Here is a 71,503-nt window from a genome sequence, read left to right on the forward strand (position 1 = left end):
CCGGAGTTGAAGATGGCCGTAGGGGAAGAAGAGGTCGTCGGGCTCGTCTCAGTGGCTTCCGGCTCCAATGGCTTGGATAGGATGACGCAGAGGACGACGGCGGAGCGCTACGTCATCGGGGCGAGGCGAGAGGTCGACAGGGAGCGTGGGATCGACGGCGCGCGGCAGCGGCTCCCTCGGTGAGGGAGGAGAAGGGGGAGGGGGAGCAAGGAGGAATCTGGTGGGGAGAGGGAGAGGCGGAGCGGGGCAAGTGGGGAGGTGAGTGGGAGAGGCACCCGAGGCGTCGGGGGCGTAGAGGCCTTATCCTTCCCCTCGTTGTCGACGGCGAGGCGGTCCGGGGCGACCGCGCCCCTGTAGCGACGGGGTCGGTCGAACAGGGAAGGCGACCCGGGGTAAGGTGGGCCGGCCAGTGTAATGGGCTAAAGCCCAGGGAGGCAGGGGGCTCTGGGCTGGCTCGGGTAGGTTAGGTGGGCCGGTCCAGGCGGGTTGGGTCCAGGGGGGTTGTTCTCTCTCTCTCTCTCTCTTTTCTTGGTTTTCCCTTTTTTTTAACTTCAGAAAGCAAAATAGTTTTATAAAAACCAATCTTGCACCTAAAATACCATTTTAACTTAGGCCATTGCTACAATTAACTTGGCACCAAAATAAAGTAGTATTTTATTTTTATAACTTAACAAGCATTTAATTTATTTGCTTTAGCTACTGTTTTAAAGTGGTTTAGGGCATTTGGACATTCTGGAAAAATGTTAGTTCACCTCCTATATTAACAAGTGATTATTGGACACAAGATGAACATTTTAGTTTTCATATTTGAGAAGTTTTGTATTTCGACATTAACTTGGATTTGAATTTGAATTGGTTTGAATGCAAATGAGGACTAGCAACAGTAAGAGTGATGACATGGCACCATCAGCAGGGGATTACTGTAGCATGATCCTCGGGGTGTTACAATTTATCATGAAATAAGGAAATAAATAATAACTTTATTATTGCCTCTAGGGCATATTTCCTTCAGAAGGCACCAACCCGAAGGTGGTAAACGGGCAAATAATCAAACATTATATCTCAAGTACTCCCATAAATGTTGAAACTAATATAATTAATACCATAGCACCGGAGGAGTACATAAGGGAGACCTACCGGAACGTTTCACACTCCAAAAAGGAATAGGTATGTGGTACGGTAAGTAAAGCGACTCCAAAACTTTTCCAATGGAATTTTTTCTCCGTTTTGCAATATTTAAAAAATTAGGAAAAATTAAAAGTGGTCCGAAAAGTGCACGAGGAGGTGACAAGCCTGGGGGCATGCCCTACCCCCCCCCCCCCGGGCGCGCCCCTGTGGCTTGTGGCCACCACGTGTGCCCTCCGGACTCCGTTTTCTTGTAGAATACTCCTTTTGGTTAGTAAAAATTCATTGTACAATCTCCCGAAGGTTTTGACCACCGTACCAAGACAAAATCCTTTGTTCTTGTGTTTAGCTAATTCTGCAGCAGATTCGAAGCAAGATGTCTTTGCAAGAGTTGGTCAGGGATAGTCATGTCTCTCACCCGGCACAAGAACCAAGGGCCTACAGCCAAGCTGAACCCTTTGGATGGTTAACGGACGAAGAGATGGAGGCCGGCCTTAAAAGAGTAGACGCCATGGAGGAGGTAAAGAAGCGACTTCCCGCCTTCAACCAAGAGTTCTGCTTGAGGAGCTTCAGAGCTCAGCAATGCCGGATTCGGTCATACCTCCTAATGCTCGATTTCTCTCTTATGATAACATGAAAAAGAGTGTTGCCTTTTTCCCCGCAGCCAGGCAGCATCCATGGGTGATCGGAGCTCTAGCCGTCACAGGAAAACTCCGTAAGGAAATAATGGATCTCAAACAGCAAGTCAATAAGCTCGAGGAAGAAAATCACATTCTGAAGGGTATTATTGCCAAGAATATTGCATCATCACCTCTAAAGAAAGAGATCTAAATACATGGGTATGGGTACTCCCCTTGGCTTGTGCCAAGCTTGGGGGGAGGTGTCCCTGTATCATATCACTGTCACACCTTTACCTTTATCATTTTGCTTAGTTCGATCCTTTTTGTTACATCTTTATCCAGTAGAATAAAAGTTTTTAGTATGATCTAGCTTTGAGTTTTACTTTATGTTCCCTCTATGTAATCGAGTCCGTGAGTTATATAACAAAGATTAGCTTTGAGTTGAGGGCTTTGTTTTCTTGCTATGATCATGAGAAAAATAAAAATAATAAATAAATAAAAAGATTATATAATGATCTTATGGGAAGTGACGACTTCACATATCAGGAGTATGCCACATGAAACTTGTTGTAAGTTGACAAACATAGTTTTGGTCATTGTTGCAATTAATAGGAAGTAATAAAGAAGGAGAGGTCTCACATATAAATACACTATCTTGGACATCTTTTGTGATTGTGAGCACTCATTAAAATATTACATGCTAAAAAGTTGAGTGTTGGACAAGGAAGACAACCTAATGGGTTCTGATCCATTATATCCGAATAGAAGTTATATTATTATGGATCCTCCAACATGTTGAGCTTGTTTTTCCCTCTTATGCTAGCCAAATCATTTGCACCAAGTAGAGATACTACTTGTGCATCCAAACATCCTTTAACCCAGTTTTGCCATGAGAGTCCACCATACCTACATATGGATTGAGTAAGATCCTTCAAGTAAGTTGTCATCGGTGCAAGCAATAAAAATTGCTCTCTAAATATGTATGATCTATTAGTGAGAAGAAAATAAGCTTTATACAAACTTGTGATATGGAAGAAATAAAAGCGACGGACTGCATAATAAAGTTCTTTATCACAAGAGGCAATATAAAGTGACATTCTTTTGCATTAAGATTTTGTGTATCCAACCATAAAAGCGCATGACAACCTCTGCTTCCCTCTGCGAAGGGTTGTCTTTTACTTTTACCTTCTACCTCTATATAAGAGTCATGGTGATCTTCACCTTCCTTTTTACACTTTTTCTTTTTGGCAAGCACTTTATGTTGGGGGGAGATCCAAGTATATATATCCACTTGGATGTAGATATTCATAAGCTATTATTGTTGACGTTACCCTTGAGGTAAAAGGTTTGAAGGTGAAATTATAAGCCCCTATCTTTCTCTATGCCCGATTGAAACTTTAATCTCATAAGTATCGCGTGAGTGTTAGCAATTGTAAAAGACTAAATGATAGTTGAGTATGTGAACTTGCTGAAAAGCTCTTATATTGAATCTTCCTTACGTTATGATAAATTGCAATTGCTTCGATGACTGAGATCATAGTTTGTTAGTTTCCAATAAAGTTCTTGTTTCATACTTTACCTTGTGAATGAATTGTTACTTTAGCATAAGAAGTTATATAACAATATGTTGTTGTTCTAAAGATGATCATGATGCCTTCATGTGCATATTTTATTTTATCGACATCTCTATCTCTAAACATGTGGACATGATTTTCCATTGCGGCTTTCGCTTGAGGACAAGCAAGGTCTAAGCTTGGGGGAGTTGATACGTCCATTTTGCATCATGATTTTATATTGATATTTATTGCATTATGAGTTGTTATTATCTATTTTGGTACAATACTTATGCATTTTCTCTCTTATTTTAGAAGGTTTACATGAAGAGGAAGAATGTCGGCAGCTGGAATTCTGGACTGGAAAAGGAGCAAATCTGAGAGACTTATTCTGCACAACTCCAAAAGTCCTAAAAATTTATAAAGAATTATTTTGGAATATATAAAAAATATAGGGCGAAGAAAATACTAGAGGGGACTCACCAGGAGGCCACAAGCGTGGGGAGCAAGCCCTACCCCCCCCTAGGCATGCCCCTGTGGCTTGTGGGCCACCGGGCAGGCCTCCGGTGCCCATCTTCTGCTATATTATGTGTTTTGACCTGAAAAAAATCATAAGGGAGCTTTGAGGATGAAGCGTCACTGTCTCAAGGCGGAACCTGAGCAGAAGCAATATAGGGCTCCGGTGGAGCTGTTCTGCCGGGGAAACTTCCCTCTCGGAGGGGGAAATTGAAGCCATCGTCATCACCAACGATCCTCTCTTCGAAAGGGGGTCAATCTCCATCAGCATCTTCACCATCTCCTCTCAAACCCTATTTCATCTCTTGTATCCGATCTTTGTCTCAAAACCTTAGATTGGTACCCGTGGGTTGCTAGTAGTGTTGATTACTCCTTGTAGTTGATGCTAATTGGTTTATTCGGTGGTAGATCATATGTTCAGATCATTGATCATAATTATTACTCCTCTGATTATGAACATGAATATGCTTTGTGAGTAGTTACATTTGTTCCTGAGGACATGGGAGAAGTCTTGTTATAAGTAATCATGTGAATTTTGTATTCGTTTGATATTTTGATGAGATGTATGTTGTCTTTCCTCTAGTTGTGTTATGTGAACGTCGACTACAAGACACTTCACCATTGTTTGGACCTAGGGGAAGGCATTGGGAAGTAATGAGTGGATGATGGGTTGCTAGAGTGACAGAAGCTTAAACCCTAGTTTATGCATTGCTTCGTAAGGGGCTGATTTGGATCCATATGTTTCATGTTATGGTTAGATTTATCTTAATTATTCTTTCGTAGTTGCGGACTTGCGAGAGGGGTCAATCATAAGTGGGAGGCTTGTCAAGTAAGGACATCACCCAAGCATCGGTCCACCCACATATCAAATTGTCAAAGTAACGAACACGAATCATATGAACATGATGAAAACTAGTTTGAGAGTACTTCCCATCTGTCCTCGGGAGCGCTTTGCTTTATATAAGAGTTCGTCCAGGATTGTCCTTTTCTACAAAATGGATTGGGCCACCTTGCTTCCCCTTTGTTACACCTGTTACTTGTTACCCGTTACGAATTATCTTATCACAAAACTATCTGTTATCGATAATTTCAGTGCTTGTAGAGAATACCTTGTTGAAAACCGCTTGTCATTTCCTTCTGCTCCTCGTTGGGTTTGACACTCTTAATTATCAAAAGGACTATGATAGATCCCCTATACTTGTGGGTCATCACTCGCGTGGCTCGGCGGAGAGGCAGAGGAGCTTGCGGTGGAGCTTGTGGATGCGTCGGAGGGGAACGAGGCGGCGGTCGCCGTGATGGTGGCAGACGGCGGCGTCGCGGGTGCTCGAGCGAGGCATATCTAGAGAGAGGAGAGGGGTGAGAGGGAGAGCGAGGGGGCGAGTGGGAGTGGGCAGTGGAGGATGGGAGCCCGAGGCGCCTGGGGCGTCCTTATCCCCTCCGGGGCGTCGCCGGCGAGGTGGTCCGGCAGGGTCATGTGCACACTCGCACTGTAGTGGTGCGGCTCGACAGGTGGAGGGGAGAAGGTAAGGTGGGCTGGGCCGGTGCACTATGCACTTACGCCCAGTGCCCAGGTTTTTTTTCCTTTTTCTTGTTATTTTTGTTTTTATTTTTATTTTTTTATTTTTAAAACAAAAGTACTTTAGTTTTGTAAAATATAAAACTTGCACCTTATTTAGCAAAATAAATTAGGCCACTGCCACAAAAAGTTTGGCACTTATTTAAATTAGTTTAGGATTTTTATAATTTAAAAAGCATATATGTTATTGTTTTGCCCTCTGTTTTAACTGTGTTAGGGCATTTAAACACTTTATAAAATGTTGGTTTCACCATGACAATTATTTAGGGATTATTTGCAATACTTTTAATATATTTTTTTTCATGTTTCTGAATTTTTTTTATTTCACTTATAATTTGAATTTGAATTCAAAATGGAATTTGAAATGAGATATGGAATCAAGGTGATCAAACACCGTTTAGCAAAATGATTTAGCTTAATCATGGAGGTTACTGCAGCTCAAAACATAGGGGCATTATAGCTGCGCATGCAGAGGGAGCGCGAGGAGGAGAAGGAGGAGGGCCGCCAGAAGGAGGAGGAGGAGCGTGCCAGCCTCGCCGCAGTACCACCGCAGCAGCGGACGCTGGAGGAGGTTGCCCTTGCGGCCTATCAAGCCGCATTCAGGTGGGCTAGGCTGCCTCCCGTCTTCATCGACCTCACCTGTGGCGACCACAACGGCAAGGGCAAGGCGGATGACTAGGACAGTGTGCGGACACTATTAGGGATTTTAATGTTTAAGTGGGTTTTGGCCAGCGGTTGACCGACCATTTATTATGTTTTATTAAGTTTATTTTAGCCACATGGGCAAAAGTGGGTATGCCTCTTGTTGGAAGCATCAGCCAACCAAAATCAAAAGGCAGACATGCACGTCCATCTGGTCGACCTAAACGGACAAAAAGCGGACAAAATACGAGTCGGCGCATTGGAGTTGCTTTTAAGTTAGTTAGAGCATCTCCAATAGATGATGTATATTTTGGTGCTCCAAACCGGTGATATAAAAATTTGGAGCACCAAAAAGTGCTTTTTACATCTCCGAAAAAGGCTCAACTCCAACAGATGGTCCAAAACTGAGATGAGCAACACCAACGGATGGTCCAAAACAAAGATGTAAAATTCTGAAAACGACCAACTAGTACTTCATCTCAACATAGTTCAAACATCAAATTCAACATAGTTCAAACATAGATGACATAAATTTAAACTAGCAGAACTACTCGTCATCCGAGAGCATCCAGTATGACTCTTCGGAGTCATCCAAGAGCCCCCAGAACTTCCCGTCCTCCTCCTCCGACGATGGCTCGATGGGGATCACCGTCGAGGGGTCGGCTTCGTCCTCCTTCTTCTCCTCCTCCTCAGCATCACACTTCCAGAAGAACTCCTGCTCGGCCTGGACGTACTCGGGATGCTCTCGCGCAAACCGGGCCATCACCGCCTCATCGCTCTCGCCGGGAGTGACGACAACTGCCAGTCGCTTCTTCTTCTTCGCCGTCATCTCCTCCATCTGGATGCACTGCGGCATGAGACACTCCGCCACTGCCCGGGACTCGATCTCCGAGAAGTTGAGGTCCGTCTTCGGCCGTCCGGCACGCCACACTGCCACGTCGTAGGCATGCGCGGCCTCATCGACAATGGGATACGTGCCGAGCCACCAACGCCGCCAGATGTCGGAGAACTCCACTCCGAAGTTCCCGGAGGACTTCGCCCGCACGCCGAAGAAACCCGACTTGCCCTTCGACGTCAACGGGGAGCGGACGGTGGACAAGCGGGGAGCGGCGCGGAGGCGTGCGGCGCGGAGCGGCGGTGTACAACGCGGGGCGGAGGCGAACAGAGCGGAATGGAGGAGGCGGACGGAGGCCCGAGCGGAGGCGGAGGTGGCCGGAGAGGAGGCGGACGGGGTCGGGGCATGGTGGAGGCGGACGCGATTGGCCGCGTGGTGGCAAGCGGCGGCCCAGACTAGGTGGAATCGGCGGCGGTGGGCTTGATCTACGGCGAGGCGGCGTCGGGGAGCTGCGGCGGGGCGGTGGGGCGGCGGGTGGAAGAAGGGGGGAAAGGAAATGAAGAGATGTTGGGCGTTGGGCGCAACTGCGATTTTTACATCTCCTATCTCTGGAGATGTAAATTTGCATCGCGAGGTGTTGAATTTTACATCTCCGGAAGGCAGAGATGTAATTTTTTTTTTACATATGGACCATCTGTTGGATAGCTGTTTTTTTACATATTGGATGTTTTAGTTCATCTTCATTAGTTCTCTGCGATGAAGAATTGCTTTTTGGGTGACTCGCTCCCACCGCGCCCTCTCACCGCGCCCCTCGCTCCCACGCCGGCGGCCACTCCGGCCTCGGTGTCGGCCACTCCGACCACGCCGCGCAGCTCGCCGTCATGGCTTCCTCCCCCTCCCCCTCCCCCTCCCCCCCCTCCCCCGTCAGGCGCTCTCGCAAGGATCGCTGGCTCGAGTCCAGCCCCTCCGCCGAGGGATCCCCCCTCTCCTACCGCCAGGCCCTGTGCCGATCTCCGGCTCCGGCGCCCCGCGGCTCGTCTCCCCCGTCGGCGACATGGCCCTCGTCCTCCCCGCTGGCTGCGCGCCCTTCGCCGCCCGCCACTCTCCCCCCCCCCCAGTCCGCTCCGAGATGTGCCGGATGCCTACGGGCTTGGCAGGCTCGCACGACGCATGGCAGGTTGCCAGGGGCCGCAAGCGCCCGCGCCCGCGTGATCCCCGCCGCCAGCGCCGGGGCGCCGAGGCCCGACCTCGCCCCCGCCCCTCCTGGCTGCGTGAGGGGGACTGCCCGCGCTGCCTCGACGCCCACCCGCGGTCGGAGTGCCGGAAGGATATCCGCTGCACAATGTGCCGTTTTTTCGGCCACATCGCTAGGCAGTGCCATCTCCCCCGGGCCGCCCCTCCCTCCGCCGACAGTCGCTCCCCCCCTCCCCTACGGCGTCGAGTCCCCTCCCCATCGACGGTCAGCGACCGCCCTGCGTCGGATGGCTCGGCAGCGTCCACCCGCTCTTCGTCCGGGCTGCTCACGCCCGCGTCCCCCGGGCACGCATGCGCCACCAGCCAGCGCCCCTCGTCGGCTTCCCCCGCGTCCTCCGGGTGGTCCGCGATGGGCCCGCTCGACGACCCCTCGCCGGCGACTACGGCGCCTATGACGTCCGCGCGCCCCTCCTCGCCGGCCTCGGTTGGTTCCTCCGTCGCCACCCCGCTCTCCGGCCACCCCGCTTCCCGCCCAGCCGCAGCTGTGTGCTACTTGCCCCGCTGACGTCGAGCGCGCTCTGGAGCGCGCGCTCCTCATCATCGTCGCGGGTCGGCGCACTGGTGTTTCCCGCGAAGAGATTGCTGAGGCCCTTCGCTCCCAGTGCGGCCTGGCCGACGGCGACTTCTCGGTCCACCGCCACGCCCTGGAGGACTTCCTTGTCCGCTTCACCGACCCCTCGCTCCGTGCCCGCATCGCCACCAGCCGGGTGTGCACGCCCCGCTTCCGCCTGATCTTCCACACCTGAGGCCGGACCGCAGGCTCGGAGCCGGTGAAGGCGCGGTTCCTCGTCTCTCTGGAGTTGTTCGGTGTCCCGGACCACGCCTGGCACCGCTCCGCCGCCGAGACCCTGCTCTCCCCGTTCTGCAAAATCGAGCACCTCGCGCCGGAGACACGGGACATGTCTGACATGTCCGTCTTCAAGCTCACAGCCTGGACCATCAACCCCGACGCGATCCCGTGCTCCTCCGAGCTGCTTGTGCAGGACGACGACGCGGTGGACCTCGACGCCGACCCGGATCGTGCGGAGCGCCTTGTGCTCGGGCTCGTGCGCTTCCCCGTACGCATTCATGTCGCCTCCTGCCTCGACTACCGCCGCCCATCTCCGCCCCCGCCCTCGCCGCCCTCCGCCGGTGATGCAGGCTCGGGCCCGAGCTCTCCCCCGCTCCCCCCACGTTGGCCGCGCCAACATGACTTCCCGCCCGTGCAGCCGGACAGTGAGCGCCCTCCTCCTCCTCGTCGGGACGGCCGCCGGCATGGTCGCCGCCGAACGCACGCGCCTCCACCGTGCCGTGTTTCGGACGGGATCCTGGGACCCCACCCCGGCAGCATCCCACCTTTTGACCGGGTCCCCGCACGTCAAAGGCTGGGCTCCTCCGTCGTCACCACTTTGTCCACGTTGTTGGCCCACCCCAACAACCCTCCGCCTGCTGCTGCGGCCCACCCATCCACTCCTGTGCTTTCCTGCGGGACCCAGGGGGATGGAGATGTGGGTGATTCAAACGAGCCAATCGCGGCTGAGCCTTCTCCACGAAGACTACTGGATCGCGTCGTTGTGTCCCCCCCCAACCGCGCCTGTCTCTAGCTGCCACCCCTCCCCGCCCTTGGATCCCGCGCCGATCCCGCCTGGCTCGGATTGGGTGGTCGGCTTGGCCTTGGATGCCACGACTGGCGAGGCCCCAGCCTTGGATACCGCTGCTATCACTGATCGGGCCCCTGGGGCCAACGTGCATGCCCCTGTCGCTTCCCCTGGGCCCGCGCCCGTCCCGTCGCTGCATGGCGAGCCCCCCTGCACGGCGATCACCCTCTCTCCTGCTGCCTCCAACCCTGGCACCAGGTCCACCCCGCCCGACGCTAGTTTTGAGGCTCGGCCAACCAACCAGGAGCCATCTACAGCTGGGAAGGATGACCTGGCCATGCAACCCATGCAGGCTGCCGTGAGCGACGCGCCCCTTACCGCCTTTGTTGATGCGATTTCCGTCAAGGCATCCTCCATTTTGCCTGCCCCCAAGCCATGGCGTAGGAAGAAAGAGCTGCCAGCTAACTTTACACCGAGGCGCAGTTTCCGGATCGCCCGCGCTAATCTTGGCCTCAGCTCCGAGATGAAGGCGAAACGGGTGCTTCTCCGGCGTCTTGGCCTCATTGCGAACGATGACGCTCCCATTCCCAACGACGTCCTCGACAAGTATGCCCTTCTCTTCGAGCAGCCCCTGGCCGTGGATGTCCTGCAGGACTTCGCGGACTTCTTTGGTTGGCAGCTTCCCTCTTCGCTGCCCGAGGCGACCCGTGCGGCAAACGCACTTCTCATCGAGGCTTAGCGCCCTTCACCTTGTATCTCGAACGCCTACATCCTCTTTCTATGGATTACAACCTTAAAGCAGTCTTTTGGAACGTTCGTGGCCTCAACTTCGGTGCCAAGCGAACGGCTGTTCGCAGTGTGATCACCGCTGCCGCCCCGTCCATTGTTTGTCTGCAAGAAACTAAGCTAGCGACCGTCACCGATTCCATTGTGCTTGACACGCTTGGCCCACTCTTTGAGGATTACTTCTTCCTCCCCGCCACCGGCACCCGTGGGGACATCTTGCTTGCCTGGCGACGATTGGACCTCTCCCTCTCGAACCCTCTCATTGGCACGCACCATGTCACGGCACTGGTCACTCCCCAGGCTAGCGATGGCCACTGGTGGATCACTGGGGTCTACGGACCACAGGACGACGGGGCCAAGCTCGAGTTCCTGGCCGAGCTGCACGACGTGCGCGAATCCCGCATAGGCCCGTGGCTCATTGGTGGGGACTTCAACATGATCCTCTCGGCGGCCGAGAAGAGCAATGATAATCTCAACCACCGCATCATGAGCAGGTTTCGACGATTTATTGCCGATGAGGAGCTTCGCGACTTATACATGCACGACCGCTGTTATACATGGTCTAATGAGCGCGACCACCCGACCCTGGTCCGCAACGACCGCATCCTATGCACCTCTGGATGGGAGTCTGCTTACCCACACTGCCTCCTGTAGTGCCTCTCCTCGGCAGCATCGGACCACTGCCCGCTCCTAGTCGACTGTGTGGCGCGGCCACCCGGAGCTAGACGCTTCCATTTTGAGAGATTCTGGCCAAAGCTTCAGGGCTTCCATGACGTGGTTTCTGAGGCGTGGACTTCCGTTGTGCCTGACGCCGATCCTTTCCGGAGGATCGTGACACGTCTCAAGGCTACGGCGAGACAACTGTAGCGCTGGAGTACGCGCACGATTGGTAACGTTTCCCTGCAGCTCAAGGTTGCGCGGGAGCTCATCGCGCGCCTAGACGCGGCGCAAGACTCCAGACCACTCTCCCATCTCGAGACCTGGCTACGACGGAGGCTCAAGGCTTCGTACCTGGGCCTCGCCTCCCTTGAGAGATCGATCGCGCGGCAGCGGGTGCGCCTTTCCTGGCTTCAGAGCGACGACGCTGTGCTATCCTTCTACAAAATCCATGCGGCCCACCGTAAGCAGGGCAACCTCATGACGAGCCTCCAAGTGAGCCCCAACACTATCACCAATCATGACGCCATGGTTGACGCCGCCTTCGACCACTTCTCTGAGGTGCTCGGTACCGCTTCCGAGCGAGATATCACGCTCGATTTCCATGCCCTTCAAGTCGCACAGTTCGACCTGCTTGTGCTTGACGAGCCCTTCACTCATGATGAGATTTGGGACGCCGTCAAAAGCCTGCCGGCCGGCAAGGCGCCCGGCCCAGATGGCTTCACTTCCGAGTTCTTGGTGGCTTGTTGGGACACGATCAAACATGACTTCCGCGAGGCTTTCGACAATCTATACTCCTTGAACGGCCGCAGCTTCGAAAAACTCAACGAGGCTTTGCTTACTTTTCTCCCGAAGCGTGCGGACGCGAGATCGCTTTATGACTACCGGCCGATTAGTCTCATCCACATTTTCGCCAAGCTTGTCGCGAAGCTGCTCTCCCTTCGGCTGGCACCCCACCTACGGTCCATGGTCTCTACAAACCAGAGTGCTTTCATCAGTGGACGGTGCATCCACGACAACTTCATGCTCGTGCAGCAAACGGCCCGTCTCCTACACAACCTCAAGGCGCCACGTATGCTCCTCAAGCTTGATATCACGCGGGCTTTCGACAGCGTGTCCTGGCCTTTTCTCCTCCAGGTCTTGACGCACCTTGGCTTTGGGCCACGCTGGCGCGAGTGGATTTCTATCCTTCTCTCCACGGCCTCGACGAGGGTGCTCATCAACGGTCACCCAGGCCCCCCGATTGATCATGCCCATGGCCTTAGACAGGGTGATCCGGTATCCCTCATGCTTTTCACGATCGTGATCGACGTCCTCAACACCATGCTGTTACGGGCTGTGGACACCGGCCTCCTGCACCGCCTCACCACCCGGCACGCGGCATCCAGCATATCTCTATACGCGGACGACATCATCGTTTTTTGTCATCCGGACAGCCATGACATCGCTGCCGTGCGCACCCTACTCCAAGTCTTTGGGAGGGCTTCTGGGCTGCACACAAACTTCAACAAATGCTCAGTAACCCCGATCCAGTGCACTGACCAGCACATCGCTACGATCACCTCCGAGATGCAGTGCCCTGTGGCCCACTTCCCCATCACCTACCTCGGGCTACCTCTCGCCGTCCGCAAGACCTGCTCGACGAGTCTGGAGCCAATCATCGACAAGCTCGGCCGCAAGCTCTCCACCTGGCGAGCCTCCATGCTTTCTCAAGGCGATCGCCTTGCCCTAGTGTGGCACGTCCTCTACGCCATCCCCACGCATTTCCTCACGGCCATCGCCTTCAACAAAACAGCTATCAAGAAGGTGAATCGGATCATCCGCGGATTCCTTTGGGCGGGCCACAAGGAGGCCAACGGAGGCCAATGCCGCGTCAACTGGCAGCGGGTGTCCCGCCCCATCTCCCTCGGAGGCCTTGGCATACGCGACAGCTATCGCACGGGCCTGTCCCTGCGCGTCCGCTGGCTGTGGCTCCAGCGCACAGACCCCTCACGACCTTGGAGCAACCTTCCTATCCCCCACGACGCCGACGCAAACGCCATCTTCCGCGCCTCCACAAGCTGGTAGCTTGGCTCAGGCGACACCTGTCGCTTTTGGACTGACCACTGGATCAACGGCAAGTCCGTGGCTGAGATCGCCCCTCTTGTCTACACCCTCGTCCGACGGCGCCTCCGCAAGGACCGCAGCGTGCGCGACGGTCTTCACCTGCGCTCTTGGGTCCAGGACATACGAGGCGCACTTGGCCCGGCGGCCATGGTGCAATACGTTGACCTGTGGCGCCTGGTGCGACACACACCGCTTTCCTCCACGCCGGACGTGCTCTCCTGGTGTTGGACTGCTTCCGCCTCTTACTCGGCGAGCTCCTGCTACAAGGCACTCTTCTTTGGTGCTTGCGAAGACCCCCACTGGCGACTCACCTGGCGTCCATGGGCGCCTCTCCGCGTCAGGTTCTTCCTTTGGCTTGCCATGCAAGACCGCTGCTGGACCGCGGAGCGACTTGCCCGCCACGGCTTGCCACACGAGGACACGTGCGCTCTTTGTGATCAGGAGCTCGAGTCCATGCACCACCTCCTCGCGGCCTGTCCGTTCTCGCGTCAGGTTTGGCACGAGGTTCTCGGCTGGGCTCGCATGGCCGTCGATCTTCCATCTGCGGACACACCTTTCCAAACTTGGTGGACTTCCTGCATCGACCGCTCGCCGGCCCCCGTGCGAAAGGGCCTCTCCTCCCTCATCATACTCACGGCATGGTGGCTCTGGAAACACCGCAACGCGTGCATCTTCGACCAAGCCAATCCCTCCATCACCCTCGTCTCCGGCACCATTAAGGATGAGGCGCGCCTATGGGCAAAGGCAGGCGCCAAAGGGCTGCATAACATCATCCCCGGCGAGTAGCTGCTAGGTTAGACTTTAGGGCTGAGTAGACCCTTGGTTCCACTCTGCTCCAACGCTCGTGCACCATGCCTTCGGCGTACATGGCCTTGTAAGCGTTGTAATCCCATGCTACATTCTCCTTCTATCAATACAAAGATTCGCAGCTTGCGTATTCGTGAAAAAAAATCCAAAAATTGATTGTTTTTACAAATGATCATCTATTGGAGATACTCTTGCTGCACCCACTGGGCATGTTGAAACTGGGGAGACAACGAAAGCTCTGTTATTCCATCCAGTGCATGATTCCTTGTCTCGCTACCGCTGCATGTGGCTTTACCCTGTATGTAAACTCACAACGGGTTTCCACAAAAGAGGTAGCACCATTACGATGAGCCGCGACCAGAGCTAAAAGCACAATCCGGCAAAAGTGTTGAGGTTGCATGAGTAGTACGAGCCTGAGACCCAAAAGCTCGCTCCGGCAGCGTCCAAACCTGGCTCCCCAGGCCAGCGCATAAAATTATTATTTTTTTCTAAAATTGGCAACATAAATAAACTGTTGAAACATGGCGTCACAAAAATGTAGGGGAAAACCCCAAGTTTCTCCGGCTGGACACGCGGTAACTTGTAAGGCAGGGATACGCGATCGCCGACCAACCGGGAACGTCGTCAGACCGCTCAAAAAAAAAAAAGGAAACATCGTCAGACTCTAGCATTTACAAAGGAAATATCGGCAGAATTGGTTTGACTCAACCTTGAAAGCATATCACTTGTGGGCCGAGAGAGTCCGCATGGACGTTTGGACACCTGTGCCCTGTGGAAGCATTCTTGGTCTTCTTTTACATCCTTTTCAGGTCAACAAAACACACACGATGGCATGGCGCCAAGGCTAGGCCGAGGATATGCATCGGAGTGAAGCAACCACACCGTACGTCCACGCGCACGATCAATTCACGCCGGCCGCGCCCGCGCCGCGTTTCGGATTATCTACAACTCCCATGTTTGACTGGTACGCGGCTACCGTAATCCGTCAATCGGTGGAAGGACAAACGCTCACATGCATGCCGTATGGCACGCAAGGGTACATGCATGCACGATCACTTTCTTTTTCCGTGTGGTGATTGAGACGAGTTCGGCGCTGTCGCCTGTGATCAAGGACCAAATTTCAAGGAGCCGTTCTCCGCACATGGACATGTACCCGGGGACAGGCCGCTCACATGGAGCCAGCACTTCTATACTCCCGTTCCTAAATATTTGTCTTTTTAAAGATTTCAAATAGGCTATCACATACGGATGTATATAGACATATTTTAGAGTATAGATTCACTCATTTTGTTTCGTATGTAGTCATTTGTTAAAAATTTTAGAAAAACAAATATTTAGAAACAGAGGGAGTAGTATACTCCAAGTCCCTGTATATGCATGCATGGATTTTTCAAATTCCAGTTGTCGGCTAAGGCCTCCTACCTAACCAAATCACATGGGCGTAGTGTGAGCGAGGGAACGCGTAGCTACGTTTCGATCTGACTGTGCAGTCCATCGCCTTAAATAGCAAGGGCCGTGATAGCGCAGAGACTTGATCCTCAACTGCATCGCAGTAATTAAGGGCGTCCAGTTCCTGACGCGGCACGGCGCGCCCGGGTACGGTACGTGGTGCCCAAAGGGCGATACAGAACTTGGGTCGTCCGATGAATCACGCATTTGCTTGTTCGACCCGGTCACTACCTCGTCGCTATGTTAATGCTGCATATGCATGTCGCTGCTTGGTGATTTCCATGGAAACTTTTTTCAACAACAACCACTAATATCAATGAGGTGCGACCTTGATTAGATTTGAGTTACGCCTCTTTCAATATAAAGGTGCTTAGATGCCTTAGTAACTTAAGTCTTCAATGCATAAAGGTGCTAAGCTTTTGATGCTAAGTTTTCTTCATTTAATTAGTTATAGACAATTATGCTTCCATCTAGATACACGCGCTTAGCACCGTTTTTTTTTTGGGGTCATCAAAATATTCTCTTTCTTCTTAATTAGCATGCCACATCAAATTTTATGACTATATGACAGCCATAGCACATATACATGATGGAGCATTTGGAGGGGCTATCACAAGATTAATCTGTGATACTCTAGTTTTGGGCTGTTACCGTATAATGTGTAACCTGGGCTTGGGTCGTGTGTTGTTTTAGTGTTGGTTGGCTGCATAAGTATATATGCCTACTTTTTATTTATTTTTTTAGTAATAAAGGGATTAATGCTTCTGCCAGTCCATCCTAAAAGTACTCATAAAATTGTCATAAATTATCCATTATGCCACGCATAAATTTAAAAATGATTTTTTTCTTCGCAAGACGCGTTCGTTTTGGTTCATTTACAGCAAACCCCTCATGTACCATAAGAACATAAGTGGTGCAGTGGCTAGAGCCTCAATCTTGCACACGGGAGACATGTGTTCCATTTTTCCACCCTTTTTTCGGTAGCTACTGATAGGTGTAGGATATAACTGCTCGCTCAAGCGTCACTTAGCAGATGGGCTGCACGCAGTTCCAGCCCAGCTACTCTATATTTAGCCATTCTTTCTCTGGGCAGATTCAAATGTTTTTTAGAAAAATCATAACTTTCAAATCTAACATTTTATATATGAAAGTCTCTCAAAAAATGTGTAGATTTCAAATATGTTATTATATTGCATGTTAATCATTTCTAAAATTGTTTTAGAATGCAATCTTAATTAATATTTTCTCTATATGGGTATTTTGGAAATGCCTATTATACATGTTTTCTACCCCTTTTAAATTTAGTAAATATGACAGCTTGATGCTCTCATAAAATTTATTATTTGCACCATGGGGGATTTTGATTCCTATCAACAACCATATGCTAAAGGTTAAAACAAGTACATAATCATCATCTCTATTTCGCGTAGTGCACTATCAACCCCTATACGATGATGCACACTAAGCTGCCAATACAAGCTTAATGTAAACAAGTGGCTTAACATTGTTTTTCATATTGTTTAAAATTGTACCCATAAAGATTTTTAAGAATATTGTTTGTTGATGTTGTCGAGTGTGTGTATTAGGGATGTTTTTATTCCTCCCGTTGCAATGCACGGCATGTTTTGCTAGTATATCATCGAAAAAGCACGGACACCGAAAATAGTGACTTCTCCGACTGCAAAAGTGTGGTGAATGACATTCTAAGAAGCACGGGTGGTATGCATGCTAGTATCATCAAGGAGATCAATCTTACATCTACACAAATACCTTGGTGTTCCTTCATCTTCGAAGGAAGAGAGACAACTATTGAGGCACATAGTCTCACTAAACACACTTTAGGCGTTTCTTTGAGACGCCATGTGTGGCTCCTTAATACTCCAGACCTAAGTTGTATTCCCATGATTTTTTTAATTATCAACAAAGTGGAGTGTGTTTAGATTTTAAAAATAAATATATATCACTCAATTTTGGGAGCAACTATCTAAGAATTGCCCCTCAAAAAACATATCTAAGGATTACCTCTTGTGGGGCTCACGCAAGGGTCACTTTCTTGACATGTGAGGGCGTCAAGTGGTGCGCCCAGCCGCCTCTATATTTTTCTGTACACGTTTTCGTATATTAGATGTTCCTCTTTTGGCTTTTTGATTTTCGACTGGTTTTCGAAAAAAGAAGTAAGAAAAATCTGTTGCATGGTGTGCTTCTGGGAAAAGAAATATGTGCTTCTCGAAAAGGTAAACAAAAGAAAAAATTCACAACCATTGTGATGTAACACCTTACTCCTACTTGTGTTCTCGATGTTCTAATAGATGCTGGATTACAAGTCTTGCTTTTTCTCTTTCCTTTTCCCCCAAGTGATGAGTGCTAGTTTTCTCTATGCCTCTATGGTCAGGTCAGGATGCATCTTCCTGAAAGGTTGAGCGAGGAAGCACATAGAAATCCGTATCTTAATCCTGCCTAAAGGAAACTTGGAAAATACCGATCAGGTTGGCTAATTTTCCTTGCTACTGTTTTAGCCTGCATGTGATTTGTTGAAATGGCTCATATCTCTCTTGATGCATTAACTTACAGTCGTACCGCATGTTTTTAATTGTATGAATGAACAGTGTTGTTGTTGGTATGTTCATTGGGGTTTACAAACTACAGGTCCAACTCAGCCAAGACTGGACCTAGCTCCTGCACTAATGCACCACATTTCTCTTGAGTGCACAACAGAAGCAGAACCTCAATCTCACGCCTCTGTGACCACGAACGATCGGTCCAAAGTCCGGACTATGCCCTGAGACTGAAAGCAACCTATACAAGACACCGATTCGCACAAGATTCCCCGCCCAAACAGAGCAGAGGGTAACCAAACCAGTGAGCAACGGTGCATACTTAGCTAGGTGCGCCAAGACCAACGCATACGAGAAGGCGAGAGCTCCTTAAACTAGTCAAGTACCGGACCCTGCAAGAAGAATATCCAGCTCCGCCACATACACCTAGCTGTTACCAACGATGGTAACTAGGGTCAGACTGCCTATAAATGGGGCTCCATGGGAGTAGTCGCAAAGTTCGTCCCCGTATGATTGCAGGGAACTACTAACTGAAGATGGAGAAAGCGTTGCTCTGTCTAGTCTTGATCTTGGTAGCCTCACTGGGCTGCAAGGGTGATCCAGATATTGTCACAGGTTTGATTTCTGAGAAGCGTCAATCACGAGAGGTTCTCTCTCTAAGTACGTAATCATTAACGACCCATCTCAAGGACCACTAACACTATCCTTCCTTTGGGAAATTGCAGAAGGCGACTACGTCAGGATCAAACGTACGCCTCCTAGCTTGTATACATGCATATATAGGAGTACTTGGACAAAGCTCTCTAACTAATAAAGGATTAATGGTAGGCAATGAATTAATCCAGCCTAACACCTTTCCAGGTAGCTTGTTGGCGATCCTGATCGTGTTCCCCGTCATGATGCTGGCCCTCGCCCTCGCCATCGTCAAGTACCTGACGCCCAGGGGAAGATCAGCCGATGATACCATCGGCTCCTCCGATGACGAGACGAAGGTGCACGGCGGGGAGGTGATCAACCGGTGGTCGGGGCTGTACAGGTTCACCAAGGCCGAGATCGAGCGGGCGTTGGACTACGCCAACAGCCGGATCTACCTGGGCTCCGGCAGCGCGGGGCAGGTGTACCAGGGGGTGCTGCCCAGCGGCCAGCTCGTGGCCATCAAGCACATCCACCGGACGGCCATGTCCGGCTCCTTCACCAGGGAGGCGGACGGGCTGTCCAAGGTCAGGCACCCCAACCTCGTCTGCCTCTTCGGCTACTGCGACGACGGCAGCGACCAGTACCTCGTCTACGAGTACTGCGCCAATGGCAACCTTGCCCAGAATCTTCTCAGTAAGAAGGATCCATCCATCATGTTTAGTATTTAAGCTAGCTAGAGTGTTGAATTACTATAAGTTTTGCATCCTATTGATTGGCAGGAAGTGACTCTGTGCTCTCATGGCCAACAAGGGTGAAGATCCTCAGGGACTGTGCATCTGTCCTGAGGTTTCTTCACACACACTCCGATGGATGCATTGTACATAGAGACATTAAGGTGAGCATATCCTTGTATTTTCGATCCCTCAACATAAGCATGAGCTTCTTTTCAAGGAAAAAATAAGTATGGGCAAGAAAAAAAAAATCTTCGCATTCACAAAAAGAAAAATAAAGAATGAAGTAAGAGCAAAATTTGCAAAGCCATCTTATCTTTTATGTGCTGTATTCATTTTTACAGCTTACCAACATCTTGCTGACAGAGGACATGGAGCCTAAGCTGTCTGATTTTGGGCTGGCAAAAATGCTGCAAATGGAGGAGACCAAGGTCTTTACAGATGTGAGGGGAACCATCGGTTACATGGACCCTGAGTACATAACACACTCCAAGCTTACTTGCGCAAGTGATATCTACAGCTTTGGTGTGGTTGTGCTGCAGCTTCTGTCAGGAAGAAAGGTCATAGAGCTTGACATTGTTGCGCGCGATTCTCTCACCAAGAAGGTAAATTCAGGCATATATTTCCAGAATCATATCCCTGTTACACTGAGAAGGAACTCGGCAGAGTCAATTTGACAAGTTATTCTCACCATTGGTTGTTCTTATCTTGACTTACAGTCAAGGAACTCAAGTTTTTGATGCACCTAATTTGATCTCCGTTCTTGTCTCAAGGCCAAAGATGTTGTAACTGGGAAAAAACCACTGGATGAATTCATAGACTCGCGTGTTCGAGATGAAGTTAATATCGAAGATTTTGTATTGATATTAAAGATTGGAGTCCTCTGTGTGGCACATTCTAGCGTAGGGCGTCCAACAATAAAAGATGTGTACGAGGAGATGGACAAAGCATGGAGAAATACAAACACAAAGGTTTGAATCATTCACACGATTTTTGCATCACACACACCACATTATGCTACCTTTGTTAGCGCAACCAAATTTCTCACCTTTGACCAAATTTCAATAAAAAATATTTAGGTTGGTTAGATAAAAAATGTTGCAACTATATTTGTCACTAAAAGTAGTTCTTCAATATGATCTGTTATAATATTTTACTTGCATATATTCATATAAAAAACCAACGCTCAGAGGTGCGGAATGAAGGTTGTGTAAAGTAACAATGTCATGTATTTTGAACCAAGGGAGTATTTTCTGAACTCACTGTCCATGCTTTCTAAAAATCCTACTGTTATACTTGCGCAGGCTACTAGGTCAAGGAAGGAGATAAATTCGTCAAATACAGTACAGTATGCAAAAGTGATAGATGTGTAGTTCACATTTTGTCCAAACCAAGAAGAACAATGGCGTGGAATTTGCAAGAGCAGACTCTTCACATGAACTGCAGAAGATGCTTAATGCCAAAGCTATGCAAAAGGGGTATTGCACTTATGAACTGTGATATTGGCAGCCTTAAGATTGGTTCCACTTCCACGTGGATGCATGCTATTCCCTCTAGGTTTTCTACATACTTAGTTGTATATGCACAGTACAAAGAGCATGAAACGGTAACTTCCGAGTGGAAGTTCAGTTATGTAATTCACTACTTGGCGAAACCTAACACAGGGACACAGCATGATAGGGTGGTTTCCGTCAAACTGTCCTAAAGTGTACCTTCCAGGCCCAATACAAAAGATTGCGTTTCTGTTCATGTTCAGAATGCTAATCTGCAAACACAGTGGAACTACCATCGATAGAAGCACATAAAGGGCCGCGGATTAACTTCATACGAGCTCGCGTGAACAGTAAAACTAAAACAAATGAAAATAAGTCAAAAAAATTCTGATTTTTCTTTGTGTCAAACTTTGGCAAATGTTTTCAATGTTTGCCAAGTTTTGTCATAGAATACATTCATGGAAGTTGTGGGAAAAAAAATTGATGCTCAAAAAAAAATGTTTCCAAAAGCATTTTGGAGCATCGATTTTTTTTTGCCATGACTTCCACGAATTTCTTCATGATGAAACTTTGCAAGAATTGGAAACATTTGTCAAAAATTATCACAAAAATAATTCAATATTTTATTATTTTTGGATTTTATTGTTCACCCGAGCTCATATGAGCTCGAGCTGACGAGGACATTTTCACATATAAAGAGGCAGCAATGCTCTATTGTCCCGTGAATTTGTTATACGAGAATGTACAACCCTAGATATATTTGCTAAATTAGGGCATATGTGTAATAGTTGTTGCCGTTAAATATATTGCTCACCTTTCTTCATTAGTTTGGACATTTTGAGTAATTGGCTCGTGAATGAATTCAATATGGTATCAGAGTGAAGAGGCCTTGAGTTCAAGACCCTCCCAACACAGTATTGAAAAAAAAATATTCTGCGGCCTACATCAGTTCCACGTCTAAGTACTAAATAAGCATAGACGTGAGGGAAGTGTTGGAATATATTGCCACCTCTCTTCATCAGTTCGGACTTTTGGATAGTTGGCTGAAACATGACACTATTACACAAGCGGACTATTAAGCCCCCATAATCCCACATGATGAGGAAGCACTGTGTGCAATGTCAACATTGCAGACGGTGCAAATATAAAACTGTTTATCCAAAAAATAAATATGTGCGATAAGAGGGCCATCGCGCACGACCAAGGAAAGAAACTGTATGCGAAATTGCAACATAAGACCCACGGTTTCACAAAGACAATTGTATATGATGACTAGCCATTTCACACACAACTTATGGGGTCCTTTGTAGGTACATGAGTTTCACTCCTATGGCAACACCACTTCTCTTCTTCATTCTAGCTAGCAGAACACTCACTTGATGAAACCAGGCATAGATTTCATCCGGTCACACTATGACTTTACATTCATACGATTGAACTACGGTATGTAAACGAAAAAGAACTAATTAATTGCAGCAGCGGCCGCCACGTGTTGCGTGAGTGCACGCTGAAATGATCTAGATGACGACTAGAGGGGGGGGTGAATAGGAGTTTTAAAACTTTTACGGATTTGGATTTATCCTAATGCGGAATTAAACTAACAGATACTTTTCAAGCACAAATCCTAAATATGCTAGGCTCAACTAAGTGAACCAACAACCTATGCTAAACAAGATAGGCAATTAAGCAAACTAGCAAGCACAAACTATATCACAAGGTATGGAAATAAAGGAACAACAAAGCAATTCAACTATCACAAGATATATCAATATGGGCAAGTATGAATTGCGAAAAGTAAAGGGTGTGGGTATGAGATAACCACAAGTGAGTCGGGGACGCGGATTTATCCCGAAGTTCACACTCGTGAGAGTGCTAATCTCCGTTAGAGCGGTGTCATAGCCAAAGCTCCGGGGCGTCACCAAGTGACTCACCGTATTCTCCCTTTCGAGTCACCCCCAACGGATGAGCCTCGGTTCACTCGGGGTTGGTCTTGAAGGCGACCACCACACCTTTACAAACCTCTCCGGAGCACACCACAACCACGGAAGCTTCCGGAGGAACTTGACCACCTAGGCCACTTGAACACTCTTCCTCGGAGCACACCACAAAAGGAAGCTTCCGGGGGAACCTTGGCCACATAGACCTCTTCACAATCTTCTCAATATATCACCAAACCGTCTAGGAGGCGAAGCCTCCAAGAGTAATAAACTCACGGGCTCTCACACGAACAAATCGATGCGGGGAGCTCAAACCAATGCAACAAATGCAATGCAAGGTCAAGCAACAAATGCTCAACTCACTCTCTCAATCTCACAAGATGCAACTCAAGAAAGTGGGAGATTGAAGAGAGGGGATGCAATGGAGGAAATCAACAAATGACTCCAAGATCCATCCACAAATCCCCCTTCACTTAGAAGGGAGATAGGGGTTTGGGAGAGGTGGTAAGAGGCTCAAAATGATGTTTAGAATGTGAATGAACAACCCCCAAACCGGTGGGGAGGAAGGGCTCTTTTATAGCCAACTTCCAAAACTAGCCGTTGGGGCTCCAACGGACACTTCCTGGACACCCTGTGCCCATGGGGGTTTAGACCCCGTGCCCACGGGGTCCCGTGCGCACGGTACAAGCCCGTGTGCACGGGGCCCCGTGCCCACGGGGGTCAAAAACCCCGTGTCCACGGGGTACCCAGAACAGCCTGCAGCAGCCCACTAAAATAGTGATAACTTTGGCATACGGACTCCGAATTCGATGATCTTGGGCTCGTTTTGAATCTATGGAAAAGCCCAAGGTCCTCACATAGAGAACCACCCAAGATCAACAATAAATAATGATGCAAGTAATGCAAAGGTTTGAGCTCTCTACATGCGACATGATCAAGCTACTTGCCCGAGAGTCCCTCTTGATAGTACGGCTATCAAACCTATAATCCGGTCTCCCTCCAAGCACCATGAGACCGGCAAAACTAGGAAAACCTAGCTAAGGTATACCTTTGCCTTGCATATTCAACTTGAGCTTGGTGATGACTCCAATGCTTGTCTCAAGTTGGAATCCCTTTCTTGTCCACAACCACTTGGTGAAGATGCTTGAATTGATTCCTCATATTGCAATGAGGGAAGCCTTAACTTAAGCCCATCTTCACATGAGCATTATCATGATGTGGACCGCAAGCTTCAAAGCATATAACCTCCGGCTTCTCATCTTGCACTTGGACTCCTCGAACCCGATGACCATCACCACTTGATGTCATCCACACATAGGCTACTTGAGATCTTTCCTTTTGATGCAAGCCCATGAGAAACACCTAACCCACATAGACATACCAAACACATAGCATGGGTTAGGTAACAAAGCACAATTCACAATTACTTACCATACCACTAGATCACTTGATCTCACGTGGTACAATGTTTGTGCTTTGAGAGTTGACCACTTAGATATAATCTTCGAGCTTCATCTTGGTCAACCAACATCTTTACTCGAAGCTCCATCTTGGTTTCTTGAAAGCCACAATGAACTCTTCATTTCCCTTCATTGCTTCAAGACTATATCACCAAAGACTCTTCCATGACCATATCAAGTTCCACTATGAATATCATCTTGGTCACCACTTGCCCTTTTAAAACTCCATCACAATCTCTTGAGAGGCATAATGAATTCGTCACTCTAGTTGCTTGCATCAAGACTTGATCAACCGAAACCCAACACATGAGCTCACCATGATCTTGTCTTGAGACCATAACTTGAATTCTTCTCTTTGATTATTCTCTCAAGCCCTTGATCCTTAAAAGCCCTCCATCATAATATCTTGAGAGGCACAATGAATTCTCCACTCTAGTTGTTTGCTTCAAGACTTGATCAACCTAAACCCAACACATGAGCTCATCATGATTTTGTCTTGAAACCATAACTTGAATTCTTCTCTTTGATTACTCTCTCAAGCCTTGATCCTCAGAAGCCCAAATATATCAATCTTTGAGATCCTCCAATGCACTCCATCATGAACATAATTAGATTAGGCATTGAAACCAATCTTGATGGCTTCAATAGAAGTACCCGAAGACCAACTTGAAACCTCACTGGATATGGGATCTCGAGAGCCAACACCTAGGCCCCGTGAGCACGGGTATCCAAAGAGTTGACACTCGACCCCGTGCGCACGGTACAAGCCCGTGTGCACAGGGTATCTAGAGAAGGATACCATGAGGACTTCTTCGGATGCTTTGATGGCAGACTTCACAAAACAACCCAATGCACTTCAAGCATCACTATGGAACATATCTTCATATAAGATTCAATGCACTTGATGCTCCATAGGAATTGTCATTTAATATCAAAGCATAGGGCAAATATATCTTCATATATATGGACTTCATCCTTGATTCCGTCCAATATCCTTGAGGCACTATCTTCATATATATATGGACTTCATCCTTGATTCTGTCCAATATCGTTGAGGCACTATCTTCATATATATGGACTTCATCCTTGATTCCGTCCAATATTCTTGAGGCACTATCTATGGACAAAACCTTCAAATATATATCTCACTGAAAACATTAGTCCATAGAGATTGTCATTTAATTACCAAAACCACACTTAGGGGCTACATGCCCTTTCACACGCGTTGTCACTTGCATGGGCCCGAGCACTAGTGCAGGTGCTGGCGTTGGCACGTGCATGTCAGCGGGGACCTTGTGGATCCCACCGGCTTTAAGCTGGGCGATGATGTGCAGCGCCCAACCCATCAAATCTACGGGGCTGGGAGCTAGCACAGGGCAAGGACAGTCGCGGCGACTTGGGCCCTGCAAAAATTCTCCCATAGCTCCTTATGTTCGTGTAGCTCCTCCGGCTCGTTGTCTTCCTCAGGAAATTGAAAGACTAGGGGCACCTCATCCTGCTGCGCCATGGCTTGCCACGCAGTTGTCTGGTTGATTGGGGCAAGGCGGGCAAGAGGGGAATCGAAAGGGAGGGGGGGTCGAAAGAGGATTTTAGCGAAAGCGACTACAGCGGCTCGAGCCGACTCGCTTGCTTACGGCTGCCTGCTCCATGGCACCCACCCGTCTCCGCGAGACTTCATCGTGGCGCTGTCCCCATGTCTCACCAAGCTCAATGTTCACCTCCCGATTCCACCATTTAAGTTTTGATTATCTATGAATTTTTGAACCCATTGGTTGAACTGAGTGTAAATTAATGCATTTTGTTAGAAATAGAAGATGGGGAAATATATATTTATCGAGGAATCAAAAGTGATTCGGTGTATAAAAATCATCTTGCATGTACTACCTCCATTCTAAAATATAAAGAGTCAATTACACCGGTGGTGCTAGAACTTGACGCAAACGGTCACTTTGATGCTACAACTTGTGGTGTACATCAAAGTGATGCAAAAACTTGGTTCGAGCGTACAAATACGGTGCTAATCGCTTTTGTATACGACCGCGACGCTGAGGAGGTGTGCTGGCGTGGCACGCGGCCCGCTGTCATTGACCCAACAATGAAGACGCCGGTGTGTGTGCTCTTTTTTCAAAAACTGCCTCATTTTTTATTTTATTTTCATGCAAAAGCACTTGATAAGAAGGCCTCGAACCTGCAACAACTAGCTAAACTTGTGCGCAGCCAGCCAACTGATCGAATGTCGCCGGTTGTCACTTGAGGATACACACGCCTTTTATCCATTAGTCAAACAAGATAAATTAATATTTGAATTGGAGAATAGAGATGCAGCACCTGAGATGCTATTCCATGGCTCCTTTGATTCAAAGGAATTCCATGGGATTTTTGGAGGGTTGGAATCCTTAGGATTTTTTTCTACATTTGTCGTTTGATTCACATGATTGAATCCTATAGGATTTTTTCCTATGGAATCAAGTGTACTATTTCATTGGAAATCTAGCATCCACGCCAACCTTTTTCTTCAATTCCTTTGTTTTTCTGTAGCATCAAACACTCTATGCTAATCCTATAAGATTCAAGTGGACATGCCACTCAAATCCTGTATTTTCCCTATTCCCGCGTTTTGAAAATCCTGCAAATCAAAGAGGGCCTAAATAAAGGATTGTCACTCTTTATGTCTACAACAGAGTGACCGACAGAAGTTAGTGCGGCTCATTGACAACATGTTAGGTTTTCATTTTTCGTTTTGTGAAGTTTGTAAAAGGATTTAAATAATAACTATAAATAATAAATAATATACATATAATTGTAAATGTGTATTGGAGCAATTGCAGTCTGATGGCATACTACGGTCATATTTATTTTTTCATACATATATTGTTTTAAAATGTATAATTACATTTTAAAAAACAAAAACTTTATTGGAGGAATTGCAGTCTGATGAACACTTTTAAAACGTACTATTTTTATGGTATGGAAACTTTGATATGCTATAGTCATTCCAAGGGATGAATATTTTATTGAAAACATGAAAAAGGTTGAATTTATTGAAAAATAAATATATAGAGAAATCGATTTAAATTCTTAATTAATATGAAAATAGTTTTTAAAATTAGTTAATATTTTTATATTTCATAATTTATTTTTTGGATTTTTATGAATTTAATAGGTAAACATCTTATGAAATTATATGAAAATTTTAAGAATGTAACTTAATTTATTTATATGGATATTACTTAAAATTGTAATTCAAATGTTTTGTGTAATTTCTAAAACCTAACATGTGGAAAATGGCTGCACTAACTGAAGTCCGTTTTAGCCTATGAGCACGTTCTGCTATAGACATAATGCGTGACAATTTATTGTAATCATGTAACTACAATTGTTGGTGTGGAAGCTCTGCTCGTTTGTTAACCTAAGGTTGCATGTGCGAATTTCAGCAGCTGCATACTTAAAAAAAAATTCTAAATTTATGTTGTCTAACTGAAAATATATAAAAATGTTTTTGCTCTATGCTGGAACGACGACCTTGATGAGGTGGTTAGCTGCACGCGCAGGGTACTACAGGTCGACGGCTTGAATGCCCACATCCCCGTTTTCGTCGGTGGCTTTTTGTGGAAGAAATACAAAAATCAAAGTGTTTTTTGTCGGGGGCTTTTCTATGAAAAACATTAAAAACCCGAGGTGATTTTCACAAAAAAGCATTATACTGTCAGTGACAACAGGTCCCACGCCACGCTGACATGCCTCGTCAACGTCGTTGCCGTACACAAATGTGATTAGCACCGTATTTGCACGTTCGAGCCAATTTTTTACACCACTTTAATGTACACCACAAGTTATAGCACTAAAATGACCGTTTACGCCAAGTTCTAACATCACCGGTGTAATTGACTCAAATATAAACTAGCCTACCAAAACGTCTTGTATTTTGAAGTGGAGGTAGTAACTTGTTTATTAACCAATGAAAACAAAAGGTATGGGGTAGTGAGTAATACCTAACAATTTATGCTTTTGTTGGCCCGCCCATTCGTTCAAGCTCCGACACTGGTCTGGAGTAGCTGCATACAACCACAAAAACTACATGGCCAGCCCGTCCACACGCATAATCGCCTATTTCACTTGCAAAACTTTCAAGTACAAGTTTCAAAACGAATGCGGCTACCGTTGGATTCTCTAACGCACCACTTGTGAACGTGAGGCTGATACCCGGACACGCCGTAGCCGCCAAACCGACGGCTCAAACTCAGCCGCTCACGTCCACCCGTGCGCCGCCGAATGCCGAACACAAAACCCCACCCACCCACGCACGCACCGCGCCGGCGTCGGCATCGGCATCGGCATGAAGAGCTCTGCGGACGACGTGGACATCGAGCTGGTCAAGGCGGTGGCGCAGGCGTGGTACGCGCACTCGGGCAACCCGCGGCCGTCACGAGCGCCGGCGGACGACGACGACGGCGCCGGTATGGGCGCGCGCCGCGCGGGCGCCCCGCGCTACAGGCCGTCGCGGTTCAAGCTGGAGGCCGCCGCGGCGGCGGCGGCGGCCAAGCCGCCGAACAGCAGGCCGTGGGACTTCACGCAGTCGCTGTGGGACACCTACGAGCTGGTCACCGTGGCGCAGAAGATCGAGTCCAGCCTCGCGATCGTGGACGAGGCCACGGCCAGGCCAGCAAGGCGTGCCTTCACCAACGAAGACGCCACGCGCGGCGGAGGAGGGAAGCGGGCGAGGGAGAGCAGGCGTAGCCTCAGGAGCCTGTTCCGCCGGTCCTCGTCCAGGAGGTTCGAGGAATCAAGCAGCTAGCTGCCTAGTGTTCTCCTCTCTGTCTGTTTCTCTCCTCTAGTCCTTCCTTGCCTCAAAGACTTGGGCAGCGTCTATGCAACTTATTACATTGTCAACCACAGCATACTTCCATGCATTTAGGAAGAGAAAACACAGTCAGATAGAAATACATATATAGCGAATGAAGCATATAATCCAGAATCACATCGCCAATCAGAGTTCAAGCACGATAATAATGAGTGATGTGTCTGCGGTCCATCAGTCCAGTCAGGAACGACGACAAGCAAAAGAAAATGCAAGTCCAAAATCCAGGTAACTTGGGTGATCGCACCCTACGTCCTAATAGCACCACAGGAATGGCATAACAAATGTCTTGCCGGTAAATGAAAGGAAATTTGGTACGAGGTGCCGACACCTCATTTGCATTGCAAACCTCAGCTTCTCACATCTCCAGTAGCGGAGAGCCGATTGCAGCGACGGAAGGAGCATCTGATGCAAGTGTGATGTGGCCTGTCGATTCGGCCTGCCCGGCGCCGGCAGGAGATCCAGCATTGCCGTCCATGTTGGCAGCATCAGTTGCTGGGACGCCCACCGCAGTTGCAGAATAGGCGACAAGATAGAAGTGCATGGCATTCTGATCATCACCTGCTGGGTAGCCAGTATAGTAGGGGACGCCATTCTGATCATAACCTGCAGGGTAGCCAGGATAGACTGTATAGTAGGGGATGGCGTTCTGATCATAACTGGCAACTGGGTAGCCAGCATGTCCACTAGCTTGCACATCTTGATACCCCGCCATGGGATTAGTGTATGCGTAAGGCATGCCATAAGCTTGAGTTGTTTGAGCAGGGAGATTGTTAAATGCACTTCCATATGCAGCTTGAGCTTGTGCCGTCCCAGATTGACCTGCTGCTACTTGCACCAGTCCTGCAGCAGTTTGTTTCAAGAATTAGGTACACACTCATAATAACAAGAATCATGCTGCTGAGAGTAACACATGAAAAGGGGAACTGCTCACAAGAGGCGCTCACTGAATCAATTGCCAATATTAACAATAGACATTTCTATTAATTCATTTTTACTCATCATACATACTTCCTCAGAATTTCCCCAAGGAACTGCATTTCTTGCTAGAAGTTGGTCTATGGAATGCCATGACTACATGAGCAATAGCAGTAGCACCCAAACATCCCATTAGGGCACAATAACAACGGCACAACACTATGTGTGACTTGTGTCAAAAAAGGGACTGACATGGTGCATTCATCCGCGTCTACCTCCAGAATATTAAGGGGGGGGGGGGGGGGGTGCAAAAGTAAAGGTATGCTGGACCATGTCCAAAGAAAGAAGCATGTACCAGGACTTGTCGTTTATTAATTTAGCAAGGCCCAATGGTTTCCCTGTTGAGTTTTTATCAAGATTTGTGGGAGGTTATGAAACAAGACTTGAAAAGGCTTTTTTACAAATTTCACAAAGTAGAGTTGGATGTTGAAAGGCTTAATCAAGGAATCATTGCATTGATTCCTGCTATGTGACTACATCTACTCCTTTCTTGTCACACAGCACATGTGCCATCCGTATTGCACGTGACCCTATGAAGCATGAGCTCACCAAACATATCGGTGCAGATGCTTCCTTTGTGCACTCCCGTGTGCAGGATCGGATGATTGCTCTTCAGTATGTGCCTTCCGAGTTATAGTTGCTGGATTTCTTCACAAAGGCCCAGACTAGAGCACATCAGGGCTTTTACCTCTCCAAATTCAGTGTTGTTGATTCACCATGAGTTTGAGAGGCGAGGAGGAGGGGGTGTTGTATGAGGGGCTTTCAGCATATTGTACCATGTGTGTACATGTATATATAATGGCCTATGACCTCATGGAGATACAGGCTGCTATTCTCTAACAATCCAAACCTTAAACCGAGCAGGGAAAAATACCTTGTGCTCTCATGTCAGCATTTTGCATCTCCGCACGTAACTTGTCAACCTGTTCGGTCATGGCTATGAGGCTTATTTCCATTGTTTTCATCTGCTCAGCTTGCTTGGTATTCATGTCCTGATTATGCTCAAATTCAGATCTTTTGCAGAAGTAAAACAGATATCAAGTTAGCAACAACTCCGTATGCTACAAATAAAGTTGGTATGGGAAGCAACGAAGTGAGGGAGTGTGAGATCACAAACCGTATGTACTGATACTCTTTCTGCAACTCCTCTAGCTCAGAACGCAGTTCAGGGAATCTTTGGTTGACTTCACTCTGCTTTAACTTGTTAGTCAGCTTCTGTAATTTAATAGTTAATTCCCGGTTTTTCAGCACGGAGTTTCTCAACCCCAAGATGCACTTTGTTAGGTACCCGATCTAGTTTCCCTTACAATTCGATTACAGCCACAAGAGGGCAGTGATTCACTCTCTGGATACAACTTGCCGAAAGAAAAAGGAAGAAGAAAGTAAGTGCTCGTGCCGTTGCCGCTGCCGTGATCCAAGCCGGGATGCCCCTCCTCCGATATTCTGCGCTTAAGTAGTGTTGTCCCAGTCCGGGCCCACGAACCTGCAGTTGGTGTGGCGAATCCTTGTTGGCCTGGCGATGACGCGTCCTTGGCCTTGATTCGTCCACTTGTCTGCCAGTGTGGCCCGATCGGCTGCCATGGCAGTGCCTTTGCCTTTCATTGCCATGGCAGCTGTTTCGCTGCCCGTCTCGCCCTCTGCATATTGGACGCTGACATCCCCTTCTCCTTGACTTGCGGCTTGCCTCCAATCCGGCAGATGAGGGAAACGAGACTGTAAGGCAATGGCATCCTCCCAAGTAGCGTCCACCTCCTCGGAGTCTGACCAACCGTACCAGGACCTGCTCTCGGCGCCATCTTGTTTGCAAGATCTCCACCGGAATGAGATCAGCCTTAGGCGGCACTGGCAGAGACGAAGAAGCTGTTGTACCTGGAGACAGAGCTTGTCGTAGCTGAGAGACATGACAAACGGGGTGAACTTGCGGTGGTAGTGCGAGCTCATAAGCGATCGGGTTGATGGCTCGCAATACTTGGAATGGTCCAAAGTATTTAAACGACAACTTGTGGTTGGCTCTGCGGTGGACTGAAGACTGTACATACGGCTGGAGCTTGATGTAAACCTCGTCGCCAGGTTGAAATGATCGGTCAGTGCGTTTCTTATCTACTTGCACCTTCATGATGTGGCGAGCTCGATGTAGGTGCTGCTTAAGGACTTGCTGCATGGTTCTTCTTTCCATCAGCCATTCCTTCAGAGCAGGATCTTACAAGCAGATGCAGCCTCAATGCCCAATGCCTCGGCTCATGGCCATACAGAGCATGGAACAGCGACATGTCTAGGGCAGAGTGGTAGCTCGAATTATACCAGAACTCAGCCAGCGCCAGAAATTGACTCCAGTGATTTGGACAGGCATGAATGAAGCAGCGAAAATAGATCTCCTAGCATTGATTGACACATTCTGTCTGACCGTCCGTCTGCGGATGATACGGTGTGCTCATGTTCAACTCTGTCCCAATGATTTTGAACAATTCCTACCAGAATCTGCTGGTAAACACTGGGTCTCGATCTGAGATAATTGCCTTAGGGAGACCATGCAGCTTGTAAACATTGTCCGAATAAGCTCGAGCGACCTTGGCTGCTGTGAAAGGATGATTCGGTGGCATAAAATGAGCATACCGTGTGAACTTGTCCACAACGACGAGGATACAGTTGGCCCTGTTGGATTGCGGGAGGCCATCAATGAAGTCCATAGTAACAATCTCCCAAGCTCCTTCCGACAATGGAATTGGTTCTAATAGACCAGGGTATTTGACTCGCTCCGGCTTGGCTTGCTGACAAACGGCACAAGTGCGCACATACTGGCGAATAGTGTCCTTCATTTTGGGCCAGGCAAAAAGGCGGCGGATGCGATGATAGGTGACCGGAAATCCGGAGTGCCCACCCATGGTGCTGTCATGGAAGGCGCGCAGAATACACTGCTGTAGTGTTGGCGACCCACCGAGCCATAATCTGTGGCGGAAGTACAGCAAGCCCTCTGAGACAGAAAACCTCTGTTTTGCATCGGGTCGCTTGGAAAATTCAGTGAGCGGTTTCTTAGATTGGTCATTCTCTGCATAGCTGGCATGGATGTCCTCCACCCAAGTAGGTTGGCACACTGACATGGCCATGGCTTGGTTTAAAGTGTGTAAGTGGCCGGAGAGCACGTCAGCGGCGCTGTTGGCAGCCTTGGCGATAACTGATTTTGTATCGCAGACCCAGCAACTTAGTGAAAGCTTTCTGTTGCCACACCGTGGACAGCCGTTGATCATTGTGACGGATGAGACTGCGTTGATCCGTGCGAATCAGGAACTCCTCATGATGGAGATAGGGGCGCCATTGCTCTACGGCTATCAGTATAGCCAGACACTCTTTCTCGTAAGTGGAGAGACCCTTGTGCTTTGGCCCCAAATGGGATGCCCCCCTTGTTGTAGCACATCGCCCACTCCATAGTCACAAGCATCGGTATCAATCACAGATTGTTTGGAGAAATTCGGCAGCTGCAAGACAGGTGCTGAAATGAGACCTTGCTGTAACAGAGTGAAAGCTTTCAGCGTGTCCTCCGTCCAAACAAAAGGTTGGTGTTTCTTCAGCAGATTGAACAGTGGTCTTGCGATGATGCCAAAGTGCTTGACAAATTTCCGGTAATATCCCGCAAGACCCAAGAAGATGCGCACCTCTTTGGCAGATGTTGGCACCGGCCAGTTTCTGACGGAATCAATTTTACTTCGATCAGTCGACACCCCATCAGCATTGATCACATGCCCTAAATAAGCATTTGTTGTTGACCAAAAGAGCTTTTGGACTGTTTCACTTGCCAGCCATCTTCGTGTAGGAGCTGTAACACTTGCTTGAGGTGAGATACATGATTCGACAGTGTCTGGCTGAAGACCAAAATGTCATCGAAAAAGACCAGCACACAAACACGCAGCAATGGATGCAATGTGGTTGTCATGGCTCCATTAAAAATGGTCGGTCCGCCTGCTAGTCCAAAGGACATAACTAGGAATTCCCAATGGCCTGAATGTGTGGTGAATGTTGTCTTATATTCTTCGCCTTCAGCCATACGGATCTGATGGTACCCTGAACGCAAATCCAGCTTGGAAAACCAACGACCACCCACCAATTCATTTAAAAGTTCATCGATGATTGGCACCAGGTATTTGCTGACGATAGTCATAGCATTCAGGTGTTTGTAGTCCACGCACATGCGCCAGCTGCCAGGTACCGTCTTTCTTCTTCACTAGCAAGGCAGGAGAGGAAAAGGGGTTGGTGCTCTTCTGAATAATGCCAGCATCCAATAATTCCTTCATTTGTCTTTCAATTTCAGTCTTCAGTTCAGGTTTTTGGCGATACGGACGCAAGTTGACTGGTTGAACACCTTCCGTCAGTGGTATACGGTGGTCACAAGCATGCCGAGGTGGTAGGGTGTGTGGTTCCTCAAATACATCTGTGTACTGCTCGAGAACTCTGAGACATTCAATGGGTATGGTGTTGTCGACAATCCCTTGATCTGCTACAGTATTGAGGTGAACAACATAAGCCACGGCCGTTGCTTGCAGGAATGCAGAAGTTCCTGGGATGATATAGTGGCACATTGTTGCAGATCTTAAGTGGCGGCCTGTAATTCAACAGCACCAGTACCTATTGTGACTGATAGGTGACGTACTTCTCAATCAATGTACATGGGGCTATGTTTCTTGACCCAGTTCATACCTAGTATTGCATCATACACTCCCAGAGATATGACTTTGAAACCCGTGATGAATTCTTGACCCTGACACATCCATTGGCACTATGGAATGTAACTATTGCACAACAACAGAGCACCATCAGCTACTTTGACCTAGCAGGGACTGGTTAATGGTGAGACACCCTTCAGTTGCTCAGCCAGACGTTGGTCCACAAAGGATGGTGTACTCCCAGAATCTACCAGCCAAAGAACCTCTCGGCCTTGGACCCAGGCATGCAACAGCATAACACCAGGACCTTCTGAACCTGCCACTGCGTGCACGGATATAAAGCAGAGGTTGTCGTCTTCAGGTTCAGTTAACTGACCTGTCGATCACCAAGTACATCTGCATCTGTACTGAACAGGGCGATGTAACTATTGCACAAGAACAGAGCACCATCAGCTACTTTGACCTAGCAGGGACTGGTTAATGGTGAGACACCCTTCAGTTGCTCAGCCAGACGTTGGTCCATAAAGGATGATGTACTCCTGGAATCTACCAGCAAAAGCCTTGGACCCAGGCATGCAACTGCATAACACCAGGACCTTCTGAACCTGCCACTGCGTGCACGGATATAAAGCAGAGGTTGTCGTCTTCAGGTTCAGTTAACTGACCTGTCGATCACCAAGTACATCTGCATCTGTACTGAACAGGGCGAGCAGTTCCTCAACCACATGCATCTGAACTGTAGGGGGACAAGTATGATCTTTACCCCATCGCTCACCGCACTTAAAACAGAGACCTCGAGCTCTGAGGAATGTTCTGAGAGCTGCAATTTTGCTGTTATCAGGCGCTGCTCTGGCTGTGTCAGTGCCTCTCCTATCTTCAGCTGTTAGAGTAGGAGCAGTGGGTCGAGGGAATGCCACTGGTGCTGCCGCTGTACTGGTCGATGCGAAGCGCGACGCTGGTGGTCAGGGAACGGTGGCGCGTAGGACGGCCTTGCCATCTGCCACTTCTTCTTGCAACAGGGCCAAGGAGCAAACTGTGTCCAAGTCAGGCGGTCGCTAGATGAGAAACCACCGCTCGAATGTCAGCACGCAGTCCCTCAATGAATCGCGTCAGGAAAAAATAAGGATGGGTCAGTTCAGAGTATGAGATCATATGATTCATAAGAGTTTCAAATCGCTCAATAAAATCTGCGACAGAATTGGTCTGACAGATAGCATAGAACTGGCGAAATAATAGCTGATGTTTATCTCGACCAAATCTGGTGCAAAACAAGGCTGTGAACGACTCCCAGTTGAGCCCCGCAATTTTACGCTGCACTGACTGCAACCAAATCATGGCTGGTCCTGAGAAATTCAGGATCGCCATTGGAACATAGTAGGATTCGTGCACCGTGAACATCTGGAAGTATTGTTCTGAGAGTCTTCCAGAGCTGTGGGTTCTCGCCGACGAAGACGGGAAACATCATCGGCAGCGGAGTTTGGCCCAGAGCAGAAAGAACTTGAGATGACAGTGGCGACGAGATCAGGGAAGGAATCAGGGTCATACCCGTGACCGGGGAAGTCGCCAGTGACTCGGGGGTCACCGACGAGGATCCCCCAGGATGCAGTGGTGCGTCGTGGCCTGATTGCCCTTGGATCTCGCGCGCAACCATGGGAGGGGTCGCAAGCGGCGGCGATCCGGTGGATGGTGCAGTTGAAGACGACGCGGCTTGGAGAGCCGCGACCGAGAGCTCCAATTGTGCGAACCGCGCCTCCAACTCCGGCTTCCAAGTGACGAGGGAGTCAATCCGCGCCGTCTGCGTCGCCAAGGCCTGGAGGATGGCATTGTTGTTGCCGTCTTGCTTGTTGGCACGGGCGGTGGCCTCGTCGCTCATCTTGTCGAGGTAAGCTTTGAGCGCGGGATCCATTGTGGCGATGAGGTGATCACACGCTTGCTTCTGGCGGCGGGTTTCTAGGACGGCGATCTAGGCGGCGGCGGGGAAGGGTGGTATGTGGCTAGCTGATACCACGATGTTAGGTACCCGATCTAGTTTCTCACAATTCGATTACAGCCACAGGAGTGCAGTGATTCACTCTCTGGATACAGCTTGCCGAAAGAAAAAGGAAGAAGAAAGTAAGTGTCGTGTCGTTGCCGTTACCGTGATCCAAGCCCGGATGCCCCTCCTCCGGGCCCATGAACCTGCAGTTGGTGGGCGAATCCTTGTTGGCCTGGCGATGACGCGTCCTTCGCCTTGATTCATCCACTTGTCTGCCAGCGTGGCCCGATCAGCTGCCATGGCAGTGCCTTTGCCTTTCGCTGCCATGGCAGCTGTTTCACTGCCTCTCGCCCTCTGCATGTTGGACGCTTACACACTTGCAGCAGTTCCTTCTTCACTGCATTATCAGCAAGCCTTTCAGCCTCCATTTCTCGGACCATTAGCTCGCTCTTTTGCATATCAAATGCAGCTTCAAGGCTGGCTTCAGGTCTCTTGCCTTTTTTTAAAAGCTGCTGACACACATGAATGATGATTAAGAGCAGCTATCACACCATGTTTCTATCAAAAACAAAGACTGCATAAACACAATAGGTATTCCACCCCAGCACAAAAAAAAAATCCAACTCTCTCTGAAGAAAACATGTTTCCAGATAGAATTCCCCATATCAGCTCAAAGAAATAGATTCAAAATATTGATATGCCTAGCAGGCTAGCACCTAATCAAGGGCAGGGTTCACACAGACACACTATTCTTTCCAAAGAACATGCCTGATTTTCCATAAAAGGACAATAAATGAATAAAACGATAAAGTTGCTCCAAGCACAACTATGGATGCACCAATTTTTTCCGTACAACGAGAATTTTTGCATTTAGTGTCAACAAGAATATGAGAAGGAAGAAAAAAGTACCTGATGACGCCATGGCAAAGCGGACGATGCTAAAGGCTGAAAGACTGAGGGATTTCACCAGACAGCAATGAGGCACCTGGAACTGGATTTGAGGGATCTATCACCAGACAAGCGCCAAGGTTGCATGAGTGAATCTCAGGGAGTTTTTTGTTTTTGACAAGTTCTCGCAGTTTCTTCGCTTGATTTCAAACTGGATCTAAGGGATCTGACCTGAGGTGTGGGAATTGGAGGAAGGAAGGCTGGGGAACAAGTGGCAAGGTTTCGATGTTTGGCCGTCTGATGGCTTTATTGTTCTATTCAAAATTTGCGCAACCGGTTTCCTTGATCTTGGATTGGATCCGGAATTCAAGTGATAAGTAGGTAAAGACGATAGACTTTAGAAATTTCATAAAGGAGTACAAGCATAGTAAGTTTGCTTTCTAATTTAGAAATTTGGTGAACAGATTCGACTTGAGAAAAGTTATAATAGAGTAAAATCCTAGTGTGTTTGCTTCCTAATTTAGAAATTGCGTAAATCAATTCTAATCCCTGCCTTCAAAGCCAGAGGAATATATTGTGTTCTCATCAGGACCATTTGAATAGAATTATGCGATATTTTGGATATAAACCCTCATCTAGGAATCTATGTAACTCTGATAGGGCAGGTCCTTACCTTTCCATACAAACATAAAGCTTGTGTAACTATGCATGAAATCCATATCGAAAGATAATAATAATGGAATATTATTTTACATACTAATGTATACCATTCTTCTTATATTGTTGCAAAAAATCAAGCATTTCCTTTCAGTTGAAGTTTAAGAAATACTTAAACATTCTTGACTCCATGGATTTTTTAGACAAGTAAGCGAGGCCAAAATGAACGCCATTACCCCATATAGTCTTCTAAGAGAATTTGTACTCTCTAGAATTGCACAGAAGTTTGTCATACAAAAATGCAAGTAACAAGAACTTAATTTGGAAATTTGGGGGAACGATTTTCATTTTCCCATGTCAACAGTCGTGGACCCTCAGCTAGATATGCAAAAAGGAACATTCCTATGCATCAGCTGCATGGCGACTAATTAGAGAGAAAACTTAGATGGCAAGAAATGGCATTCAAAGCAATATTTTTAATAACGGTGAATAAGGCTAACACTGATAAAATGAAATCGTAGAGCTTGTAGCTATTGTGCACAAACAAAAAGACTTACAATATTGCTCAGTTAATACATATTTGAATGGACAGAAAGGACGGGCCCATAAACAATAACGAGTTCTGCCAAGCAAAGAACTTGCTCCTTAGGCCCCATAATTTGTACTGCTAATAAGCGGTTTATAATATTTATTTATTTTGACGCGTCAACGGCGGGCTTACGCCGGCCTGAACTTATATTGCCCAAACCAAAGTTATTACAGAGTAGAGTTACAGGGGGAGCGATTTATAATATCTCTGCCTAGAAATTATTCGCTTTCCATAGAAGTTGCTACAAGACCACGGACGAAGTACCAAAGCCTATTCCTGTACCAAACTTGGCTGCGGGTTCTTGAGTGTTGATGATCAGACTCACATACACCTATTGATCTTCTAGTTGTATGTTGTGATTGTAAAATGTGGTTATTTGGGAGTTAACATTGATACTATTTTGTTACTAAACTTGGCAATACAGTTGGACCGTATAAACAATGCTTGTGGAATGGCTAGAAACGGAAACAGCATTTCGTGTCAATTCACCAATCATCAATGCCGAAGTAGCACGAGGCGTGAGACATGTGTACTGTACCGTGGATCACCAGCTAGCCTTGCAGACGCGCCCCTTTTCTCGAGCAAGCACCGTGATCCATGGGCGCGCTCGGTACAACAGCTGACCGGTAGTAGCGAACTTGGCGGATTGTCGTACGGGTTGCGGCATTTTGTCGAACAGCTTCAAAGCGTCGGACGCTGCGGTGGTAGCGTGCCCTCGCCAGGCATGGGTTGGAAGTCGGCGACGGCGAGCGGATCTGGAGAGGGGCGGTAACCACGTAAATCGGTGGAGGAGGAGGAGGTCGGGGAGGCTCAGAGATCTCGCGCCGGAGCGGGCTGCTGAGGAAATTGAGCTGATGCCCAGCTAACCACATTCGATATTTTTTATACGTAGGGCTTCCTTTACAGTTTTTTCCTTTTTTTTTCAGTTAAGAAAGAAACTGCAAAGGAAGCAAAATCACAAAGGAAAAATGGACCGCCGCTTCCACGCACGCAAATGAAAGGGCATGTACAATGGTTGATAAAGTAGTTTTATCTTACATGTAATTTAGAGATGACAAAAAAACATGTCTACAATGGGTCATCTCTTAGCCTTATTTCAATAACTAGTTATTCCTAAAAACGTGGTGAGACGTATTGTGCTAAGAGATCATCTCTTGCATTGTCTTAATTAAGAGAAGACAAGCCTTTTCTTATGATTTTCCTCTCCTCCACCTCATCATTTATCCTATGTGGCATTGCTAAGATAGAACCATTGTACATGCCCTTATGCTCCGGGTGACTCCACATTTGCCGTCTTTTTGTACGGATTCCAGATGTCAGCCATGGCAGCCCGGCGACGAGTGTTTTTTCTTTTAACACACTACAGATGCAAGCGCTTATATATACGCGCGTACACCTTGACAAGGATTGAACGCTGGTCTATTCACTCTGGCCAGCTATATATATATGTCTATATCGTTTCAAGGCCGCTTCTATTGCACTAACAACAAGGGTCTCATGGTGGTGGAGACTAGTGAAAAGGAGCCACCCGTTCTTCCGCCGGATGTCGTCCACTGCGCACCTGGTGGACAATGACGGAGAGCTGATATTGGTATACCGTGCCATGCGGCAACAGCGTCACATGACAAGGACAATAAGAATGGAAAATATTTCCTTAAAAAAGAAGAATGGAAAATAGTTCTACTGTTACCATGCGGCAATTGTGGTGTTTTACAAGAGCGTGACCGGGATGGGGACGGTCAAATCGGACCCTGCGGTATCAGCGAGTGACTATCTAACTTGGCATGTCTCAGAGTCTGACTACGTTTCAGAGGATGCCTGAATGAATTTCAGTCGTTTCCAAACAAGCATAGCAGCCTGTGTGTTGTTTGCTGCTCCCTCTGTACGTACTTGCTTGTGTACCAGAAATGATGTATCGACCGGGCTAAAATTGCAGAATCTATTCTATGTTTCCTCAATTACATTTCACGAGCATTATGTTAATACTATCATCCGTGTGAGTTTGGTAGCAGAAACCCACCACCTCTGATCTATTCCGGTTCAGACTTGCGGTGAACTGATCCATGAGCAGACTCGATTGTGTTGGGACCATCGATAGAACCAAACATCTAACAGTAGTGAGCAAAAAATATGACTAGAGCAAGTTCAACATTTAACTGCTGTGCGCCATATATTTGCTTATAGCAACTCCTGAAACATCTGGCTACGGTGAATTAAAGGCATGTTCGGTGCAAAGGAAGGTAAATAAGCACCAACTTAGAAATTGGTACACTGGTTCGATTCTTCATTGGGAAACAGAGAAGAAATATAATGAAAGCAGCAGGGAAATTATGCCACTGTGTATAACGGCTCTCAATTTGGGCATACATATGAAGATACACTTGGCATGGCAGATTTATTACAGAAATTGATGTACAAGAACCGGTGTCATTGGGATGTGCTTAGCTTAGCAACAATAATAGTTTATGAGTAATTTGTACTATCGAGACCAAACAACATCTATGTAGTTCACTGATGAAACAGAGTATACACAAATAAACTGACCATGGAAAAACATGTCAACAAAAATGAAGATAAAATCATGGGATAACAAATTCATCAGCAGCAGTGCGCATGCAACAAAATAGTATGAGCAATGTTAAGGTATAGTACAGTCCATAAACAGATGGGGAATAGGCTATCTTTGGGAACATGAATACTCTGGCACACCACAAATCTTAAAACCTTTCCTGATACACATGCCAACATCTAGCAAATGCCGAATATGATTCATGCCGTGGCAGCCCACAGATTGAAATTTTGGCATGGCAAAGTCAGCACCATAGACCAAAAAAGTATACAAAAAAAGGTAGTAACAAGGAATACACTCCGTTATTTTCTAACAAGCATCCAGTTACAGCAATGTCCGGTGAATCAGGATTGTCAGTCTAAACTCCATCTATGATGTATGGCTAGATTAAGGTATGGCAAATGTCATAGCTTGCCATAATTCATGTATTTATATTGATTGCCCCTATTCAACACAAACTTCAATATGGTGTCGTCGCTCTCTTTGAGATCCATCACTGTAAGGGACTATGATGACAAATCAGTTTGAGATCCATCAACTATGATGACAAATCAGTTAACAATTTGAGATGCAAGGCAGTGAAATATATTATCTAGTACGTAATAAACACCACAACTGCACATATTAAAGCATGGTATGTCATTATGTAACAGCGTGTTTGGTTGGGGGTAATTAGAGTTAGGGAATGGGAACTGAAGGGGTACGAGACTTCAAATCTGTTGTTTGGTTGGAGGTATTGGGAATTCACAAGGGAATAGGCATGGGACTTGAGACTCCAACTCCCACCGTTTTATTAACAGGGGAGGGGGTGGGAGTTGGATGGGAATTGTTTTAATGAGTTAATCTTAACCCTTCATCCTAACTTCCCTTGTCTAGTCCCATGTCAATTCCCATGAACCAAACAAGGGAGTACAATTTCTCCTCATATTCTCAGTTTCTCACACATAATTCCTATCACGCACCAAACAGAGGATTGGGAATAAAATGACTCATCCCATGTCTAATCTCAACACAACTCCCTCCTCTAAACTCCCATTCCCCTTCCCAAATATTGCCAAACACGCTGCAAGTGTAGCTCTGATCTGATTGAAATCCAGTATTGCAAATCATAGTTGTGTGACAAATAAAGTTGCACCATCTTTGCATGTAGCAAGTCGCAACCACCAAAAGCAATGACTCTGCGGGTATCATTTTCATCCCAAGAAATTGGACAGCGAGGAGCACTTGATAGGAACCGGGTCCCTACCAGGACGAGCACTCAGGTTATAGGGGTGGAAGGGAGGTTGGCGTGGAGGAAGGCGAGGCCGCCAGCGCTGGGGCGCCGTCGTCACGCGCGCGAGAGGGAGAGAGGGCGCAGGGGGCGGCGGATAGGGTTAGGTCTCCCGGCTCCCTTCAGGAAGTCGAGCAAATATGATTGCGTCTGCTTAATCTCAAAACGGGTCCGTACATGAGTTTATATAATCCTCCTAATAAAATAATTGGGCTAAGCCCCTAACACAATAAGATAACTTGGGCTGGGCCCCTAACTGCCTGCGCCATGAGGCCTCCTCCGGCTATAGTGTATGCTGGTCATAACAGCACTCAATCCCAATTCTTCACTTCTCACTTTTGTCACTGTTTCCCTTTGACTTTTTGCGCCATTTTTTTCTGCCAGCATTTTTTTCCATTGAACTGTCGTTAGTTTTCATTCTTAACTATCGCCCCCTCTTTTGCATCCAATTTTTGCCTTCTACTTTTCCTTTCTGGGCAAGAATTATCTAGGGAAATAAAAGGTGGGAGAATGCTTTTTCAACTACAACCAATAAAAACTTTTTCGCAGTAATGTAATTTTGTGATTTAAGATGAACAAAATTAGAGTAAATTGTCAATAGGATACCTAAACAATTCATGCTCTTTCACTACCAAACTTTTTTGAATAATGCAGAAAACAGAGTTCAGCATATGACATAACTAAACCGATAGTGTATATTCCACAACTATATCACAAATGTCACTGTAAATTGCAGTAAAAGATATCATGAAATTTGCATGAGGCGTGGGTTCACATTGAAACAAGATGTGCTCCCAAGCTGGGCTTGTTGATCTTGGTGGACTCCCCTTAATCCATCAAGCTCAAGCATGCAGGTTGAAGCTTCAACCAGCCTTCTCAATTGTAATAACAAATGAAACAAGGTAGACCATAGGACTGCAGTTTGTGCTCCTAGGTGCATTTGTACCTTTAGTTTAGAAAGATCAAAGGCACATTTTAAAGTTTCACAAAATCCTGAAAAAAAAAGTATATCACACATATGGTAGTAATCCTATGCACCTGCAAATTTGCGTGAGCAAATATGCTAGTGTGTGTTTTTCACTAAAAAAGACAAGAATTAATGGCCAGAATAGCAACTTTTTGTGCACTGAATTTGTTATTTTTCACAGGGCACAAGAATAGGTTTCACACCAAACTTACTATACCTAATACTTAACCATGCTATGGGTGATACTTTGGGAAAAAAATTCAAAGAATGGAAAATTTATTTGTAAGCCAGGAGCATGAGCTCCGGAGCTCACCTAGTTATTACCAGCTAACCATACATTAATTGGTTGCTTGGTATATATGTTGTCATCAACTTGAAATTATCTATAAGTCAAGAAAATCATTGGTTACAATACAAGTAACTGAGCGACATTTGCAAAGAAGGCCGATACTATACTAAAAAAGGACACCATGGTTTGTTTTTCATGACAAAAGAAGACACGTACCCGGGTATTGAAGATCACCAAGCATGCAATGGTGTTATGTTGTTAAAGGGTCAGTTTGAGATCTTCACATTCTCCAAGGACCAATAGAAGATTTGATGGAACGAATACTAAGTTGAGGCAGTTGCAGTTGCAGTGTAAAGGGTCTTCTGAGCAACCAGTAACCAAGCGATTCTGGAGCGCATGAGCTCTGTTTTAAGCTGCTATACAGGTCTGCCATTAATACAGTACATAAGCAAAGAGATCATAGATACATCAAACAGAGACATCACTCAGTGCCTATGTCAATGCTCAATACCCTCTTAATACAAGTTCAGTTTGTTACAAGTAGACACATTTTGGCATAAAAAGCGAAGTAGTACTTCAGAAGTACAAAATAAGAAAGTAACAACAAAAATTATGCCAAAATGTGCTTAACTCCAACACAATTCGTCCGGTTTGGAAGGCAAGAAACATATTAAGTCGTGCAAATCAGGCACAAAAACACTTCCATACACAAGTACAACTCCAATACTTAAGACAGCACCTGATAAAAAATAAATCTAAAATATTTTAGCCCAACATACCCTAAATTAGTTACACAGTTGCAATGTCCACAACCCCCTCAGGTACATCAGGAGGAAATCCCTGCCAATCCTACAAGAACATGGAAACTATTGAGCCTAGTTTCTGCCTCCAATCGAACAGCAATTCATCAAACACAACAAAGCAAACTATCTAGTTAAATACAGATGGTCCCAGTAAGTTGCACTGCCTAATTAATACCAGGGACAGGCTGCCCGGCAGCCTGCTCATCTTGACTGCACAGGGAGTTCACAAGGTCCCGTGGATCCCCCCATGCCGGCAGCGCGGCAACGGCATCCACGACGGCTGCCTCGTACTCATTGCAAAACTCGACAATCTGGTCACACATCTCCGATGCTTTTTTGAGCATTTCCTCCTGCGCCTCCACCTGCACAACCACCCCCAAAAGAACGCATTAGCAGCTAGGCAGCGGGGAGAGGACTAGGTGAGCTGATGGAGCAAAGCAGGTGGTTTAGGATCTTACCTCCGCGAGACAGTCATCGAGGATGGTGTGGTCCGAGGAGATTGTGGCGGTCGAGGGGGTGAGGGGAAGAGGGGAAGCGGACGAAGCTCCAGAAGTGGCTGCGGTGGGGGCGGGGGGCGGAGCAAGGATGTCGGAGGAGAGGGACTCCCAGCGGGAGAGCTCCGGCTGGTACTTGGCGCGGAGGTGGAGGAGCGCGCGGCGGCGGCGCTGGAGGCGGGCGGACTCGAGGTCCGGGGCCGGTGTAGAGGGCGCCGCCGTGCCGGTATCTTCGGCGCCATCCGGATAGAGGACGCGGGGGCGCTTGAAGACGAAGCCTTCATCGTATTCGATCTCCCACTCGCCGCCGACGGAGGTGGCCGCCATCGGCTGGGGCGCTATGGGCGCGGCAGCGCGAGGAGGGGATCCGGTGGTGGTGCGTAGATGCGGGTTGAGGAGCGGGGTTTGGGTTTGGGGCCTGAAATTTCGAAAATTGGGGCTTGCCGAGCGGCAATTCGAAAATGTGGCGGCCGAGAGATCGTAAGCCTCTTTTTCATCAGTTTTTCAGGAAAGAAGTCCACATAACCCCCGGGGTTTCACGAACCGGCCAATTTACCCCCCAAAGTCTAAAACCGGGTAAATAACCCCCTGATCTTTTCCAAACCATGTTAATCACCCCCTAACCCTGGTTAGAGTGGTTTTGTAGGTGGTTTTGATGACGTGGTGAGGCGCTCCTCGTTCCCGACATGCACCTGGCTTCGACCATACTACTCCGAGCACGAACCAGTCTCGTACCAGTCACGGCACAGGACATCAACATGTAGCTCGCCGAGTCCCACACTTCAACTTTGTGATCTTCTTGGCGGTGAGCCTTCCCAGCTCCAGGTCGTGCAGCCCGCACGAAGCCAGCATCGTCTTGCATCGAAAGGCATCCCCTCGACCAGGCAGGCCAACGTCGTCGAACTTGCTCTCCGGCCTAGTGCATGCGCCCAAGGTTTGACGGATCCTTATGGACGTCTGCGCCATAGCGCTCCTGCTGCGTCCCGCGTGACCAGTGGCTGGTACAGTCGTACTCTTGCTCTCCGAAGTGGACAGTGGAGGTCGTCTACGATGGTGACGAGCAGGACATGAGCACTGGAAGCGACGAGGAGCTGGCGAGCCACGTGCACTTGAGGAGGTAGGCACGAGGTCCCGATGGCACGTGAACTCGAGCTCCGCCGGAGAAAATACACACGTACATATATACTGCTGTTGAATTGATTCTCTCCTGGAGCACACACGTACACACAAGAAGCTCGTGCCACCATGTACAAGTTGGATATGACTATTCTAATCGTGATTAGCTCTAATGATGGACATCGTCAGCTGTCGGTGGCAGCCCCAGCCGTAGGTGGCATGGGCGCGAGCTCGATATGTGGTGCAGGTGCGAGCTATTGTCGACTTGAGGACGAAGCGAACGCGGCCGGCGAGGGCTGCCGAGGCGACTAAGGCAACGACGGTGCAGTCGCGTGTGCTTGCTTTAGGAGCTGGTGCGCCGCTAGGAGCCGGGAGCCTTGCCAATTTGCCATCTGGTTGAGGCACCAATTTTTGTACAAAGGACGGAGCTCCAGAAGCCATCCCGCCGGGGTTCAAGGAGAGTACGAAGGTGGGCGCAACAGTAGTACATCATGCGACACAAGGTACTTCATGTACCATGCTGGGCTTAGCTCCCTCGTGACCGGCTGCTCGTTGGTGCTACCACAAGGTCGATGAGTGGTTTGGGCGCGACGCGCGATGGCAGAAGGATCGGAGGAGGACAGGAACCGTGCCGACCTGGCACCTGCAATCTGCCCAGTCACCAAAACCGCTTGAAAAACCAGTCTAGTAGGTGTGAGGGGGTGATTCACCTGGTTTGGGAAAGATCAGGGGGTTATTTACCCGGTTTTAGACTTCGGGGGGTAAATTATCCGTTTCATGAAACCTCAGGGGGTTATGTGCACTTCTTTCATTTTTAGGGACCGAGAGGTGGTGAGTTGTTTATGAGCAGATCGGCTCGAGCCACCAGATTATTTTGATTTCTTTTTCCTTTTTCAAAGAAAGACCCGGATTTATATTATATAAAAAGTTTACCATAAGTATGAAGCACCCTGGCTGCCAGGGGACACATGGAAAAGAAAAACACCTCGCCCGGCCCGCTCCCGCTCCCAGGGTACCCTCTTGCGTCCCCACCTTCTCCATCCTTGCCTTCACCTCCCCCCCATCGCCGTCGAGCCAAGCCCGATCGGTGCAAGCGGCAGCGGGGCCATGTTCTCCCTTTCCTCAGAACTGAGTAGCGCGGGGTAGCGAACTCGGGTGGATGTGTGGCGCTTTGCAAGGCGTGGCGCTGGAACGGCTTCAGCGATGATGGGGCTGGTGGAGGCAGCATGGAGAGTTGTTGGGTGGCGCGTGACAAGGCGGATGGCATTTTTGGCAAGGTGTCAATCCCCTTTAGATTTGACATGAGCGGGACGGCGTGGGTGGCCTTGGTGGCTGGGGGGCTCGGGCATGGATGCTAGCGGCCTGGGTGCTGCTAGCTGTCGCCTGTGCCCCGGTGGCTAGCGACTATTGGAGATGGAACGGCGGTGTTTGCATCGGTTTTGGCCAGATCCGGGCGGATTTGGGGCAGGAGTGGGGTGTGACGTCAGGAGTTGGTGGGAGGCCCCTCTGGCTCTCTGTTGGTGGATTTTGGCAGTGGTGTGGGGTCACTAGCGTGCTTCGACGGACGATGTGTGTTGGGGATATAACCCCACGGTATAACCCGCCCTTTGAAGGTCGGGTTAAATTGCTGGCGACTCTTGGAGCTAGACTTCGGATGGGCCAGAACGATCAAGACGCAGGATCAGAAGGGCGGCTCACAAGATGGCCCGACTTAGGGCCCGGAGCCATAAGGCAGCAGGCGGCCCGGTGGTGTAAGCCGCCATACGGTGTCTTGTCATAAAAAGCAAGGTGGCTTAGAGTTAGGCTCGGTCACGGGTCATGACCCAACTCAAACTCTTGTAAGTCAGAGGCCTCGACCTATATATAAAGACGACTCCCTGGCACAGAATATGGCAGGTGACAATCAATCGATAGCTAGGTCTAAGTGAATCCGCTCCCTTGTAATCGATACTCGAGCAATAGGCAGAAAAGCGGGAGTAGGCTTTTACCTCCATCATGAGGGGCCAAACCTGGGTAAACTCGTGTACTTCGACCTGCTCAACCCCGACAAGATAATCACCGTTTGCGATGGCCTCATGTCTAAGTCCTCCGGCTAGGACATCTGCCGTGACAAAACCACGACAGTTGGCGCCCACCGTGGGGCCAGCGCACGGTGGTTTCGAGTTCTTGAAGGGCTCTTTCCCAGGGATCGAGGGATACATGTCACGCCCAATATGCGACCCTATCCTAAAGGAACTCGAAGGTCCCACCAAGGATAGAAGTGCATATTGGAGACGCTTTTGCAAGGTGGATATCATTACATCGTACCATTACATAATAGTTGGGGTTACATACAAGAGGCATACAATGCCACATGAGTACAACAACATCATACACAAGAGCAACATCCGCCTACGGATGAACACAAATAGAAACTCAAACGACATCCACCCTACTAGCCCAGGCTGCCAACCAGGAACCTATCCCCTGAACGACGAAGCAGAAGAAGAACTCAAAACAAGCAAGCGTCGCTCTCGCGTCATGATCATCACATTACCTGTACCTACAACTGTTGTTGTAGTAATCTGTGAGTCACGAGGACTCAACAATCCCATTAACATGGGTATCAAGACTAGCAAAGCTTAATGGGTATGGAATGGATAAGTGGTGAGGTTGCGGCAGCGACTAAGCATTATATGGTGGCTAGCTTATGAATACAAGAATAATATGAGAAGCTAAGCAAACGGTCGCAAACTAGTAATGATCAAGAAGTGATCTAAACTACTTACGTTCAAACATAACACCACCATGTTCTCTTCTCGACCCACTCGAAAAGAGAACATCATGGTACACACGTGGTTGGGTATTTTAATTCAAGTCTGGTGTCAAGTTCTCTACAACCGGATATTAATAAATTCTCATCTGCCACATAACTGCGGGCATGGCTCTCAAAAGTTTAAACCCTGTAGGGGTGTCCTAAGCTCACGATCCGCGGAGACAATCCTCCATCGCGGGACATCCGATCAGACTCGGGATCCCGATGCACAATACATTCCGACAATGGTAAAACAAGTCCAACAAGACCTCCCGACGTGCCGACACCCTGATAGTAGCTGCGCGTATCTCGTCTCTGGCCATGATCGGATTGTCCAAACTTCCGGTAGGCCAATCCAGTGTTGCCCCTGGCAGTCACGGGCGGTTAACAGGTTTGGACCAACACTCATGAGGAGCACTGGCCCGGGGGTTGATTAAGAGTCCTCGGGTGCTAGCCGGTCCCTATGCAAGTTTTTAGTTGTTATTAGGCAAATGGTAAAACCAATGTTGGGCCTTGCTAGAAGAGTTTTATTCAAAGCGAACTGTCAAGAGGGTCCTATACCCCTCACCGTGTTAGGGACGCAAAATCAAGTAACATAACATCGGTATGACGAAAACTAGGGCGGCAAGAGTGGAACAAAACACCAGGCATAAGGCTGAGCCTTCCACCCTTTACCAAGTATATAGATGCATTAATTAAATAAGAGATATTGTGATATCCCAACTAATCATGTTCCAACATGGAGCAATCTTCAACTTCACCTGCAACTAACAACGCTATAAGAGGGGCTGAGCAAAAGCGGTAACTTAGCCAAACAACGGTTTGCTAGGAAGGTGAAAAAGGTTAGAGGCTGACATGGCAATTTGGGAGGCTTGATAAACAAGTGGTAGGAAGCGCGACATAGCGATAGCATCGAAACAGCTAGCATAGCAATGATAGTAGTGAGATCCATGGTAACGGTCATCTTGACTGAAATCCCGCCAGGAAGAAGAACAAGTCCATGAAGAAGACGAACGGGCGAAGACGAACCAAGCGTAGTTGAACGAATCCTCACGGTCGCAACAAAATAGGAACTAATGGGAAGAAGCACAACCGTAAAGAAGCAAACAACATGGTAAACAAACAACACATAAACATGACATGATGCTTAACCAAGTATGATGCATGACAAGGCTAAATGATGCTACTCATGGCAAGAGATGATGCATACAAGAACAACAGATCAAAGCAAGTTTAAATGAGGCCGGAAACAACATATAACAATTCCGATAAGTCCCCATATGCAAATTTCGAAATTGATCCAGATCTAAATAAACCTTATGTTCAAGTTGTTAAAAGTTGAGATGCACCAAGATGTTCTACGCGAAAATCTAGTCAAGTTACATATAAAGTTCATTTAATTCGGAGCTACGACCTAGAAGATATGAGCAAAACAAGTCAAACATGACATTGGTGCAAAATGCATACAAATATCAAGCAAACACACTCAAAACAAGGATTCAACATGACATGATGAAACTACATGCAATTCTAAGCAAGTTTCATATAGAGCATGCTCAAAATGGAGCAACGGAGAGAACCGGGGGAACCTGAACGGATGCAAGTTTTAAAAAACATGCACATGAAATGCAGATGATGACATGGCAAAGTGCAACACACAAGAAAATGACATGGCAACGACGACGAATAACTGGAAGACACCTGGCGCATCAGTCTCGGAGTGTTACAATACGCTGTTGGCAGGATGACTAAAAGTCGTCGTGGCAAGCTCTACATCGACGACGCTGGCTGGGGCCCCGAGGCTGACTCAATCGAGTACGGGTACCGGTCCCCTTTGGCGGAATCCACGTCTTCATCGGCAAGATTGGCGGATCTGAGCCTGAGCCGAACATCTGCACCGACCTCGTCGAGCCGGCTCGGCGCACGCAACCCGCCCGGATCCAAGCTAGTCGGAAACACGTCTTCGTGGGCTTCACGCAAGATGTGGAACTTGTGGAAAATTCTGCATCTGGAGGAGAGACTCTCATCTACTCAGGTGATGAGTCCTCGACTGGAGAGACAGAATCAATCTACCAGCTTTAAAACGACGGGCTTGGGGGCTATTCCGATGGTGACAGTATTCCGGACCCCTACGAGCCACCGTGCCGAGCCGCCACCTTCATGGCAGGCACGACACCGGCTCTCAACAACACGATGGCCGGAGCAACGGTAGCAGCTGGCCCCTCAGGGTCCGTCTCAGTCAGGCCTCCGGCTCAAGTCTTATCTGAGTTGATGGATGCTTGGACAACCTTAATGGGGACTGAGGTCACAACGAAAAACCAAGCGGAGCGTAATGCGGAAATTGTGAAACTTCGGGAGTAGATTACCAAGGCCAAGGAGGATATCAATGCTGGAAGTGCCCGGATGGCCATGTTGCAGGCTCAGGTTAATGCTGAATCAGAGTGCCTAAAGGCAGAGGCTTGGTGTTTAAGTCTAGATCAAAACGCTTATAATGCGGTCTTTCGGAGGAGGTAGCAGACCCGTTTGCCCTTACATTATGAGCCCATGAATTTGTTCAACACACCAGGGGCAGGTCCAAGTACTCCAGGAGCACCGGTTATACCCCCATCGGCTGCAGAGGTGCCCAGGAGTCGACCCACAGGGGCGAACCAACGCTAAACCCACCTCGGGGCCAGACCCCACCACAGCATTTCATAACACCACCGTGTCACTTTTCTAACCCGGTGGATAACATAGTAGCAGCGACCACTCGGCTCAACGCGCTCCCTATTACTGGTGAGTCGCCCATCATGGTGGAAGCACTGAATGCCATTGAACTTCTTCAAACGGCGATTGCACATCATGAGAGGTATTCATACAGTCGTGGTCGTGTGTACTCAACTCCCCTCCCGAGCCGTAGTTACAGCTGGCATGTTGAGTCGCCCGCGGTCTCCAGCAGTGAGCGATGTCATAACCCGCCCCATGATAGCCCGCCCCTTAATCCGAGGATTGATGCTCAAGCAATTGCAAACGATGCAAGAGCCCTTCGTAGGGCAGAGGCAGCAAACCAGAGGGCTTATCAGCCGCCCCCTGTGATTCCTTTAGCCTCGGTAGGAGCAGGGTCGAGTGCTAGAACCATTGGAGTACCGTGCCTAGTATCGGCTTTACATAACGAGCGCTTGCCAAAGGATTTTAAAGGCCCTCGCAAGGTGCCCAATTACATGGCGGATCTCCCTCCAGAGGCTTGGATTAAAAATTATGAGCTGGCCATGGAGATGTTGGATGTCAGTGAGGCCGCATGTGCCAAATATTTCACTATGATGTTGGAGGGGCCGGCTAGCACATGGTTGAAGAACCTGCCCTCAATTCTATTAATACCTGGACAGAGTTGAAGTAGCGCTTCATCCAGAATTTTCAAGGCACTTGCAAGCAGCCGGTGACAACTGTGGATCTACAACACTGTGTACAGCGCAAAGATGAGTTGGCCCATCATTGGGCCCGCCGGGTTGTGGCTATCATTCATTCTTAAGATATCATTGGGGTGGCTCAAGTTGTGTTGCTTTTGGAGAAAATTGTCACCTTCAACCTTCGGTGCAGAAGCTAGGGCGGCTCAAATGCAAGTGCACGGACATGGGTAAGCTCATGGATGTACTAACCAGGTATTCTGACTCTAACGGTACAAAGGATCCGGGTTCTGATGATGATAAATCTGGTAAGGGCAAGAAAAAGGGCAGTGGCAAGGGCCAGCAGCAACATGCCTTGGCTCAGAATGGTAATCAGAATAACCATGGCAATGGTGGAAAGCGCAAATACCCTGACGGTAGGTCAGACTTTGTGGCTAACACCAATGCATGATTTAAGAGTCAACATCATAATGGTAATGGCAAGCCGCCCTTCAACGAAGGAAGGTCACAGAATCTTGAGGAAGTACTCAATGGCCCTTGTCCAAAGCACAGTTATTCTAACAAGCCGTCTCGTCATGCATGGAAGGATTATTATATCATGCGGGAGTTCAAGAACTAGTCGTTTCAACAGCATCATGGCAACTGTAATGGGCTGCCCGGCGGGTCAGGCCCCAGTTCGCAGGGATCCGGCTTTGGCGGTGGCGGCTCAAGTACTGGCTATTAGGATCAAGGTAACCATGGTGGTCATAACCAACAATCTGGTCAAGGTCATCAGCAGAAGAATAACCAGTCCGGGTATTAGAGTAATCCTAAGAAGCTAAACAGTGGGCAGTATCATGTCTTCACTAGAAACACTTGCAAGTGGGACCGGAAGGTCCAGAAGCGAGCAGTTAACATGGTTGAGCCGGCAGTGCCTCGGTACTTGAGGTGGTCAGAGCATACGATCACATGGAGTCGGGCGGATCACCCACCTTGGGTTGATGATCCAGGTCATCCGGTCCTGGTGGTAGCCCCTCAAGTGGGCGGTTATAAGTTTACAAAGGTGCTTATGGATGGTGGCAGCAGCATCAACATATTGTACTATGATACTTTTCGACGGATGAGTCTGATAGACAAGGACCTCAAGCCGTCCTCCATGATGTTTCATGGAGTTCTCCCTGGCAAGTCAGCTTACCCTGTTGGAAGGATAGCGCTGGAAGTGGCTTTTGGTGATGAGTGTAACTACAGAGCAGAGGCGTTGTGGTTTGAGGTGGTCAAGATCAAGAGTCCATATCATGCGATATTTGGACGGCCAGCTTACGCTAAATTCATGGCCCGCCCTTGTTATGTTTATTTGCAGCTCAAGATGTCAGGGCTTAAAGGGGCGATCACAGTTCATGGAGATTGTAAGGTAGTTGTAGAGTGTGAGGAAGGTGGTGTTGCCTATACTGAGACAGCTTGTGCTTCTGCAGAGCTCAAGTTTTGTAAGGACAATGTTGACCCGACTGATATGACCCCTCTGAAGAAGCCCAACACTGAGAAGGACCCCTTGCTCAAGTTTCATTCGGAAAAAGATACAAAGCAAGTTGATTTTGTTCTTGGTGATTCTTCTCAATAGTTCACCATTGGAGCAGGTTTAGGCCCCAAATAGGAAAGCATGCTCATCGTGTTCATCCGTGAGAATTGAGACATCTTTGCATGGAAGCATTCTGACATGCCGGGTGTATAGAGAAAATTCGCTGATCACCACCTTAAGGTTGATCCTAAAATGAAACTCGTCCGACAGTTCCTTCGTCGTTTTAACGAGGAGAGTGATACGTCCATTTTGCATCATGCTTTTATGTCCATATTTATTTGCATTATGGGCTGTTATTTCACGTTATGTCACAATACTTATGGATATTCTCTCTTATTTTACAAGGTTTACATGAAGAGGGAGAATGCCGGCAGCTGGAATTCTGGGCTGGAAAAGGAGCAAATATTGGAGGCCTATTCTGCGCAACTCCAAAAGTCCTGAAACTCCATGGAAGATCTTAAAATAAATAAAGAAAAATCGTCGCCAAAGATGAAGGCCAGGGGGCCCACACCCTGCTCACGAGGGTGGGGGGCGCCCCCCCCCCCCTGGGGCGCGCCCCCTACCTCGTGGGCCCCCTGGTGGCTCTCCGACGCCCATCTTCTCCTATATGAAGTCTTTCGATGAGAAAAAAAATAGAAGGCAACCACTCGGGATGAGACTCCGCCGCCACGAGGCGGAACCTTGGCGGAACCAATCTAGGGCTCCGGCAGAGCTATTTTGCCAGAGACACTTCCCTCCGGGAGGGGGAAATCATCACCATCGTCATCACCAACGCTCCTCTCATCGGGAGAGGGCAATCTCCATCAACATCTTCACCAGAACCATCTCATCTCCAAACCCTAGTTCATCTCTTGTATCCAATTCTTGTCTCCAAGTCCGGGATTGGTGCTAGTAGGTTGCTAGTAGTGTTGATTACTCCTTGTAGTTGATGCTAGTTGGTTTATTTGGTGGAAGATCATATGATCAGATCCTTTATGCATATTATTACCCCTCTGATTATGAACATGAATATACTTTGTGAGTAATTACGTTTGTTCCTGAGGACAAGGGAGAAGTCTTGCTATTAGTAGTCATGTGAATTTGGTATTCGTTCGATATTTTGATGAGATGTATGTTGTCTAGCCTCTAGTGGTGTTATGTGAACGTCGACTACATAACACTTCACCATTATTTGGGCCTAGAGGAAGGCATTGGGAAGTAATAAGTAGATGATGGGTTGCTAGAGTGACAGAAGCTTAAACCCTAGTTTATGTGTTGCTTCGTAAGGGGCTGATTTGGATCCATATGTTTCATGCTATGGTTAGGTTTACCTTAATACTTTTGTTGTAGTTGCGGATGCTTGCAATAGAGGTTTATCATAAGTGGTATGCTTGTTCAAGTAAGAACAACACCCAAGCACTGGTCCACCCACATATCAAATTATCAAAGTACCGAACGCGAATCATATGAGCGTGATGAAAACTAGCTTGACGATATTCCCACGTGTCCTCGGGAGCGCTTTTCCTATTATAAGAGTTTTTCCAGGCTTGTCCTTTGCTACAAAAAGGATTGGGCCACCTTGCTGCACTTCATTTACTTTTGTTACTTGTTGCTCATTACAATTTATCTTATCACAAAACTATCTATTACTACTTATTTCAGTACTTGCAGAGAATACCTTGCTGAAAACCGCTTATCATTTCCTTCTGCTCCTCGTTGGGTTCGACACTCTTACTTATCGAAAGGACTATGATAGATCCCCTATACTTGTGGATCATCAAGACTCTTTTCTGGCACCGTTGCCAGGGAGTGAAGCGCCTTTGGTAGGTGGAATTTGGTAAGGAAAAATTTATATAGTGTGCTGAAATTTTCTGTCACTTGTTACTATAGAAAGTAATTGTGTGAGGGGCTTGTTCGGGGTATCTTCACCCCATCCAGTAGAGCAAAGAGTTTATCCTCAACCTACTGAACCTATTGAAAATGAAACTCCTTTTGAAATTCCTTCGGGTATGATGGAACAACTGCTAGCTAACACTTTTACAGGAGATGGAACAAAGCATCCTGATGAACATCTAAGCTATGTGGATGATGTTTGTGGACTATTTAAGCTTGCAGGTATACCCGATGATGTTGTTAATAAGAAGGACTTCCCTTTATCTTTGAAGGGAGACGCATTGACATGGTACAGGCTATGTGATGATATGCGATCATGGAACTATAAAAGATTGAAATTGGAATTTCATCAAAAGTATTACCCTATGCATCTTGTTCATCGTGATCGCAATTATATATATAATTTTTGGCCTCGCAAAGGAGAAAGCATCGCTCAAGCTTGGGGGAGGTTAAATCAATGTTATATTCATGCCCCAATCATGAGCTCTCAAAAGAAGTAATTATGCAAAGTTTTTATACTCGGCTTTCTGATAACAATCGCACCATGCTCGATACTTCTTGTGCTGGCTCTTTTATGATGAAGACTATTGAATTTAGATGGAATTTATTGGATAGAATTAAACGCAACTCTGAAGATTGGGACCTCGACGAAGGTAAGGAGTCAGGTATGACACTTAAGTTTGATTGTGTTAAATCTTTTATGGATACCGATATTTTCCGTAAGTTTAGTACTAAATATGGACTTGACTCTGAGATAGTAGCTTCTTTCTGTGAATATTTTGATGGGGAACGTTGCAGAAAATAAAAAGTTTCTACACTTCACCAAGATCAATCTATGGAGTCATCTAGCAATGAGATGGAGGAGTGCATCTACATACCCTTGTAGATCGCGCGGAAGCGTTCAAGAGAACGGGGTTGAGGGAGTCGTACTCGTCATGACCCAAATCACCGATGATCCTAGTGCCGAACGGACGGCACATCCGCATTCAACACATGTACGATTGGGAAGATGTCTCCTCCTTCTTGATCCAGCAAGTGGGAGGGAGAGGTTGATGGAGATCCAGCAGCACGACGGCGTGGTGGTGGAAGTAGCGGCGATCTCGGCAGGGCTTCGCCAAGCTCTACGAGAGGGAGAGGTGTTGCAGAGGGAGAGGGAGGCGCTAGGGACTTGGGTGCGGCTGTCCTCCCTCCCTCCTCTTTATATAGGGGCCAGGAGGGTGCCGGCCCCCTAGAGATCCCATCTCAAGGGGGGCGGCCAAGGGGGGTGGCTTTCCCCCCAAGCCAAGTGGGGCGCCCCCACCCCTAGGGTTTCCAATCCTAGGCGCAGGAGGGGCCAAGGGAGGCGCACCAGCCCACCAGGGGCTGGTTCCCCTCCCACTTCAGCCCATGGGGCCCTCCGGGATAGGTGGCCCCACCCGGTGGACCCCCGGGACCCTTCCGGTGGACCCCCGGGACCCTTCCGGTGGTCCCGGTACAATACCGGTGACCCCCGAAACTTTGCCGACGGCCGAAACTAGACTTCCTATATATAATTCTTCACCTCTAGACCATTTTGGAACTCCTCGTGACGTCCGGGATCTCATCCGGGACTCCGAAAAACTTTCGGGTTACCGCATACTAGTATCTCTACAACCCTAGCGTCACCAAACCTTAAGTGTGTAGACCCTATGGGTTCGGGAGACATGCAGACATGACCGAGACGACTCTCTGGCCAATAACCAACAGGGGGATCTGGATACCCATGTTGGCTCCCACATGTTCCACGATGATCTCATCGAATGAACCACGATGTCGAGGATTCAAGTAATCCCGTATACAATTCCCTTTGTCAATCGGTACGTTACTTGCCCGAGATTCGATCGTCGGTATCCTAATACCTCGTTCAATCTCGTTACCGTCAAGTCACTTTACTTGTACCGTAATGCATGATCCCGTGACCAACCACTTAGTCACTTTGAGCTCATTATGATGATGCATTACCGAGTGGGCCCAGAGATACCTCCCTCATACGGAGTGACAAATCCCAGTCTCGATCCGTGTCAACCCAGCAGACACTTTCGGAGGTACCTGTAGTATACCTTTATAGTCACCCAGTTACATTGTGACGTTTGGTACACCCAAAGCACTCCTACGGCATCCGGGTGTTACACGATCTCATGGTCTAAGGAAATGATACTTGACATTGGAAAAGCTCTAGCAAACGAACTACACGATCTTGTGCTATGCTTAGGATTGGGTCTTGTCCATCACATCATTCTCCCAATGATGTGATCCCATTATCAATGCCATCCAATGTCCATGGTTAGGAAACCGTGACCATCTATTGATAAACGAGCTAGTCAACTAGAGGCTCACTAGGGACATGTTGTGGTCTATGTATTCACACATGTATTACTATTTCTGGATAACACAATTATAGCATGAATAAAAGACAATTATCATGAATGAGGAAATATAATAATAACCATTTTATTATTGCCTCTAGGGCATATTTCCAACAGTCTCCCACTTGCACTAGAGTCAATAATCTAGTTACATTGTGATGAATCGAACACCCATAGAGTTCTGGTGTTGATCATGTTTTGCTCGCGGAAGAGGTTTAGTCAACGGATCTGCGACATTCAGATCCGTATGCACTTTGCAAATATCTATGTCTCCATCTTGAACATTTTCACGAATGGAGTTGAAGCGACGCTTGATGTGCCTGGTCTTCTTGTGAAACCTGGGCTCCTTGGCAAGGGCAATAGCTCCAGTGTTGTCACAGAAGAGTGTGATCAACCCCGATGCATTGGGTATGACTCCTAGGTCGGTGATGAACTCCTTCACCCAGATTGCTTCATGCGCTGCCTCTGAGGCTGCCATGTATTCCGCTTCACATGTAGATCCCGCCACGACGCTTTGCTTGCAACTGCACCAGCTTACTGCCCCACCATTCAAAAAATACATGTATCCGGTTTGTGACTTAGAGTCAGCCAGATCTGTGTCGAAGCTAGCGTCGACGTAACCCTTTACGACGAGCTCTTTGTCACCTCCATATACGAGAAACATATCCTTAGTCCTTTTCAGGTACTTCAGGATGTTCTTGACCGCTGTCCAGTGTTCCATGTCGGGATTACTTTGGTACCTTCCTACCAAACTTACGGCAAGGTTTACATCAGGTCTGGTACACATCATGGCATACATGATAAACCCTATGGCCGAGGCATAGGGGACGACACTCATCTTTTCTCTATCTTCTGCCGTGGTCGGACATTGAGCCGAGCTCAATTTCACACCTTGCAACACAGGCAAGAATCCATTCTTGGACTGATCCATATTGAACTTCTTCAATATCTTATCAAGGTATGTGCTTTGTGAAAGACCTATGAGGCGTCTCGATCTATCTCTATAGATCTTGATGCCTAATATGTAAGCAGCTTCTCCAAGGTCCTTCATTGAAAAACACTTATTCAAGTAGGCCTTAATGCTATCCAAAAGTTCTATATCATTTCCCATCAAAAGTATGTCATCCACATATAATATGATAAATGCTACAGAGCTCGCACTCACTTTCTTGTAAACGCAGGCTTCTCCATAAGTCTGCATAAACACAAACGCTTTGATCATTTCATTAAAGCAAATGTTCCAACTCCGAGATGCTTGCACGAGCCCATAGATGGAGCGCTGGATCTTGCATACCTTGTTAGCATTCTTAGGATCGACAAAACCCTCCGGCTGCATCATATACAGTTCTTCCTTAAGATGGCCGTTAAGGAATGTCGTTTTGACGTCCATTTGCCATATCTCATAATCATAGTATGCGGCAATTGCTAACATGATTCGGACGGACTTTAGCTTCGCTACGGGAGAGAAAGTCTCATTGTAGTCAACCCCTTGAACTTTTCGATAACCCTTAGCGACAAGTCGAGATTTATAGATGGTAACATTACCATCCGCGTCCGTCTTCTTCTTAAAGATCCATTTGTTTTCTATCGCTCGCCGATCATCGGGCAAGTCTGTCAAAGTCCATACTTTGTTTTCATACATGGATCCTATCTCGGATTGCATGGCTTCAAGCCATTTGTTGGAATCTAGGGCCGCCATTTCTTCTTCATAGTTTGAAGGTTCACCGTTGTCTAACAACATGATTTCCAGGACAGGGTTGCCATACCACTCTGGTGTGGAACGTGTCCTCATGGACCTCCAAAGTTCAGTAGTAACTTGATCCGAAGTACCTTGATCATCATCATTAGTTTCCTCTCTAGTCAGTGCAGGCACCACAGGAACATTTTCCTGAGCTGCGCTACTTTCTGGTTCAAGAGGCAGTACTTCATCAAGTTCCACTTTCCTCCCACTTACTTCTTTCGAGAGAAACTCTTTCTCCAGAAAGGACCCGTTCTTGGCAACAAAGATCTTGCCTTCGGATCTGAGGTAGAAGGTATACCCAATGGTTTCCTTAGGGTATCCTATGAAGACGCATTTTTCCGACTTGGGTTCGAGCTTTTCAGGTTGAAGTTTCTTGACATAAGCATCACATCCCCAAACTTTTAGAAACGACAGCTTAGGTTTCTTCCCAAACCATAATTCATACGGTGTCGTCTCAATGGATTAAGACGGTGCCCTATTTAAAGTGAATGTAGTTGTCTCTAGAGCGTATCCCCAAAATGATAGCGGTAAATCGGTGAGTGACATCATAGATTGCACCATATCCAATAGAGTGCAATTACGACGTTCGGACACACCGTTACGCTGAGGTGTTCCAGGCGGCGTGAGTTGTGAAACGATTCCACATTTCCTTAAGTGCGTACCAAATTCATGACTTAAATATTCTCCCCCACGATCTGATCGTAAGAACTTTATCTTTCGGTCACGTTGATTCTCTACCTCATTCTGAAATTCCTTGAACTTTTCAAAGGTCTCAGACTTGTGTTTCATCAAGTAGACATACCCATATCTACTCAAGTCGTCAGTGAGAGTGAGAACATAATGATATCCTCCGCGAGCCTCAATGCTCATTGGACCGCACACATCAGTATGTATGATTTCAAATAAGTTGATTGCTCGCTCCATTGTTCCGGAGAACGGAGTCTTGGTCATTTTGCCCATAAGGCATGGTTCGCACGTGTCAAATGATTCGTAATCAAGAGACTCCAAAAGTCCATCAGCATGGAGCTTCTTCATGCGTTTGACACCAATGTGACCAAGGCGGCAGTGCCACAAGTATGTGGGACTATCGTTATCAACTTTACATCTTTTGGTATTCACACTATGAATATGTGTAACATCACGTTCGAGATTCATTAAGAATAAACCATTGACCAGCGGGGCATGACCATAAAACATATCTCTCATATAAATAGAACAACCATTATTCTCGGATTTAAATGAGTAGCCATCTCGCATTAAACGAGATCCAGATACAATGTTCATGCTCAAAACTGGCATTAAATAACAATTATTGAGGTTTAAAACTAATCCCGTAGGTAAATGTAGAGGTAGCGTACCGACAGCAATCACATCGACCTTGGAACCATTCCCGACGCGCATCGTCACCTCGTCCTTCGCCAGTCTCCGCTTATTCCGCAGCTCCTGCTTTGAGTTACAAATATGAGCAACCGCACCGGTATCAAATACCCAGGAGCTACTACGAGTACTGGTAAGGTACACATCAATTACATGTATATCACATATACCTTTGGTGTTGCCGGCCTTCTTGTCCGCTAAGTATTTGGGGCAGTTCCGCTTCCAGTGTCCCTTTCCCTTGCAATAAAAGCACTCAGTCTCAGGTTTGGGTCCATTCTTTGGCTTCTTCCCAGCAACTGGCTTACCGGGCGCGACATCTCCCTTGCCGTCCTTCTTGAAGTTCTTCTTACCCTTGCCTTTCTTGAAACTAGTGGTTTTATTGACCATCAACACTTGATGTTCCTTTTTGATTTCCACCTCTGGTGATTTCAGCATTGAAAATACTTCAGGAATAGTTTTCACCATCCCCTGCATATTGTAGTTCATCACAAAGCTCTTGTAGCTAGGTGGGAGCAACTAAAGGATTCTGTCAATGACCGCCTCATCCGGGAGGTTAATCTCCAGTTGGGACAAGCGGTTGTGCAACCCAGACATTTTGAGTATATGCTCACTGACAGAACTATTTTCCTCCATCTTACAACTGTAGAACTTGTTGGAGACTTCATATCTCTCGACCCGGGCATGAGCTTGAAAAACCATTTTCAACTCTTCTAACATCTCATATGCTCCGTGTTGCTCAAAACGCTTTTGGAGCCCCGGTTCTAAGCTGTAAAGCATGCCGCACTGAACGAGGGAGTAATCATCAGCACGTGACTGCCAAGCGTTCATAACGTCTTGGTTCTCCGGGATGGGTGCTTCACCTAGCGGTCCTTCTAGGACATATGCTTTCTTGGCAGCTATGAGATGATCCTCAGGTTCCGGACCCAGTCCGAATAGTTGCTGCCTTCATCTTTCAGCTTAGTTTTCTCTAGGAACGCGTTGAAGTTGAGGTTGACATGAGCGTTGGCCATTTGATCTATTAGACATTTTGCAAAAGTTTTTAGACTAAGTTCATGATAATTAAGTTCATCTAATCAAATTATTTAATGAACTCCCACTCAGATTAGACATCCCTCTAGTCATCTAAGTGATACATGATCCGACTCAACTAGACCGTGTCCGATCATCACGTGAGACGGACTAGTCATCATTGGTGAACATCTCCATGTTGATCGTATCTTCCATACAACTCATGTTCGACCTTTTGGTCTCTTGTGTTCCGAGGCCATGTCTGTACATGCTAGGCTCGTCAAGTCAACCTAAGTGTTTTGCATGTGTAAATCTGTCTTACACCCGTTGTATGTGAACGTTAAAATCTATCACACCCGATCATCACGTGGTGCTTCGAAACAACGAACTTTCGCAACGGCGCACAGTTAGGGGGAACACTTTCTTGAAATTATTATAAGGGATCATCTTATTTACTACCATCGTACTAAGCAAATAAGAAGCAAAACATGATAAACGTCACATGCAATCAAATAGTGACATGATATGGCCAATATCATATTGCTCCTTTGATCTCCATCTTCGGGGCGCCATGATCATCTTCGTCACCGGCATGACACCATGATCTCCATCATCATGATCTCCATCATCATGATCTCCATCATCATGATCTCCATCATCGTGTCTTCATGAAGTTGTCATGCCAATGATTACTTCTACTTCTATGGCTAACGTGTTTAGCAATAAAGTAAAGTAATTTACATGGCGTTATTCAATGACACGCAGGTCATACAAAAAATAAAGACAACTCCTATGGCTCGTGTCGGTTGTCATACTCATCGACATGCAAGTCGTGATTCCTATTACAAGAACATGATCAATCTCATACATCACATATATTTCATTCATCACATCCTTTTGGCCATATCACATCACAAGGCATATGCTGCAAAAACAAGTTAGATATCCTCTAATTGTTGTTGCATGTTTTTACGTGGCTTCTATAGGTTTCTAGCAAGAATGTTTCTTACCTACGTAAAACCACAACGTGATATGCCAATTTCTATTTACCCTTCATAAGGACCCTTTTCATCGAATCCTCTCCAACTAAAGTGGGAGAGACAGACACCCGCTAGCCACCTTATGCAACTAGTGCATGTCAGTCGGTGGAACCTGTCTCACGTAAGCGTACGTGTAAGGTCGGTCCGGGCCGCTTCATCCCACGATGCCGCCGAAGCAAGATAAGACTAGTAGTGGCAAGAAAATTGACAACATCTACGCCCACAACAAGTTTGTGTTCTACTCGTGCATAGAAACTACACATAGACCTAGCTTATGATGCCACTGATGGGGAATGTTGCAGAAAATAAAAAATTTCTACGCTTCACCAAGATCAATCTATGGAGTCATCTAGCAACAAGATAGAGGAGTGCATCTACATACCCTTGTAGATCGCGCGGAAGCGTTCAAGAGAATGGGGTTGAGGGAGTCGCACTCGTCGTGATCCAAATCACCGATGATCCTAGTGCCAAACGGACGGCACCTCCGTGTTCAACACACGTACGGTTGGGAAGACGTCTCCTCCTTCTTGATCCAGCAAGGGGGAGGGAGAGGTTGATGGAGATCCAGCAGCACCACGGCGTGGTGGTGGAAGTAGCGGCGATCTCGGCAGGGCTTCGCCAAGCTCTACGAGAGGGAGAGGTGTTGCAGAGGGAGAGGGAGGCGCCAGGGACTTGGGTGCGGCTGCCCTCCCTCCCCCTCTTTATATAGGGGCCAAGGGGGCGCCGGCCCCCTAGAGATCCCATCTCAAGGGGGGGGGCAAGGGGGGTGGCTTGCCCCCCAAGCCAAGTGGGGCGCCCCCACCCCTAGGGTTTCCAACCCTAGGCGCAGGGGGCCAAGGGGGGGCGGACCAGCCCACCAGGGGCTGGTTCCCCTCCCACTTCAGTCCATGGGGCCCTCTGGGATAGGTGGCCCCACCCGATGGACCCCCGGGACCCTTCCGGTGGTCCCGGTACAATACCGGTGACCCCCGAAACTTTCCCGATGGCCGAAATTGGACTTCCTATATATAATTCTTCACCTCCGGACCATTCCGGAACTCCTCGTGACGTCCGGGATCTCATCCGGGACTCCGAACAACTTTCGGGTTACTGCATACTAGTATCTCTACAACCCTAGCGTCACCGAACCTTAAGTGTGTAGACCCTACGGGTTCGGGAGACATGCAGACATGACCGAGACGACTCTCCGGCCAATAACCAACAACGGGATCTGGATACCCATGTTGGCTCCCACATGTTCCATGATGATCTCATCGAATGAACCACGATGTGAGGATTCAAGTAATCCCGTATACAATTCCCTTTGTCAATCGGTATGTTACTTGCCCGAGATTCGATCATCGGTATCCTAATACCTCGTTCAATCTCGTTACCGGCAAGTCACTTTACTCGTACCGTAATGCATGATCCCGTGACCAACCACTTAGTCACTTTGAGCTCATTATGATGATGCATTACCGAGTGGGCCTAGAGATACCTCTCCGTCATACGGAGTGACAAATCCCAGTCTCGATCTGTGTCAACCCAACAGACACTTTCGGAGATACCTGTAGTATACCTTTATAGTCACCCAGTTATGTTGTGATGTTTGGTACACCCAAAGCACTCCTACGGCATCCAGGAGTTACACGATCTCATGGTCTAAGGAAATGATACTTGACATTGGAAAAGGTCTAGCAAACGAACTACACGATCTTGTGCTATGCTTAGGATTGGGTCTTGTCCATCACATCATTCTCCCAATGAAGTGATCCCGTTATCAATGACATCCAATGTCCATGGTTAGGAAACCGTGACCATCTATTGATAAACGAGCTAGTCAACTAGAGGCTCACTAGGGACATGTTGTGGTCTATGTATTCACACATGTATTACGATTTCCGGATAACACAATTATAGCATGAATAAAAGACAATTATCATGAACAAGGAAATATAACAATAACCATTTTATTATTGCCTCTAGGGCATATTTCCAACATCTTTTGCTACTTATGTTGACCTCCCCAAGGAGAAGTGGTTTAAATATCATCCTCCCATAGAAGTAAAAGTAGCTGCACCTATTAAAGTTGAAGAAAAGACTGTTACTTATAATGATCCTATTGTTCCCACTTCATATGTTGAGAAACCACCTTTCCCTCTTAGAATGAAGGATCATGCTAAAGCTTTAACTATTGTTCGTAAAAGCAATATTAGAACTTATACACCTCCTGAGCAAGTCAAAGTAGAACCCAATATTGCTATTGTTAAAGATCTCTTATCTGATAATATTGATGGGCATGCTATTCAATTCCGTGGTGAAACTGCTAGAATTGCTAAACCTTGTGCTAGAGATAAACATAGACCTGTGGTAGGCGTGCCTATTATTTCTGTTAAAATAGGAGATCATTGTTATCATGGGTTATGTGATATGGGTGCTAGTGCTAGTGTTGTACCTATTACCTTGTATGAAGAAATTATGCATGATATTTCACCGGCTGAGTTAGAAGATATTGATGTTACAATTAAACTTGCCAATAGAGATACTATATCCACAATAGGAATTGTTAGAGATGTTGAAGTCTTGTGTGGAAAAACCAAATATCCTGCTGATTTTCTTGTTCTTGGTTCTCCACAAGATAGCTTTTGTCCCATTATATTTGGTAGACCCTTCTTGAATACTGTTAATGCTAAGATAGACTGCGAAAAGAATGTTGTTACTATTGGCTTGGATGATATGGTTCATGAGTTTAATTTCTCTAAATTTAGTAAACAACATCGCGAGGAAGAATTGCCTAGTAAGGATGAAATTATCAGTCTTGCTTCTATTGCCATACCTCCTAGTGATCCTTTAGAACACTATTTGCTAGACCATGAAAATGATATGTTCATGAATGAAAGAAGGGAAATAGATGAAGTATTCTTTAAATAGGAACCTATTCTGCAACACAATTTGCCTGTTGAAATCCTAGGGGATCCTCCTCCACCCAAGGGTGATCCCGTGTTTGAGCTTAAACCGTTGCCTGATAATCTTAAATATGCTTATCTTGATGAAAAGAAAATATATCATGTCATTATTAGTGCTAACCTTTCAGAGCATGAAGAAGAAAGATTATTGGAAACTCTGAAGAAGCACCGCACCGCTGTTGGATATACTCTGGATGATCTTAAGGGCATCAGTCCCACTCTATGTCAACATAAAATAAATTTGGAAGCGGATGCTAAACCAGTTCGTAATCCTCAATGACGTTTGAATCCTAAAATGAAAGAAGTGGTAAGAATAGAAATACTCAAGCTTCTAGAGGCAGGTATAATTTATCCCGTTGCTGATAGTCAGTGGGTAAGTCCTGTCCATTGTGTCCCTAAGAAGGGAGGTATTACTGTTGTCCCTAATGATAAAGATGAATTGATTCCGCAAAGAATTATCACAGGTTATAGGATGGTAATTGATTTCCATAAATTAAATAAGGCTACTAAGAAAGATCATTACCCCTTACCTTTTATTGATCAAATGCTAGAAAGATTATGCAAACATACACATTATTGCTTTCTAGATGGTTATTCTGGTTTCTCTCAAATACCTGTGTCGGCTAAAGATCAATCAAAGACTACTTTTACATGCCCTTTTGGTACTTTTGCTTATAGACGTATGCCTTTCGGTTTACGTAATGCACCTGCTACCTTTCAAAGATGCATGATGGCTATATTCTCTGACTTTTGTGAAAAGATTTGTGAGGTTTTCATGGACGACTTTTCCGTCTATGGTTCCTCTTTTGATGATTGCTTGAGCAATCTTGCTCGAGTTTTGCAGAGATGTGAAGAAACTAATCTTGTCTTGAATTGGGAAAAGTGCCACTTTATGGTTAATGAAGGTATTGTCTTGGGGCACAAAGTTTCTGAAAGAGGTATTGAAGTTGACAAAGCCAAGGTTGATGCTATTGAAAAGATGCCATGTCCCAAGGACATCAAAGGTATAAGAAGTTTCCTTGGTCACGCCAGATTTTATAGGAGGTTCATTAAGGACTTCTCAAAAATCTCTCGGCCTCTGACTAATTTATTACAAAAAGATGTACCATTTGTCTTTGATGATGATTGTGCTGAAGCATTTGAAATACTTAAGAAAGCATTAGTCTCTGCACCTGTTGTTCAGCCACCTGATTGGAATTTACCCTTTGAAATTATGTGTGATGCTAGTGATTATGCTGTAGGTGCTGTTCTAGGGCAAAGAGTTGATAAGAAATTAAATGTTATCCATTATGCTAGTACGACTCTTGGCAATGCTCAAAGAAATTATGCTACTATCGAAAAGGAACTTTTAGCAGTTGTATTTGCTTGTGATAAATTCAGACCCTATATCATTGATTCTAAAGTAACTATTCACACTGATCATGCTGCTATTAAATATCTTATGGAAAAGAAAGATGCAAAACCGAGACTTATTAGATGGGTTCTCTTGCTGCAAGAATTTGATTTGCATATTGTTGATAGAAAGGGAGCTGAGAACCCCGTTGCAGACAACTTATCTAGGTTAGAGAATGTTCTTGATGACCCACTACCTATTGATGATAGCTTTCCTGATGAACAATTAAATGTCATAAGCACTTCTCGTAGCACTCCATGGTATGCTGATTATGCTAATTATATTATTGCTAAATTTATACCACCTAGCTTCACATACCAGCAAAAGAAAAGCTTTTTCTACGATTTGCGACATTACTTTTGGGATGACCCACATCTTTATAAAGGAGTAGATGGTGTTATTAGACGTTGTGTACCTGAGCATGAACAGGAACAGATCCTACGCAAGTGTCACTCCGAAGCTTATGGAGGACACCACGCTGGAGACAGAACTGCACATAAGGTATTGCAATCTAGTTTTTATTTGCCTACTCTCTTCAAGGATGCCCGTAAGTTTGTTTTGTCTTGCGATGAATGTCAAAGAATTGGTAATATTAGTAGACGTCAAGAAATGCCTATGAATTATTCACTTGTTATTGAACCGTTTGATGTTTGGGGTTTGATTATATGGGACCTTTTCCTGCCTCTAATGGATATACACATATTTTAGTTGTTGTTGATTACGTTACTAAGTGGGTAGAAGCTATTCCAACTAGTAGTGCTGATCATAACACCTCTATTAAAATGCTTAAGGAAGTTATTTTTCCGAGGTTTGGAGTCCCTAGATATTTAATGACTGATGGTGGTTCACACTTTATTCACGGTGCTTTCCGTAAGATGCTTGCTAAATACTCCCTCCGTCCCAAAATAAGTGTCTTGAGCTTAGTTTAAATCTGTACTAGAGCTAGTACAAAGTTGAGACACTTATTTTGAGACGGAGGGAGTATGATGTTAATCATAGAATTGCATCTCCATATCAGCCGCAGTCTAGTGGTCAAGTAGAATTGAGCAATAGAGAGGTCAAATTAATTTTGCAAAAGACTGTCAATAGGTCTAGAAAGAATTGGTCCAAGAAACTGAATGACGCATTATGGGCCTATAGAACTGCATATAAGAATCCTATGGGTATGTCTTCGTATAAAATGGTTTATGGAAAAGCATATCACTTACCTCTCGAACTAGAACATAAGGCATATTGGGCTATTAAAGAGCTCAACTATGATTTCAAACTTGCCAGTGAGAAGAGGTTATTTGATATTAGCTCACTTGATGAATGGAGAACCCAAGCTTATGAAAATGCCAAGTTGTTTAAAGAAAAAGTTAAAAGATGGCATGACAAAAGGATACAAAAGCGTGAGTTTAATGTAGGCGATTATGTGTTGCTATACAACTCTCGTTTAAGATTTTTTGCAGGAAAACTTCTCTCTAAATGGGAAGGCCCTTACGTTATCGAGGAAGTCTATCGTTCCTGTGCCATAAAAATCAACAACTTCGAAGGCACAAATCCGAAGGTGGTAAACGGTCAAAGGATCAAACACTATATCTCAGGTAATCCTATAAATGTTGAAACTAATATTATTGAAACCGTAACCCCGAAGGAATACATAAGGGACAGCTTCCAGACCGTTCCAGACCCCGAAAAGGAATAGGTATGTGGTACGGTAAGCAAACCGACTCCAAAACAATTTTTAAGGCAATATTTCTCCGTTTTGGATTATTTAGAAAAATGGAAAAATAAGTAGCAGACCGGGAAGGACACGAGGCCTCCACGAGGGTGGAGGGCGCGCCCTACCCCCCTGGGCACGCCCCCTACCTCGTGAGCACCTCGTGTGCCCTCCAGACTCCGTTTCCTTGCACGATACGTATTTTGGTCGGTAAAAATTCATTATATATTCTCCCGAAGGTTTTGACTCTCATATCACGCAAATATCCTCTGTTTTTGTTTCGAGCTGTTGCTGCTGCAGATTAGAACAAGATGTCGTCCCAAGATTCGGAGGGAGAGAGCTACATGGCTGATTATATTGCAAACCCAAAAGTATATGGGGATGTGGAACATTATGGCTGGACCACAGAGGAAGAAGAAGACTATGATCCAAAGAGGAAGGAGGAAACAAGTTCCGATGAAGAGGATGATCCACTACCTCAACCTAGTGATATGCATGTGGAGTTCAAGAAGCCAAGCCTCCCTAAGGTCCAATCTATCCCACCTCATTTTTTGCAAGACAACAAGGCAACACTATGCAAAAAGATAATGAAACTTGAGCTCGAGAATGAGGATCTGAGGGAGGAAAATTTTAGCCTCGGACGCAAGCTAGAGAAGAAAAATACAACAACTCCATCATCAACAACTCCTACTTCACCAACCCAGAAGACATAATCACATGGGTATGGGCACTCCCCTTGGCAACTGCCAAGCTTCGGGGAGGTGCCCTGGTATCGTATCACCATCACAACTCCTATCTTTACCGTTTTTCTTAGTTCAATCCTTTTAGTAGTATCTTGATTTAGCAGAATAAAGTTATGGCATGATCTAGTTTTGAGTTTTGCTTTATGATCCTTCTTTGTAATCGAGTCCGTGAGCTATATAATAAAGATTAGTGTTGAGTCAAGGGCTTGATTATTTTGCCATGATCTTGGGTGAATAGAAGAAAAAAGAATAAAAAGAATCAAAGAGTTCATATTGATCTTATTGAAAGTAATGGCTTCACATAGAAAGAGTATGATGATTAAAAGTTGTTGGGAGTTGGCAAATATAGCTTTGGTCATCATTGTAATTAATTGGAAGTAATAAGGAAAGAGAGGTTTCACATATAGATATATTATCATTGACATCTTTTATGATTGGGAGCACTCATTAAAATATGACATGCTAAAGAGTTGAGGTTGAACAAGGAAGACAACATAATGAGTTATGTTTTCTTACATCTGAGATAAAGTATGTTGTCATGGATCCTCTAACATGTTGAGCTTGCCTTTCCCCCTCATGCTAGCCAAATTCTCAGCACCAAGTAGAAATACTACTTGTGCTTCCAAATACCCTTAAACCAGTTTTGCCATGAGAGTCCACCATATCTACCTATGGATTGAGTAAGATCCTTCAAGTAAGTTGTCATCGGTGCAAGCAATAAAAATTGCTCTCTAAATATGCATGACTTATTAGTGCTGAGAAAATAAGCTTTGTACGAACTTGCTATGGACGTAATAAAAGCGACGGACTGCATAATAAAGGTCCACATACAAGGGGCAATATAAAGTGACGTTCTTTTGCATTAAGATTTTGTGCATCAACCCTAAACGCGCATGACAACCTCTGCTTCCCTCTGCGAAGGGCCTATCTTTTATTATTATCCTCTACCTTATGCAAGAGTCACGGTGATCTTCACCTTTCCTTTTTTTTCATTTTATCCTTTAGCAAGCTCAGCATGTTGGAAAGAACATGATATATATATATATATATATATATATAATTGGATGTAGGGGAGCATGAATTATTATTGTTGACATTACCCTTGAGGTAAAAGGTTGTGGGGCAAAACTATAAGCCCCTATC

General features: G+C 46.8%; 4 protein-coding genes across 8 annotated transcripts; 2 read left to right on the forward strand and 2 right to left on the reverse strand.

Annotated features, from left to right (window-relative positions):
- The first annotated feature begins 18,289 nt into the window (after positions 1–18,289).
- Positions 18,290–21,174, forward strand: LOC123134185 (probable serine/threonine-protein kinase PBL28). 2 transcript variants are annotated; one of them, XM_044553482.1, is made up of 7 exons: positions 18,324–18,673; positions 18,784–18,807; positions 18,920–19,387; positions 19,474–19,589; positions 19,770–20,030; positions 20,199–20,396; positions 20,730–21,174. In XM_044553482.1, the coding sequence occupies exons 1-7, from the start codon at positions 18,595–18,597 to the stop codon at positions 20,796–20,798; spliced, it is 1,215 nt and encodes a 404-aa protein (XP_044409417.1). In that variant the 5' UTR covers positions 18,324–18,594; the 3' UTR covers positions 20,799–21,174. The 2 variants fall into 2 exon arrangements, with proteins under 2 accessions (XP_044409418.1, XP_044409417.1); XM_044553483.1 differs by lacking the exon at positions 20,199–20,396 and having other exon boundaries at positions 18,290–18,673.
- Positions 21,175–28,472: 7,298 nt separating this feature from the next.
- LOC123137325 (uncharacterized) lies at positions 28,473–29,258 on the forward strand. The gene has a single exon (XM_044557037.1). The coding sequence runs from the start codon at positions 28,652–28,654 to the stop codon at positions 29,108–29,110; it is 459 nt and encodes a 152-aa protein (XP_044412972.1). The 5' UTR covers positions 28,473–28,651; the 3' UTR covers positions 29,111–29,258.
- Positions 29,259–29,531: 273 nt separating this feature from the next.
- On the reverse strand, positions 29,532–36,937 carry LOC123137324 (uncharacterized). Its single transcript, XM_044557036.1, has 2 exons — positions 36,352–36,937; positions 29,532–30,016 (listed from the first exon to the last, which is right to left on the reverse strand). The coding sequence occupies exons 1-2, from the start codon at positions 36,710–36,712 to the stop codon at positions 29,532–29,534; spliced, it is 846 nt and encodes a 281-aa protein (XP_044412971.1). The 5' UTR covers positions 36,713–36,937.
- A 4,187-nt stretch (positions 36,938–41,124) lies between these two features.
- Positions 41,125–45,804, reverse strand: LOC123137326 (uncharacterized). Of its 4 annotated transcripts, XR_006468069.1 has the most exons (5): positions 45,272–45,804; positions 44,989–45,175; positions 44,790–44,859; positions 44,227–44,436; positions 41,125–41,990 (listed from the first exon to the last, which is right to left on the reverse strand). XR_006468069.1 is itself a non-coding variant. In XM_044557041.1 (4 exons), exons 1-3 carry the CDS (start codon positions 45,632–45,634, stop codon positions 44,837–44,839), a joined length of 573 nt encoding a protein of 190 aa, XP_044412976.1. In that variant the 5' UTR covers positions 45,635–45,804; the 3' UTR covers positions 42,885–44,423; positions 44,790–44,836. The 4 variants fall into 4 exon arrangements, 3 of the variants coding, with proteins under 3 accessions (XP_044412976.1, XP_044412975.1, XP_044412974.1); XM_044557041.1 differs by lacking the exon at positions 41,125–41,990 and having other exon boundaries at positions 42,885–44,423; XM_044557040.1 differs by lacking the exon at positions 41,125–41,990 and having other exon boundaries at positions 42,885–44,436.
- Positions 45,805–71,503: the final 25,699 nt, after the last annotated feature.

Source organism: Triticum aestivum, chromosome 6B (genome assembly GCF_018294505.1).
Source record: "Triticum aestivum cultivar Chinese Spring chromosome 6B, IWGSC CS RefSeq v2.1, whole genome shotgun sequence".
Taxonomy (NCBI): Eukaryota; Viridiplantae; Streptophyta; class Magnoliopsida; order Poales; family Poaceae; genus Triticum; species Triticum aestivum.

Coding starts and splice junctions, on each gene's coding strand:
- LOC123134185 (XM_044553482.1), top strand. CDS start 18,595: ATGGAGAAAGCGTTGCTCTGTCTAGTCTTGATCTTGGTAGCCTCACTG. Junction 19,590..19,769: donor TTGTACATAGAGACATTAAG/GTGAGCATATCC, acceptor TCATTTTTACAG/CTTACCAACATCTTGCTGAC. Junction 20,031..20,198: donor GCGATTCTCTCACCAAGAAG/GTAAATTCAGGC, acceptor TCTTGTCTCAAG/GCCAAAGATGTTGTAACTGG.
- LOC123137325 (XM_044557037.1), top strand. CDS start 28,652: ATGAAGAGCTCTGCGGACGACGTGGACATCGAGCTGGTCAAGGCGGTG.
- LOC123137324 (XM_044557036.1), bottom strand. CDS start 36,712: ATGGATCCCGCGCTCAAAGCTTACCTCGACAAGATGAGCGACGAGGCC. Junction 30,017..36,351: donor GGCGACTTCCCCGGTCACGG/GTATGACCCTGA, acceptor AAACTGCTGCAG/GACTGGTGCAAGTAGCAGCA.
- LOC123137326 (XM_044557041.1), bottom strand. CDS start 45,634: ATGGCGGCCACCTCCGTCGGCGGCGAGTGGGAGATCGAATACGATGAA. Junction 45,176..45,271: donor TCGATGACTGTCTCGCGGAG/GTAAGATCCTAA, acceptor GTGGTTGTGCAG/GTGGAGGCGCAGGAGGAAAT. Junction 44,860..44,988: donor TGCCGGGCAGCCTGTCCCTG/GTATTAATTAGG, acceptor ATGTTCTTGTAG/GATTGGCAGGGATTTCCTCC.